The sequence below is a fragment of the Rissa tridactyla genome, chromosome 11 (assembly GCF_028500815.1).
Source record: "Rissa tridactyla isolate bRisTri1 chromosome 11, bRisTri1.patW.cur.20221130, whole genome shotgun sequence".
Lineage (NCBI taxonomy): Eukaryota > Metazoa > Chordata > Aves > Charadriiformes > Laridae > Rissa > Rissa tridactyla.
Window position 1 is genome coordinate 9,572,087 of NC_071476.1, and position 62,852 is coordinate 9,634,938.

At 53.9% G+C, this 62,852-nt stretch overlaps 1 protein-coding gene and 1 long non-coding RNA gene across 6 annotated transcripts; one reads left to right on the forward strand and one right to left on the reverse strand.

The window, feature by feature from the left end:
• Positions 1-21,126: 21,126 nt before the first annotated feature.
• Positions 21,127-51,469, reverse strand: FGF1 (fibroblast growth factor 1). Of its 4 annotated transcripts, XM_054217692.1 has the most exons (6): positions 48,685-48,857; positions 32,187-32,398; positions 30,417-32,070; positions 28,155-28,348; positions 23,358-23,461; positions 21,127-21,982 (listed from the first exon to the last, which is right to left on the reverse strand). In XM_054217692.1, the coding sequence occupies exons 4-6, from the start codon at positions 28,321-28,323 to the stop codon at positions 21,788-21,790; spliced, it is 468 nt and encodes a 155-aa protein (XP_054073667.1). In that variant the 5' UTR covers positions 28,324-28,348; positions 30,417-32,070; positions 32,187-32,398; positions 48,685-48,857; the 3' UTR covers positions 21,127-21,787. The 4 variants fall into 4 exon arrangements, with proteins under 4 accessions (XP_054073667.1, XP_054073668.1, XP_054073665.1 ...); XM_054217693.1 differs by lacking the exons at positions 30,417-32,070; positions 32,187-32,398; positions 48,685-48,857 and adding an exon at positions 51,333-51,469; XM_054217690.1 differs by lacking the exons at positions 30,417-32,070; positions 32,187-32,398; positions 48,685-48,857 and adding an exon at positions 51,159-51,466.
• LOC128916280 (uncharacterized) lies at positions 36,092-46,301 on the forward strand. Of its 2 annotated transcripts, none has more exons than XR_008468889.1 (3): positions 36,092-36,629; positions 45,490-45,602; positions 46,043-46,301. It is a non-coding gene; the product is annotated as an uncharacterized LOC128916280 (long non-coding RNA). The 2 variants fall into 2 exon arrangements; XR_008468888.1 differs by lacking the exon at positions 36,092-36,629 and adding an exon at positions 40,451-40,681.
• Positions 51,470-62,852: the final 11,383 nt, after the last annotated feature.

Sequence of the window (62,852 nt, forward strand, 5' to 3'; positions counted from 1 at the left end):
TCAGCCCTACCTTTCCTCCAGGTAATACTTGATTTCCAAACCCTCTTGTTTCTGGCTGCTCGATCTCTTTCTTCAGTTTATTTTTACCCTATGAGGGGCTGTGCCCAGGGTGGGCGGCCGGTCCCTTCCCTGGGGGCTGCGGGGGGGCCGTTCCTGGCAGGACCCCCGGCTGCTCTGCTCCCGGTGAGCCCTCTGTGACACCCACTGAGGTGACAGGGATGGCTTTTCCAGCGGGGCTGGATGGGGACCACCAGTTTTGTTCTCCCGGGCGATGGCTGCTGGCTCCTCGAGCGCATTGTTCTGCGCTGGCAGGAACAAATTAGGGCCTTGTCTTTGCTCCAGGGAATTTCCTCTCCTCTCTGGATGGGGTACCCAGCTACAGAAAGTGCCCGTCTGCTCCCGCAGCAGCGAATCTCGACACCCACACATGGGGCCAGTGTCCTGGGGTGGGGTGGTTTTTTGGGTTGACTTGGGAAGCTTGCCTGTACAAAATGAATGAATAAATAAGTAATTTGCAGCTGTCTGGAGAGCTGGAACACCTCCATGCTTTGGCCAGGGTTTTGAAAGTTGATGGGGAGAAGGGCTGTTGAGCTGTCTCCTCCTTCATCCCTGCTAAAACTCCCCCCGAACTTTGGCAACCTATGGGAATTCGGGAAAAGATGCTGGTGGAGACCTTGGGATGAGCCTGTGCTGGTGACTGCTCTGTGGCCTCCGAGCAGAACGTCTGTACCAGAGGCACCAGGCTCTCCCAGTGGTGCTGTGGCAGTGGGCACCAGATCTGGAGAGGAGAAGCTTTCCCTTCTTTGCATGTGTTTGCTGAGGGAGCCTGGAGGAGAAAACGGAGGGAATCAAATAGCAAATCTGAGTGTTTGGTGGAGGAGGGAAAGCTGGAGCCTGGAGTGAAGGCAGCCTGGAAAATCGTGGGGTGTTTGTGAGCCTGAGGGGGCAGAGGGGGATGAGAAGGTCTGGGACAGTGCCCGGAGGATGGGAGGAGGCAGAGAGTGTGGAAAGCAGCTGGGAAGAAGCCTTCTTTGCAGGAAGCCAAGTTGTTATTATTAGTGCTCAGTTTCCTGGACAAAAGATTCTTGTCTATTTAAATACTTCTGCTTCGCGGAGTCACAGTTCTCCAGACACAATAGAATTTGCCTTTTCTCCACGACGTTTTCGTTTTTCCGTTTGTGGCAGGTGGTTTAAGGCTTCTGTGCGCTGTCGAGTAAGTCATTCGCAGGCTGCTGCGTGGAGTCGCTTCACCTGGGGACCGGGGAAAGGCAACCCCGGGGACGAGGGGTTTGCTTCTTGTGTCCCACTGCATCTGCCAGGGGAGATGCTGCTCCTCCACAGAAATGCAAATGCTGCTGGTAGAGAGAGTGAGATCTATCAGATTTGAATAAAAAGGGGAAAAGCATAAAAATTCATAAAAAAAAATGAAACATCTAGAGATAATCCCTTATCACCCATCTTATTAAACCTCCCTGGGCCATCCCCAGGCTTCCTTAGCCGAAGTGCTGACGATGGCAGGTTTTATGCTCCGGCAGCAAGGTGCAGAATCTCACTAATGCCTAATGATCTCAGCTAATGGCTCATTTGCATTATTCTTTCCATCCAGGGATGCACAAAGAATGCAAGGGGTTTGAAAACAAAAAGGTGGGAGGTGTCCCTGCCCATGGCAGAGGGGTTGGAACTAGATGATCCTTTAAGGTCCCTTCCAACCCAAACCATTAGATGATTCTATGAAATTGCTGCTGTGTGGGTAAGAGATCCAGGATTTGTGAAAGGTGATGTACACACATGTGCTAGAGCCATCCTTTCGGTGAGTTAAATGATGTTCTGGCCCTGCCATCCCCACTTGCTCTTCTCTGCCTGCTTCACCAGTTCAGCCAGATTGTTTTTCACAGAAATTCCAGATCGTTTTCTGTGACAGCAGTTAGAAATACTTTTTCTTTCTGTGTCGAAATGTGAAAATCTTCCCCCAAATCATATCTGACAGCAAGAGTATGAAATTTTCATGTAGAATCCTGATTATTTTTTTTTCCTAGATTCAGGTATCTTAAGTTTAGTATCAGATGTATCCCTCGAATAGAAATGGGACTCTTGTTCCACAAAAGGCAGGGAGACACTGCGGTCTGCTCACTTCCTGATTATAATTGTTGCGTGTTCCAAGCCCTTTGTCCTGAATGTATGACGAATATAAATATATATTTATACTTAAGTTACCACAAAAGTGCAAATGTACTTAAAGCCGCGTAAGTGCGCTGCGGTGGGACTCATGCCTGTCACGCAGGACAGACAGGATGCACAGCTGCTGAACCACTAAAAGCACGTACCGAACGTCTCGGCATAGACAGTGGGAAGGGTTTCTCTGTTGGGATTCTGGAAAACTGAATAATCATTCACTCATGGCGAATGAATAAATAAAGCCAACCTACAATCAAGCCAGTTAGATTTTATTTTATTTTTTATCATACAGCACCCTAGTTTTGAAGGGTAACAGCCATTCTTCCAATGATAGATACTTGGGCATGAGCTGTCAATGTTTTATAGGAGCGAATTTGGTATGGCAATTTTTTTCATGGTAGGTAAAGCCACAGCTGTATATGGCTTTACGCCACATCGATGTTATGTCAGCCCCAAGAAGTGTAACTAATACTTTTATTTCATAGCTGTCTGTGGTGGTGTGCCCTGTGCTGGACTCGTGTTTCTGCAGTGGGCTCAGTTCGGTGTCCTCAGCATTGCCTACAGCCCTCGGAGCACGGCGGTGCTGGTCCCCTCGACGCGTGGTTCGGGTCCCAGCAAAGATGGAGCTCCTCTGTCCTTGGGATGAACTGGTCCCTCCGCCTCCTGCTCCAGCGGCGGGATGCTTTGCCGGCAGGTAGCGGAGCAGTTTGACTACTGGAGTGTGTGAGCGCTGAGGTTAGCAGGGGAAGGCAATATCTGTTACTGGACCCGATGCCAGCGCTGGTGAAATGGAGGTGGTTTCAGTGGCCAGGCTTTCAGCGGGTCCCTGCGTTCGGTCTGGCTGGAAGCTCACAAGCACTCGTCTTCCCAGCCAAGGGACGCCGCCCCCAGGCCCTTATCTCTCAGGGAAGTGCAATAGTTGGATGGTTTTCTGTGCAGCTTTGTAATTTTTCTAGCGCTTGTCAGGCAGGGCTCTGGCACGCTTCAGTTTTCCTCGTGCCGCAGCTGAGCTCGCCCGGTGGGAGCGATGCAAATGTGCAGACGCCTCAGTGAGCTGTGCCTCTGCCCCCTCACCCCGGGAGGTGACAGGCTGCCATGACTGCCTGTCCTGGGGCAAGGACAGGTGCCCAGGGACCCCTGCCAGCCCGTGGATAAAAACAAGTGACGCACTCGCTATAACTGACAGCATTTCCAGCATCAGGAGAAGCAACTGTCTGAGTGCAAGCACGTGGTTCTGAGGAAGAGCTGGGACAAGAGGGACCCCGGCTGTAACGTCCCGCCCATCCCCTGATGGGGTGAAGTGGCGTTAGAGAACTTGTGACTTGTAAATACAGCCGTCCCTTGGATGTACCATCCAGAGTATGGATCGGGAAGGGGCTTGGCAGTTTGCACCTGAGCATGCGTTTCATCTAGAAGTGGGGTTTTTACTAGCGTGAGATCATTTCAGGTCCCTCACAAGTGTCGGTTTTGTTGCCTGTGTATTGTCAGTTGTTCTTGGTGGTACAAATGAGCACCACAAGCAGCAGTGTCGGGAGGCTCTGGGGAGCCGTGGGCAAGCTGGCATAATGGTATCCCGTGCCATGCTGAAGGCAGCAGGTACTGAGTGCAGGCGAATGCATTCGTGTGGAAGCCCATGTGCAGATCCACAGCGTTAAATCACCGTGGCTCCCTAGGCTGTCCCTGAAAGGTTTTAACTGTTCAGAAATAAGAAATCAAAGTAGCAGGTATTTTCTTACTTATCCACACAGCAGGCATCGTTAGGGACTTCAATGGGCATTTTCTTACTTACCCGTGCTCCAGGCGTCATTAGGGATTTCATTTTGCTTTGCATCTGGCTTTGTACAGAAGTTTCTGCAAAATGTAAAAGCCTCTAGTAAAAGTAGCCTTAAGCATCTGCAAAATTTGGTAACAAATGAAAACTCCCCCATGCTCTCCTCTCCTTCCTTTTAACCTCCCTGTGCAATTCTAGGAGCATTTGAGTGTGTGTGTGTGGGGAGCCTGGGCAGAGGCAGGGCTGTGAGCCACCCTCCCGCAGCTCCAGAGAATCATAGAATTGCCAAGGTTGGAAGGGACCTTTCAGATCGTCTAATCCAAGATCTAATCTACTCCAGCCTGGGTCATCCTGCCAGGAGTCGCTGGGCAGTCTGGTTTCCCCCAATGTGCCCACAGCAGGAGGACAATTCCTTTCATACCCCTCTTCACAAATAAGCCTCTGGAGTACCGAGTCTTAAGAAAGGCCAAAATATTTCACTCTAAACTATGCCTCATCTTCCACCTAAACAGGGACATGCTAATAACACCCTGCTGTCTCCTGTGAAGTGCTCAGGGAAACAGGAATAAAAGCACCTGTAAGTGTAAAGTATCATTATTTGGCAGCTGCTGCCGTCCTCCTCCTCTGCCTGCGCCGTGTCAGCCGCTCCTTGGTATAAAGGCTGCAGGCAACATCCAGAGCTTCTCCAAGTGGAAATGAGAAATGCTTTGCTAGAAACGATAGCTCTGGGTGCGTTTTTTTCTGCTTTTGTGATATCCACGTATGAGCCAAAGCCTGTGATTCGGCAGGAATTTTGCCTGGAGGGCTGCAGAACCCAATGTGGGGATGCTGAGGACGTGTTGCACAAACCCCATGTTTTCTGTTGCTGCACAAAGAGCCGGGAGCTGACGCTCTGGGATTCCTGGCTGCACCCTGGCTTCGCACAGCATTTGCTCCGGTGTCTCCTTTGCCTTTTCCTTTAGCAGTTTGGCTGCTTGCTGTCCTCCTCTCCCCTGGCCCGGGGAGTGACAGCCGGGGACCTTTGCAGGGACAGAGCTCCCGGGGCCGGTGTGGGGACAGTCACCAGAGGGCAGTTGATGGTGTTTCCCCTTGCTTTTCTCCTAAGCCGTTTGTTGGGCTGTGTGGTTGACAGGCTTCCATGCACATCAGGCAGACAAGCCAGACACCCTGTTCCTTTAGTTAGTTTTCTTTTCTCTTTTTTCCTTTTTTATTTTTCACTCTGAAATTTAGGATATATCTAAATATTCTTCCAGCTGCCCAGGTCAATCTCCAAACAGACTCCAGAAACCCTCATTTCCCTTCCACTTTATGCTTTTACGCCTGCTGAAGAAGCAGATGCCTGATTTGGGGGCAATTGCCCAACAAGTGAGAATGACTTGGCTTGCTTTTATTTTATTTTTGTTATTTGTAATAAGAAGTGGAGCCAAACCAATATCCGGCTGGACGATGCTCTCCTGCCTGGAGCCCCGGAGAGGTTTGGATGCACAGCTCGCTGCGTGCTGAGACCTGTTTCAAACATGGGCCAGCTCAAAACTGCAGCTCTGTGTCTCCCCGTCGCAGTTTTGGCCTCTTCTCATGTCTTTGCTCTGCGCGAGGGATGAAGAGTGGCTGCTGCGTGGTGCAGGGACAGAAAAGGATGGGACTAACACTCAGAAGTGCGCTGTTTTTCCTGGTCTGTGACCCAAAACTTCCTGCAGTCTTGCTGGCTGAATACAGTGCCGTTTGCTGGCATAAAATTAGGATATAGAGTTACCTTTTTTTCCTTTTCTTTTTCCTTTCCTTTTCTTTTTCCTTTCCTTTTCTTTTTCCTTTCCTTTTCTTTTTCCTTTCCTTTTCTTTTTCCTTTCCTTTTCTTTTTCCTTTCCTTTTCTCTTTCCTTTCCTTTTCTTTTTCCCTTTCTCCATTTTTTCCTATTCTTTTTTCCTATTCTTTTTTCCTATTCTTTTTTCCTATTCTTTTTTCCTATTCTTTTTTCCTATTCTTTTTTCCTATTCTTTTTTCCTATTTTTCGCCCTTTCCCCCTTCTTTCCCTTTTCCCCTTTCTTTCCCTTTATTTCTCCTTCTTTTCCTTTCCTCTTTTTCCTTTCCTCTTTTTTCTCTTTTTTCTTTCCTCTCCTCTTTTTTTTCTTTCCTCTCCTCTTTTTTTTTCCTCCCCTCCCCTCCCCTCCCCTCCCCTCCCCTCCCCTCTCCTCTCCTCTCCTCTCCTCTCCTCTCCTCTCCTCTCCTCTCCTCTCCTCTCCTCTCCTCTCCTCTCCTCTCCTCTCCTCTCCTCTCCTCTCCTCTCCTCTCCTCTCCTCTCCTCTCCTCTCCTCTTTTTTCTGGAAAGGCCATGCTTTTACCTTTCCCCACTTTCCATTTCCTGGGCATGCCAAACTAGCTCATGCCAGAGCTTGCCCGTGGCAGTCGGAGCCCAAGGACTAAGGGACTTTGCACTTCAGACCAGCTCTGCCTCTCGCCACGCCGGGGGAGCTGGTGGCTGTGGGGACAGTGGTGGCTCCTAGGTGACTGTGGAGTGCGTGTCAGCCCTGGTGATATGCTGAACCACCCAAGCAAATCATCTTAAAATAGGCTTCATATGTGATGCAGAAGAACCCAAGCAAAACACACAATCCAGCCAAACCCAAATTTATGCTTGTGGTCACTGAAGCCTGTGAGATCAATTTTTTGTTTACTTAAAACTGATTTCAAAGAGGTTTTGGTTTGTTTGTTGTTTTTTTTTTTTTCCTTTTAATTCTCATTCTTGATCCTTGGGTTGGGAGATGGTCATACCGGTGGTGGTGGCTCAGCACCATTCCTGCTGGGGCCGAGCATCCTGCTGTCACCCCCAGGCAGCCAAAGGTCCAGAGGTGGGCAGGGGGGTGGGCAGGGGGGCAGGCACCGTCCCGGGCACTGTGCCTTCGCACCTGGGTAACTGTGGTCGCTGCCCACAGGAGCAGGCCGTGCCCCCCCAGGAGGTGGAAGGAGGGTAGGCAAAACCATGGGGTCCTTCTGGAAAAGCAGTGGTGCTTTGGAGTCGCTGCCCTTCCATGAGGTCACCAGCAAAGGAGCTTCTCATGAGACATAACCAGGGCATAGTTTGGAGCCAGGACTAAGTTTTTGGGGAAAAATAAAGGTCACCGGGGGACCTCTGCCCTGTGGAAGTATTTCAGTGCTGGTGTTTTGTCCGTATCCCCCCCTGTGAGAGGAAACATCTCCAGTTTACAATGTTGGAGTGTCTGTCCCATGGTTATGCTGAATCTCTGGGGTGGGCCATGGTCGGGTTTTGCTCCAAAGTAATGGACTAACGTCCCAGTGCCCACAAAGGCACTTCAGACACAGGCAAAAGCAGCTGGTGGGTAGAAAAATGCCTGTTTCGGGACTAAACTCTGTGTGTAAATGCTCTGTCCCAGAAGACACAGAATTTAGGTCCTGGGGAGGCTGGTGAGCACAGTTACACCCCGCAGAGCGGGACCTGTGGTCACTGCTCTGTTGGCATATCCCAGCAATCACCCCCAGCGATTCTCTTATTTCCATGAAAATGTGTAAAAATAGATCTGAGCATAGTTGTTTGGGTTTTGGGTTTTTTTTGTAATTATTTCTAACTTTTGAAAAGGCTGAAGCTAGCAAGTGTTAAAAGCACCAGTTCTGTTTAAAAAAAGAAAAGGAAATAAAGCCAACAAACAAAAAAAAATATCCCAAACCCCACAAAGCCTCTGCAGAGCTGGCAGAAGCAGGAGCACAATAATAGCAGCGACGGCTGATTTAGTCTTCTGTGTCAGCCCACATATGCTGGGTTTACCCCAGCAGGATGGGAAAGCCTAGAAAGTCGCACACGGACATATTTCAGGACAAACCGTATAGAAAATAAACGCAGGGGATAAATAAAGGGTGGGCAGGAAGCGATGGTTTCCCAGGACAGAAACCAGAGGTGATGGTGGTCGCAGCCCCCCGGCACCCCACCACCGGCAGCGCCATTCGGGACTCGGCCCGGCTGGGGCAGGGAAGTGCCCACCTATTTTATATTTTTCAGGAATCCCTGCAGCGAGCTGTGTGGCCCCCATTTGAGCTGAGAATTGCCTGCAGCCCTCGGCATTTCAACTGGCCGGGTCCCCGCGGGGCTGGAGCCAGCAGCTTTGTTGTTGGCCAGAACCCGTCGTCCCTCCGAGCAGTGATGTGGTGAGCGCACGCCGATGCCAAGCCCAGATGGAGTTGTACCCCGGTGCAGATTCCTTCCTCTGGGTCCCGCGCTTTCTTCTTTTCTTCTTCCTTTTGATACTTACTTATTTGCAGATTTGTCAGAGTTAAAGGGTTGCGTCCTGGTGGCGGTTTGTGTTGGCCCCGTAGATAAATGCCAGCTTTGCCTGGGGCTGCTGGACGCGTGGAAATGGCACCGGCGAGACAGCGAGCGTTTCTAAACAGGCTTAATTAAATCTGAGCGACGGTCTTGTGCAGGCTGCTGGATCCCTCCTGTCCCTGAAAAGCGCTGCAGGAAAGCTGGGTTTTCTTGTCGCTGAGCTGGCCTCGTTGGAGCAGGGCCGCTTGGGGACCCCACGCCACGGGTGGCATGAGGACGGCAGGGGAACGGTGACAGGGGCAGCAGAAACCCCCGCTGTGTGAGGCGGAGGGAGCACAGGCTGGGGGTTCAGTGCTGGCAGCTTAGGGGAAAAAACATTGAATTTGTGCTTGTGAATGGAAATGGCTTTGGGTGAAAGTCCCGGAGAGGACAGGGGTGGACGGTGCTGCTGCTGTCGTGTTGTTTGTCCGTGCAGAACCTCACTGCCACTGACAAAGTCATTGTGCGCGGCCTAATTGCTTTTGGATGATGTTCAGGCACCAAAGTGGGGCAGAAGAAACTCTCCAGGCTGGCTTTTAACTCTTTTATGGGGCTGTAACTTTTGGGTTGGTTGCAGAGGGGTGAGCTGGGAGAGGTGGGCAGCAGCGGGGCTGGAGCCTGCGGCGGGCAGCACCGGAGCCCTGGGGACACGGGCAGCAGGGAAGTTAGCCGTGAGGTGCAACCAGAAAAAGTATTTTACAGATCTAAAAGAAAAACAAGGGTTAAAACCTGCGAAGGCGAAGAGAAAGGTTGGGAGTGATGGGCCGGAGCAGCCCCTGGCTGGGGAACAGGCTGAGCCACGGAGCTGTGCTGACCGCGCTGGCGTCCATAGCACGTGCACTAAATAAATACATTAACATCTAACAGGCATGACGAGGGAAGAAGGTACTTTATAGAAACACAGCCCCAGAGCCTATAGCACTAATTGCCCGGGCAGGCCGGGGGAGCGGATGTGTTTAAGAGCTGCGGGGACCTTTCTCTGCTCTTTGGTGGAGACAGTGTTAATCGGACAGGCTTAGCAGCGTGCGGCGGATGTCAGGGAGGAACAGAAGGGCTGTTAAGCACGAGGAAATTGCTTGCTGTCTAGATGGGCTTAACACAATATAAACTACACGGTACGCACAGAAAGTTAAAGCCTGAAATGGGGAACGAGCTGGAGTTACCCAGCACAGCCGTGTGGATGGGAGCGGAGGGTGAGGTTTTCCTGCCCGGTGTCGTTGGAGCCAGCGCTGAAGCACAGCGGCCACTCACCGGCCTCTGCCTTCGGGCAGAAAGGCATCGGCAGTGCTTCAGAGCCTGTGAGATGCTTGAGTTGCCTTTCCCTTCCTGCTACTTTGCCACCATCCCTTTTTTTCACAATAAGATTTCAGAATGGAAGGAAACCATCTAGAAAGGAGCCTGGGAGCAGAGGCGACTCAAGCCGGAGCGCGCAGGCTTTCTGCCGGCTGCCTTCGGGGTCGGCTCTGCCCATCGCGCTCGCTTTGCTCGGATGCATCGGGTGCATCCTTCCCTCCCTCCCTCCATCTTTACCTGGGCCATGCCGAGCACTGCAGCGGCCGACATCCCCCTGTATACAGGGAATGTTTCCCAGTTCCTGAACTGGGAGGCAGGACTGCAGCATCTTTGCTCCTCGCTTGGCAGCCCCCAGCCTGGCTCAGCTGGGGGTTGTGAACTGTCCCCGTTCATGCCTTCCTGGCTGTGCCCTTTATTTGTTTGTTCTCTGTGAAAGTCACCCTACAAAACCTTGCGTTCCTAAATTCCTCTCTTGCTCCTGCTGGATTACACCTGGTGTATGGAGGAACCTGGGTGGGGAAACCCGAGTTTTCCCATCTCCGGAGTGTTGATCCGGGCAGGTGTGATAAAGGCAGGCTCTGCCTGCCTTATGGATGCCCGTCTCAACTCTTGCTTAGAAAGGTTGTTTGGCTAGAAAAAAATATGGTTGTTTTGTATTGGGGAAGTTGGAGAAAACCCGTCCAGACTCTGAGGAAAATTGGTAAAACCGTATTTTAGTTGTAATTCATTACTGCAGTGTCTTGTTTTGGAATTGCACCGTTGGCTACTGTGCATCTCGCCAAAGATGCTGTGATACTGCTCCACAGCCTTCCTGCCGGTTTTCATTTGGTTTAGAAAAGCAATTAAAAGAGGGTAAAAAAAGAAGCAGGGGAGTTACTGACTCTCCTTACAAGAATAAAGGGTTTAGGCCAAACCTACTGCTATGAAACTAAACAGAATTTCAGTTTTTTGTTGCAAGTTCTTCCCGTATATTGAATTTCCGTGCTCGGTGACAAGGACGGATCCGCCTGAGTGAGCAGCGATTGGATGCAGATGGCTTTGAGTTGCGATTGGTTTTGTGTTGTAAAGCTGGAACTGGCCTTGGAGAGGAGGGTTTGGACCTGAGCTTGAGGCCTTGTTCTCTAAAGAGCAAAAACCTTGCAGCCTGATTTATCCGAGTTGTTTGCTTTTCATGGCTGTGCCTAAATTTTTTCCTCCTTTTTAATTCCTGGGCTTAAGGTGTGTTTTTAATGCAACAAGCTGGCAATTGGAGTTGTCATTCCAAAGGCTTGACTTGTGTTGACCGGCATTTGCGTGCAGATCTGGACACGGGCTCTTGTCTAACAGGTGCGTTTTTTCCAGATATCTCCCTAATTCGCCCCAGAAACGCTTCCCGGGGCTGCTCTGCCTGCGCGGTGCTGGGGGGAGCCCATAACCCCTTGGACCGGTTGTGGCTCCGTGGGGATGCTGCTGCTCCTGGGCTGTGGCATGGCGTGGTCCCCTGCCCGGGGCGCCCAGGGGAGCCGGTCCCCACAGGAGGAACACAGCCCCCGCACTTAATGCTGCTCCCCCCGTTGTTCTCTCCCCCACTCCCCCACGTTCCCCAGTTGCAGGTGGCCGCTCGCGTGGGAGCAGGTATGGCGAAGCCCACGGCAACAACCGCGCACAGAGCACGAGCTGTAAACTGAGACTCATTTGGCACCGAGTTCAGTCATAAAGGATAAATGTGCTTTATGGTCGCATTCAGGATGTAGCTGTAATGGCTAAATAAAACCATACCCCAAGTGATGGAAGATGTCAGTGATGGCCCTGGGGAACCGGGTTTTCGTGCAAGCAAATGGTGACTATTGCAAGTCACTGTTCAGAGAACAGGGAAAAGCACTGAATGAATGGCGGGAGAGCGCAGAGAAGGGGGGAGGTGGGTGTGCTGGTGAGGGACGTTCACGGTGAGTTGACATCAGCAGCGAGGAGCCCCTGCGTTTGTCAGTAACGGTGTCATTCCCTCTGTGCCGCAGGTGACCGCGCAGGTGCATGGCCCAAGAGAGGAAGAGACGAGCCTCACGGTTGCTCCAGGTCCGGTAAAGCCGGCTGTGCACAGCCACGCTGCAGGATCAGGCCACACTGGTTCCTCGAGGCTGGAGCCTGGGTGCTCAGGAGACGCCAGAGCCCTGAGCAATGAGTGCATGGAGCAGGTAGGACGCAGGGGCTCGTCCCTTCTACCAGGGAACTGGTTTCTCACTAGCTTTGCCTCAAGAGGTATTTATCTCCTTTTTGCAGTGGGGAAACTGAGGCACAAAGGTGGTTGCTGAGACTGGGCACAGTTTTGGTTATGCCAGTAGATCTGAGAAGCATCCCCCCTCTCTGCTGGGGTCTCACGAGCTAAAATTTGTTAATACCTGATAAATCTTGGAGGTGCCCTGGGAAGAAGTGCTTGGGGAGAGCAAGCAATAGGCAGCACACAGAGAAGGTTTCCACCACTGGGTGCTCCCCTGCTCATCCCCACGTGAGTTTGCCACCGAAATGGGTCTTTGCATGGCCCTTCTGTGCGGGGAGAGGGGATAGCGCAGGATGGTGCTGGGGCTGGGAGCGCGCCCTGGGCTGCTCAGCACCTCAGCAATGCAACCGCTGCTCTTCGTACGCTGGCATTGCGGCTCCTCCCGCGAGTCGGCTCCTCAGCCCCAGGGGTCCGGGACAGGGGAAGCGAGGAAGGAGCCTGCTTGCCAGCAGCCTCGGCAGACCCAAGATGTTTTTCTAATAACATCCAGATGGATCCACAGAAGTTGTTAGCATCCCAGAAGGAAAAAAGAAAGAACATCAGCTGCAGGATGAGTGGGGTTCGAATGGTTTAGGAAGGGCAGCCTGGAAAAGAAGCCCGTTGCTGGCTTCCCAGATGCCACGGGAGGATCTGAAATAACAAATGCTTCCCCTGGAGCCCTGCACAGGCACGGCCGGGAGCAGCACCCTGCCCAGCAGTGCCGTAACAGAGCCTTTCCTTCCAGCATTAGGCCCCTGTTTGCTAATTTGAGTCTAGAAACTTCTTTTAATTGAGGCATGTGTCAGAGGTCAGCTCTTTGGGTACATGTGAGTGCAGGTGCCCACCTGCCCCCTTCCCAGCTCCTGTCCTGCAAAGAGGAAATTCATTTTGGGATAAGAGGGGGAGGCATTCTGCAGGGAAATAAATGGACTGGGGGGGTGGGAGTGGGTTGAGCTTCTCCCAGACATACCCACTGCCCAGGACCCCCTGCTGTGAGGCTGCACGGGGCAGACGTGAGCCCTGGCAGTGGGGTGGGAGGTGTTTTGGGGGTCACTGTGTGCACCAGGGCTCCCCTGTGCGTTTGGTGGTGACAGCAGACAGTCCCAGGGGAAAAGCCTCGGGGGTGAGGGGGTGTGAAGATGCCCTGTGCCTCGGGTGATAAATGCATCATGGCCCAGCTCCGGAAACAGGGCAGGGGAGGATGTGAGCGACAGAGGATTCATATCCCGGAAACTCCGCGGTGTAACAGCTCGGGAATTCGGCATGATAAATGCATTTGCCTGTACTGTTGCAGACAAGCTGCTTAATGTGGGAAGCAGAGTTTCCTGCAGCACCGAGTTAGTATGGAAGGGAAAACCCTGGGAGCCAGGAATGTCCGGGGAGAATTAAGCAGGTAAACCCATTACCAGTGACCACCTCTTTGTGTGGGGATTACGCTGAGGTTTAAGCTGCAGCTTCCTGATGCTCAGTGTCTCGGGAGGAGCAAGGGCTGCAAGCGGGGGCCTCTCGCTCCCTCCCTCCCTCCCTATCCTTGAGGGGCTCGACCCCAGAGCTGGGATTAGCGACTGCCACAAGCCACCCGCACCAGCCAGAACTAATTGCTGCACGTGCTTAGAAACAGCTCAACCTGTGCAAACCGTGGCGATGCTTCGAGGCAGAGGTTTGCCAGACCTTCCCCCATTCTTCCTATTGCGACCTTCACCATGGAAACTGCTCCTTTTTAAATAGCTGGTTTGTACTGTCCCAGCGCCCTGACCAGAGGTTTACCCCAACTCCCCCCGTAGCTCAGAGTGCTGCAGACGCTGGTTCTAAAACCAGAGTCGCGGCACACGTGGGAACAGATGTGCTGTCCCAAGAGCTTATTTCAGTCAGCACACCATGAAAGGGTTTGGCACAACCCCTGGTCTGTGCTCAAGGAAGGACGAGGATGGTGGGGAGGGAGGTTTGGGGTGCAGCGGGGGGCTGCTGGGGATGGGCTGTGTGGAGGGTGGGGGCACGGACAGTGCTGCTGTGCCCCAGCGCCAGGCAGAGCTGCAGGGATGAGCATCGCCAAGAGCCAGGCTGAGGCGGTGGCTGCGGGGGTTCCCTCGGTCCTTGCTGGAGCCTCAGAGGGGCCGATGCTCCATGGCACGGTGGGGTCCTGCAGCCCTAGTCCTGGTCACCCACTGCTGTGCCATCCTGCAGCACTCGCAGCCTCACCCGCCCCGAGACGTGTGTGTCCTCCGGCAGCCTTTCCAAAATGCCAACCACAGGAAAGCAGTGGAAACCCAAGCTTTCCTTTTGCTTGGATTCCCATCAGTTCCCAGAGCTTAATAATAGATTATTTCAGGCTTCCTTGCTTCAGTTGTTTTGGCTTTTCAGGCTGGGGCCGAGCGCTGCCTCATGGGCCAAGCAGCCCTCTGGCTTAGAGGAAGAGGAAGGAGAAGCTACTTTGTGGGATGAGGGTTTTGCCTGTGATCAAACCCTCCCTCCAGGCTTGCCAGGAGCGTAACCCCGCTCTACCCACCCCGCTCCCCAGGGGGGTCCCTCACCAGCGCTGGTCCCATGGGGGGCTGCAGCGGGGGGCACCCGGGGTGGGAGCAGCACCCGGTGCCCCGGGCTGGCCTCCCCCAAGGGGATTGGGGGGCCTGGAGGCAGCGGGGGACCCGTCGCTTCCCGGGGCCCTTTAAGCTCCGTCTGGCTCCATTTGTCAGCCAGATGCCGATCCAGATGTTGGCGCTTCGCTGTCTGCCCGCTGGCAGCGGCACGGCGCGGGGGGGGGGAGGTGCCCCGGCCCCCCCCCCGCCTCTCCCCGGCCCCGCCGCGCCTCCGCACCGCCATCTCCTGGGCATCCCCGGCATGGGGACAGCCCAGCCGGGCGCTTTGGGGAGGGAAAGCGCGATTCCTGTGTGCCCGGCACCGGGCAAGCCGGGACTGGACGGTTTTTTCATTTTCTTTGTTACTTGGTGAACTCCCCCGCCCCAGGAGCTCGTCCCTGCCTGCCCCTGGAATCCTGGAATCCTAGAATGGTTTGGGTTAGGAGGGATATTTAAAGGCCATCTAGTCCACCCCCTGCCCTGGGCAGGGACACCTCCCACCACACCAGGTTGCTCCAAGCCCCGTCCAACCTGGCCTTGAACCCCTCCAGGGATGGGGCAGCCACAGCTTCTCTGGGCAACCTGGGCCAGGGGCTCACCACCCTCACAGCAAAAAATTTCTTCCTGAGATCTCATCTAAATCTCCCCCCTTTCAGTGTAAAACCATTCCCCCTCCTCCTATGGCTCCCCTCCCTGCTCCAGAGTCCCTCCCCAGCTCTCCTGGAGCCCCTTTAGGGACTGGAAGGGGCTCCAAGGTCTCCCCGGAGCCTTCTCTTCTCCAGGCTGAACGCCCCCAACTCTCTCAGCCTGTCCTCACAGCAGAGGGGCTCCAGCCCTCCCAGCATCTCCGGGGCCTCCTCTGGCCCCGCTCCAACAGCTCCGTGTCCTTCTGCTGTTGGTGCCCCAGAGCTGGAGGCAGCACTGCAGGGGGGTCTCCCCAGAGCGGAGCAGAGGGGCAGAATCCCCCCCTCGCCCTGCTGCCCACGCTGCTGGGGATGCAGCCCAGGCTGCGGGGGGTTTCTGGGCTGCCAGCGCACATTGCCGGCTCATGTGGAGCTTCTCATCCATCAAGTCCTTCTGAGGGCTGCTCTCCATCCCTTCATCCCCCAGACTGTGCTGATACTGGGAGTTGCTTCAACGCAGGTGCTGTGTCCTGCTTGACAATTGAAGGCGAAACAGAAGCAGCCCTGCTGCTCGCCTTCGCGGCGCTTCCTTGGCTGAAGATGCTGAACCGTCCCTGATAACAGGCCGGTCATGCTCTCTCCTAAACCCACTGCTGGGTGCTGTAGTTGTTTCCAGGGTCTGTGCTGGGTTTCATGCTGCAGGCTGGGCACTCTGCAGCCTTTCTGCAGACCCTTGGTCCCCACAGTCTGACGCTGCAGCAGCCCTGGGCTGTGATGAGCTCAATGAGTGCCATGAAGACAGTGCTTTGGTTGCCAAAAAGTCTGGTACTCACAGGAATAACGTCCCCAAAGACCCGGGGGCCGTGAGGGGCCATGAGCAGGCGGCAGTGGGCAGGACGTCTGCCTTGCCTTTAAAGGGAGCTGGTGATGGACTGAAGGACCACTGGTCCATCTGTCCTGCAAAGCAGAGGTGTTACTACCTCGCAGCCCAGCCCGGCTCTGCCGCCCAGCCCTGCCCAGCTTTTACCTTTCTAGGGCATTTTCATGTCACACATGCAGAACATATGGGAGCCATTAGAGCCAGATTTACGTTCTTCCCTAACGAATGGCAGCATGTCACAGAGTTGTTTATTTAATGTGTGATATTTTTAAAAAACAGCTTCAGCTCTCCTAGTGCAATAGTTTGTGTAACTTTTCATGCCCTTCTTCCTGGTGCAGGGTAAACAGTTAGCAGGAACTGGCAGTCGGGTTTTAAGTCTCCGCAGAGGACTCCCGAGCTGAACAGAAGGAGGGAGTGGGCAAGATTCTGAGCCCTCTGCAGTTTGGTGAGCCCTGGCTGACGGCGTGGTGTCGAGGTTGCAGTCTGTTAAGATCTCTGCAGATTTTAGATCGAGCTGACGAACCCCTGTGCCGCGCAGCCCTTTGTTGCCCTTCCCCTGTCTGAGCCCTTCTGGATTGGGCAGGTGTGGAACAAAAGGGCTGATCAGGGATTCCCTCAACCCAAAAGGTTTGAGAGGTGCGGAGGCAAAAATAAGGCTTCGGAGAGCCCTGGTGAAGTTGTGTGTGCGGATGCCACAGACCTCAGCACTGGGAGAAGGGGTTTTGTGGGATCACACAGGACCCTACATTCCCCGCACCACCTCTTCCTCCCACTTCTTTAGGATGTGGAAGCCTGCAAGAGCCTGGCAAGATCCGCCAGGAAACAGCACTAGGTCGTAGCTGAAAAAGGCTGAAATCTACCCCATGGGATGCCCTTGGCTGCTGCTGGATTTGAATGCTGTAAATTTAACTGCACATCCCAACACCACCATCCCTTCCCTGCCCTGCTGTGCCTCCCCAGCTCACCCTCTCAAGCAGCAGCGCTTGCTTTTCCTTCCCTCCGACACGCTCCAGAAACCCTCTCGCAGCAGACTCGCTCTCACTACGCTCATTGGGAAAGAGCTTCAAGTCTAATGATTTTATTAAATCTTCTAAGTCCTTTTTTTTTTTTCCCCCCTCACCTCTCACCCTAAGGACAAAACTCTCCAAAGCAAGCATGGTTTCTCTGGGTAATGTCATCCTTGCTTGTTCGTCTGTCTGAAGCAATTACCGTGGCTTCCTTGGGGATTATTTTTCAGACAAAGCGTTGACATTTTTCCCCAGTTGGGCGTCAAGTGTGTACCTGCGGTGGTGATTTCTGAGCGGCAGAAGTCTGACGAGAGGAATGCCCTGCGGTTAATGAGGTGTCGGAACACAGCACGGCTAAATCCGGCATTACGCTTTCCAACTTTCCAGTTTAATTAGAAATCTGGATCTCCTGGTCATGCGTTATTTCATTTTTTGCCTTGAGTGACAGCCCAGCTTTTCAGGGGAAGGCGACTGCAGTGTTTAGGTAAGGTGGTGATGCTGTTGGCTGTCCACATCGCTCTGTCTTGCCCAGCTTTGTGTTTGCCATTGGAACATCGTCTGTAGCCTTTCCCAGGCGCCAGCCCCACCAGAGCAACGGTCCAGGGACAACAGCGGTGGCTGGGTCCTTCTCTCGTTCTTTCTCCTCCTGCAGCTCCTTGGCCTAAATCCAGGGTTTTGGCAGATATTCAGTCCTTACTGGACACTGCCAGGTACTGGTTTAAGTGTCAGACTTCTCAACTCTCATCCACTGAATTAAGCAAGTACACGTTCGAAGCAGCACGGAAGGGGTTCAGCCTGCTGAGGGAACCGTGTCCCTGCAGGTGCAGGACATGGGCACAGGTGAGGACGATGATGATGCCCCCATGGGGCAGCCCTTGTCAGCTGAAGGGCTGCAGAGAGTCGTGCGTCTGCTCCTCTCCCGCCACTGGCCTGAACCTTCACTGAGAACCGAGAGAGTGTGCTTTACCTCACCGCCCAGGTAAATAAAAGCGTGTGCATGGTTTGTGGTGGCAGCAGAGCTAATGAATCATTACTTGTTCACCTTTTATACTGGGAGTGGGATTGTATACGCTTGGCATGAGTTATGTTACACGTGCTTACATGTGTAAAATAAGGGAACATTGGAAAACAATCACAGGGGTTTGCCAAGTTAGGGATATCATGCTAGCTTACCTGTGCTATGGGGATACTGAAAAAAACCCAAAGTTATCCTACTGCTGTGCTTTATTTTGGTTGGGGGGGGAGGCACCTGTGCGGAGTAGATTTTTTGCAAGCATTATTTTCTTCTTTCTTATAATTAAAATGCTTTAGTTGGTATAGGCAGTAAAAATGTGCCTTTTTGGCTGTTGAGGGTTCTCAGTGAAAACTGGAAATGGATATTTGTGGTCCTTCAAGCATTCAGTGTGCACATAGTAAATACCTGCAAGACCATTCATCTGCCCCCGCCGTAGGCAGCTATAGGGAGGGTTGGCTCTGCGAAAGACAAGAGAAGCAGGTCACATCCCACTGCCCTCCAGGAGGAGCAGGAATCGCCTTTTGCCTTGATCTCCACGCGGTTCCTCCAGAGGAGAAACAGCACGGAAGGGCCGTGGCAGCAGAGAGGTGGCTGGAGGGTGCCGGGTGCTGGTGGCCGTGGCTGGTGGCCATGGGTGGGCGATGGTCCCTGTGCTGACAGGCTCCGCAGCTGCGGTGCTGCCGAAGCTCCGTGCGCTCCTTCCCCGCTGATCCCGCACCGTCTGCCTGGGAGGGATTAACGTGATGCTATCAGCACTGGGGAAAAGATATCAGCGCCAGCAATTGCCAAAGTTCAGGAGTACAGTAATTAGCAGAGCAATTCTAAAGTGGTAATTAGTGGCTAATTACTGCAGCAGAAATACGCAAGGCACGGTGCCTTTTATTCCTCTCTCCTGTGTAGAGATGGCTTGTCTGGGGTTTGCCGGGAGCAGGGAGCGCTTATCCCATGTCCCTGTCCCCAGTAGCAGGAATGGAAAAAGTGGTGAGGGGACCCCGGATGGGATGACCTGGAGACCATGGCAGCCGTGAGGGTGACCTCAGTCTGTTCTCCAAAGCAAAGGCCCCAGGGCTGTGCCAGAAACATGTACTTTGGACTCACACCAGCTGCCAGAGGCCGGGCTGTCACTGTCCCTCCGTCCCATGGGGCCAGGCAGGTCCCCCCAGCTCCCCAGGTTCCCCCGCAAGAGCTCAGTGCGGTGGCCGGTGGGGGCTGCCGGCTCATTTATCACTTTCAAATCAGGATGAGATAATGGATCAACCTGCGCTGCTGGCTGTGGGGCAGGTGACCATCCCCGGCCACGTTTGCTCAGGAGCAGCGTGCGTCCTGCAGCCACGGCAGCGAGGTGCTGCCCGCCAGGGAAGGGAGCCGGCGGTACCTAAGCAGCAGGGAAAAATAGATTGTGGTATCTAATTAGCAGCTGCCGCAGGCCTTGTCTCCGTGTTCCCAGAAGGTGCCGGGTGTGTGCACAGGAGGAGGCTGAGCGCAGCCAGCAGCGCCGGGGCTGTGGAAACAGGAAAGGTGTTGGTGTTCCCTCCCCAGCAAGTTTGGGACGGAAAGGTGAGCTCCGTTGTTGGGCTCTGAAATACCCTGTGTGGCTCAGCTCGGAGGGGAAATGGTCACTGCGATGCTGGGGGGAGCAGCTGTAACGCTCCTGCCAAATACCCCTGCAGTGTCCAAGGGTCTATTATTCAAAAATCAAGGTAAAATGAATTAGATTACCCATCTTTTCCAAATTGAACAGGAGTGCTTTTCACCACTGACCCAGAATTATTATTTCAACAATGTAATGTTTAACTACCTTGAGTTACACTATGGACCTGAATGCCTTTTTTTTTAACTCTTTACTGCTGAATAAGGAAAGTCAGGCCCAACAGGCGGGACCGTAGGAGGAGAGGCGTTAGGAAAAGTGTTTATGAGTTGTGAGGATCAGTGCCTGTCCCCAGCCCGGCTTGTGGCCCAGGGTAAAGGAGAGGATAAAGTTCACCTCACCCCTCAGCCAGGTGAACTGCATCAACTCCTGGTTTTCCTTGGTATTTGTGTTCCCATTCACCAGAACTGCAAAATTGGGATTGTTACTGCAGAAACAATAGTGAGTGCACAGGCCGTGGCCATCCCTCCCTGCGGCGGGAGCGGCGTCTCCAGCGTCACACCAGGCTGCGTCACCCACCGCGGCACAGGGTCCCCCAGCTCCCTCTGCGGGCGTCCCCCATCCGGTGTCCCTGCTTGGGTGCTGCCACCGGAGAGACTGGCTCTTGTGTCTCATCACAGATCTCAGCCTTCTGGTGAAGAAGCACCATGCTCCATTTTCACCTCCCTTCCTCTGAGAAATTTACTTTTTTACTCAAGCACCCTTTAATTTAAGACCAAATATAACTTGCTGCAATATTTCCTTATCAAACTTTATTGTCCTGCCACCGTACCAGCATATTTTATTTACAGCTCAAAACCTCATCCCAAGCCCGGCAGAAGGACTGAGCCGAGCATGGGTTTTGGCAGTGATGTCAGGGTTGTGCCGTGCCGCAGCTCCGGCTGCGCACAAGTGCAGGATCCTGTGCTTTTCCTTCCTGGGCTGCCGAATCCGTCCCATCAACCACAGCACCCCTGGCTATGGCTCAGCCACAGCCACAGCTGGGCCGTGACAAGTCATGCAGGTGCAACGGAGTTAAACCTATTCCTGATTTACTTTTTAATGTGATATCACCAGAAAAGGTTAGTTAAAGGTTTTGGGCTACTGTACACATGAGGAAATTTGCCGTATGGGCATTTGCTGCAGCATTTGCTGCTCAGCACAAAGCGATTAGGGAAGCACTCGCCCAGCAGGACTTTGCCCTGGGGGTGCCTGGGTTGACCTGTCCCCCCACGCAGCTCCTGCCTGGTCACCGTCTGTGGGTGCCCGGGGTGGACGGGGAAGGACGAGCCGGGGCAGAGTGTGGTGCTCGCGAGATGCTCTCGCCTGGCAGGAGCGGCTCTTGAGCTGCTCAGGGGATCTGCTTTGTGCTGCGAGGGGAGAAACCCAGCTTCACAGAGGGCTTGGGAGCCACCGAGGGGCCCCAGTGCCATTTTTAGAGCCCCATTTAGCCAGACACTGGTGGTTCACCCCTGGGAACGGGGTGCGATGCATGGCCACCGTCACACAGCTTGTCCCTGCTGTGCCATCACACCCTCAACGTGGCTCACTCCCGCTCTGCCCCATCCTCACTGTGACAACATCAAGGGGCTTACTTCATGAGTTACTTACGAACAGACTGTAGAAGAGACAGATTTACTCAATAAATAAATACAAATAACATATGGCAGGTACTAGCATGAAATATAACCATATTCACGTGGTAAGGGAGGCTAGGAGGTCTAGGGCTCGGAGCTTTTGGCTGATGCTAGTTTAGTTTCATATGCCAAGGATGCCGGCAAGCATTTAATGGACTGATAGTGCAATCTCAAATTGCTTGAAGGGCATATTAGAAGCTACATACTTAGATGGATAAATATGTTAATGCAGAGTATCCAGGGAGGTTTTGCGTTAGAATGGCTGGGGACGGTAGAATTGTGCGTTTCCCTGGTATCCGGGGTGTCCTGGGGGTGCCCTGGGCCCATTTCTGGGTGCCTGCCTGGGGCAGGTTTGTGGGTGTCCCCGGGGGCTGCAGCCTGGTGACGGCAGAGCGCAGGGGGCAGCGGGGGGACTGGAGACCCTGTGAGGGTGTCGGGGCTTTTCCCCTCCTCTGCAAAGCTTCACGTGGTGCCGGGGAGCTCTGCTTGGGCTATCTGTGGTAAAGCCTTTACCTAAAGCTCAGAGATCTAACATTTGGCTCTGTTATGTTGGCCAAGAAGAGAGCGAGTGAGGGAAAAGAAGGTGGCGGTGAGTGGGTTTCGGGGCTTGGGTTGTCGCTGAGCTCCCCGGATGGGGTTTAGTCGTCCGAGACGGACAATGGGAGGAAGAGGATCGCCTTCTGGCCGTAGTGAGTCCGCGGCCCCAGCTTGCTGCTCCCATTCTTCTTCAGGCCTACAAACCAGTTCTTATCCGCGTGCTTTTTGGAGACGTACGTGTTGTAATGGTTTTCTTCGATCCTTTCAAGGAACAGGCACTCCTCGCCCAGTAACTGCTGAAAGAGAGCCCAGGGTAACGACAGTGAGACGGGGCGATGCCCCAGGGAGGAGGATGATCCCAGCTCAAGCACTCCCTGGCTAGGATGCTGTCCAGACCCACCTCTGAGATCTTCGTGCCCCAGTAAAGTTCATATTTAAGGCGTGGAGGTAAGTAGCCTTTATTTAGCCCCCTGGGCTACTCCTGCAGTAACTTGTCCATGACCTGGGTATTTTATTGGGCAGTAACCAAGCCCGGCCCTGCTCTGACAGCCCGTTGTACTCTGGCACTGAGCTGTGTGGTGGCGGCTGCGGGTTCAAGGCAGGAGCAGGGGGAACAAACCAGCCCCTTGGTGAGGCTAAGCTGCCTGCCACCAGGATTATGTGTCACACACTTTGCTATAAATGGAACTATTCCCAAAGACCCAGCATCTTAAGGGGGCCTACAAGAAAGCTGGTGAGGGACTTTTTAGGATGTCGGGTAATGGTAGGACTAGAGGGAATGGATTAAAACTAGAGATGCGTCGATTCAGACTGGACGTTAGGAAGAAGTTCTTCACCATGAGGGTGGTGAGACATTGGAACAGGTTGCCCAGAGAGGTGGTGGAAGCCCCGTCCCTGGAATTTTTTAAGGCCAGGCTGGATGGGGCTCTGAGCAACCTGATCTAGTGGGAGGTGTCCCTGCCCATGGCAGGGGAGGTGGAACTAGATGATCTTTAAGGTCCCTTCCAACCCTAACGATTCTACGACTCTGTGATTATTTTCAGTGATGCCATGCCCTGCAGTTCCTGGGCAAAGGTGGGGAAAGCTCCTGCCTTGCACAATCCTGCTCACACCAGGATCTTGTGGATGCTGTCACTGCCTCCAGCAAGGGCTCGGTGCAACCGGGATGAGGAGGAAAATTGTGTGGAATTCTTTGCTGAGTGGCTGTGGGCCATTGCCTGGGGCTGATCCTGCTGGCAGCCCTGCTCGCAGCCCTGCGCCACACGGCAGAGCTGGGGAGGGGCAGTGGGAGGCAGGCAGGGGTCTGGGCAAGGCAATGCTGGGGCTGGACGAGCTGGGATGGAGGTACCGGGTTCCCCCCGCAGGCCCCCTTGCAGGGCTGGCAGCTGCCGAGGGATGCAAAGCAGCTGCCACTCCAGATATGAAATACAATCTTTGTCAAGTGTCAGATATCAAATACGATATTTGTCAAGAGACAGGGCAGTAAATGCTGTTATTTGATTATTTATTTATTCCCCCCCAAAATAAAGCCGGATGAAGAGCGGCCGCCCAGCTGCCAAAATAACAGACAGAGGCTAATTGTCGCTTGCGGTTGGCATTACTCAGAGCTATGAGATTTCTGCAAACCTCAGACCCGCTCTGTGTCTGGTCCCACATAAACCTCCTACTTACCGAGCCGTAGAGCAGCCCGTTGGTGTCCATCGCCAGGTACTGCCCAGACTGCGTGCTCTTTATATACACCTCTCCCACGCTTTCCGCGCTTAGCTGGAGTTGGACTGTAAGTAAAAATAAAACAACAATAACAACAAAAAAACCCCAAAGTAAAACAGGAAAAGGGGAGAAACAAACAAATAAACAAACAAACAAACAGATTGTCAGAGATAATGTCGTAGCTGCTAGGAAAGTTAGCAGGGTATTTTTGTTCTGAAGCCTGGCTTATAAAGAGTTTATAGGGAAGAGTACAGCGTGTAATAGAAATATCTCCTTGTAGCCTCTCCTTCAAAGAAAGCCCACAGCCATGCTTTAGGAACCAAAGACCATTTTTTCCCCTATTTTACATCAAAGGAAGGGCAGCCTTTTGGTTAGGATGCTGGAATGGGACACAGGAGATTGGGGTTTTAATTCTGGCTCTAATTTACAAATTTCTCATGTGGTTTTGACAAGACACTTAAGGAGTGACACATGAAGAAGTATTTCGAGAGCTAAACCAGCAACGGGCAGACGTCAGATGCCGGCTTTGCAAAACCCTGATCCAAGGCATCCCATCCAGCAGTGTGCTGCGTCTGGCGCTATCTGGTGTGTCGTAGGCGGGTGGTGGAGAAACACAAAGGGCTGATCTTCATCCTAAAAAATACCTCCCGGAGGCAGCCGCGAGCCGTGTCTCAGGTTGCCCCAGTTTGCGGTGCTAACGTGAATCGGGTCCTAAACGGAGACTGGAGCCTGGCAGGGGGCGATGGGTGCATGGTGATGCTGTGTTGCTTCATGCAGCCCATCAGACACCGGCTTTCCGTCCACGATGCTGGATCTCAACTAGAGACTCCGGGGCAAAAAAAGCTCCTTATTGGTCTTGTACTGTGGGAGGGGAGCAGGTCGGCTCTAGGCCAGGGTGTCTGGGCCACCTCCCTCCTCTGCTCAGCATCCTGCACCTAGCACAGCAGATTTAACCTTTCTATTTTTCCAGTTACTTTTTTTTGCCCCTTGGGTTCCTTTTTTTCTTACTTTGGTAATTACAGGAGTCTTGGAAAATGATTAGAACTTGGCTCAAGTTCTTGTTTAACGTATTTATCAGGAAGAGGCAAGGGAAAAGGCCGTTTGGTTGGAGAGAAGCTTTGGGCGGACAGCCCTGCGTGCTCAGAGAGGGTCCTGTGCTGCTCCCATGGGTGGGAGGAGAACCGAGGGCTGAGCAATTGGCGGCCCCACGAGCACATGCAGTTATATCCAGAGTGTGACCTGCAAAATCCAGCTCTTCCAAATGAGCATTTCCATCTCCTAGTCAGCTTTTTCCCCGAGTTTAGACTATTGAGATTCGTAACAGAAATATTTAGGTTGGTTTGAGTGAACTACGAACAGATGCCTCAGCTCCAGCTGCTTCTTTTTTAATTTGTCCTTACTTGGACGAGGTAAAAGGTAATGTTACCTCTTGGCATGGCAGATACCCCCATCCCAGTGAAATCTTTGCTGTAATGGTTCACATTCTTCGTTTTTTGGCATTTCCTGCTCAGTAAATTACGCTTAATGAGTAAATTGCATGGGTGCAGGTTTGCAGTGATGTGTGGTCCCCATCCCGTCTTGCACTCGCGGCAGGGCTGCAGCCAGGGAGGTGGCCAAGGAGAAGCCCAGCAAGAGACATGATCTCATTTAGTGGAGGGACCCTGCAGGTGCCGATGGGGACATTAAGGTCTCTGGCTGCAGAGGGAGGGAGAATGGCAAGTGTGGAGGAAGAAGCTCATGCACAAGTTCTTGCATTTTTTGCAGGTCTGTACAGATATTTCCTTCCATGCAGTAATGGGATGAAACAAAGGAAATAAGGCTGTTTGTGGAAATGAGCATAGGCTTCATCCTTGAAGGTCTGCAATGTCCTGGTAAGTTTTCTTTTCCCTTTACAGGGCAAGCTCGGGATGCCCATGCATGACAGCAGAGGACACGGTGAGGGAATCCTTACATAGGGCTGGATGATGAGGGTTCAGAGTGAGCAACTTCTGTTCTTCTGAGAGGTCCTCCCTGATGCTGGGGATAGTGCCTGGCAAGGTGATTTAAGATAAAAAATACAAATCCTTTATATTTGTCTGGAAGAAAATGCACATGGGCACGGGCAGTTTGCAGAGCACGGCTGTGGGTTCATGCTGGCTCCCGGATGAGCCGCAGGCATTCCCATGCCTTGTCCCTCCCCAGGGTCTGCTCTCCCTGCTGTCACACCTAGGTTTCCTGTAAGGATCTGGGTGTAAGCAGCTTCCCACGGCGCAGGTCACGGTGCGGGGAGTGGTGCTGAGCATCTCTGGTGTTTGCCCGGCGCGGGGACAGGACCTGCGGGCAGCCGTCGGTGCTCAGAGGCAGGGGACCTCGCCGTCAGGGCTGCTCCGCTGGCACGCAGCCCTGCCAGGAGTTTCCTCTGTAAATATTTGCACGTTCAGATATCCAAGTTTAAAAGATCGTTTACAGGAGGTTCCTTTCTGGCAGAGGTTTCCAAACAGGTGGCCCCAGGCCAGCAGCCGGCGAGGTGCGAGCGTGCCGGGGCGCGGATGCCATGTGCAGGAGTGCTGCCTGCGCTCGCTGCCTGCCTGCACGGTGTGGCTGTAGGGACCAGCGGCTGGAGGGGAAACACTCACTCCAGGGTGACAGGCTCACTTTGCCAGGGAAAAAAGGCTGGGCTGTGTGGCAGCATCCGTATCGCGAGATGGTGGGCTCGAGGCTGGGGCGCAGGCGCTGGACACTCCTGTCCTCAGTGGCACCCTGTGTCCCAGGAGATGTCACCTTGCCACTGGCTCTGCAAACCTGTGCTGAGGTCCCCAGGGCACACGGGCATCTCTGCGTCCCCCTTCGGACTCCAGCATCATCTCAGCTCTGGCAAAGTGTGGCAGAGATGCTGGGTGAGCTCGTCCAACCTCTCCAGCTTGTGGGTCCTGGGAGTCCGGTCCTGTCTCCTGCAGGTGCTTTGGGTCGGCTCCTGCTCTGCCTCTCGAGGGGTTTGAAAAGGGTTTAGTGCCCGGTTCATTCCGGGCTGGAGGCTGCCTGCCCCGCGCTGTGTTTGTCCGGCCTCGGTGAGCTCATCCTCGCCCGTGCCCCCACGCTGCCGAGTGCGGCACGAGTGGTGGGGAGACGGCATTTGTAATTAAAACTCTGCTATAAACCGCCTTTCGTTAAAACAACAATAACAAGAAGAAAGGGTAAGTTTGGGGGAGAAAGCCACATGTATGCTTGTGGTTTAAAGAAAATAAAAGTGCTTTTCTTAGAATTTGCAAGGCGGACTTGGCTCCTCCCAGCCTGATTCTAACCAGCCTGGCTGGTCCCAGTTATATTCCAGTAAATGTTGAGGATATGGTGTACCCAGAGGCTTCTGCCGAGAACCGAGAGCTCCGGCGTGCGGCCGTGGGGAAGAGCCCGGCCCCGCTGCCCGCAGAGCCGTGGGGAGCTTTTGCTCTCCTCGGGCACTGGTTTAAAAAATCCTCTAAGCATTTTGGAAGTGCAAGAGCCCTGAAAGCTTAAAACTTCCCAACCAGTTCCTTGGATTTTGTGTCTTTGTCCTTGCACGCCCGTTTTCTCTTTAGTCTGAGTGGTTTGCCAGGGGTTTGCTCTGCACAGCCCCGCTGGTCCCCGCTGCCGGCCTGGGAGAGAGCTCCTGCTGCCTTTGGTGACGTGCACAACTACTGAATAGGACAAACATCCACCTTTCCTTGCTGCACAGGATAATACTGCTAATTTTTGATATTAAGGTTTGCCCTATGTCAGATAGTCTGCAGCACTTTATAGCAGCATTTACAAAAATGGCACTTTTTGGCGAGCGAGTCCTGCCAGCTTCCTGGGGTAGACTTTGATACCAGTTTTGGAGAACAAACATGCTCCTAGAAAGGCAGTGGGATGGGCAAATGGTAGGACAAGTGTTGGCAGTTCATCCCAGCAGCAGGTCCCCATTGTCCCATGGACTGGAGCCACCAGCATCACCCGTGGCAGGGAACAGGGACAGGCAAGAGGGGACTCTGGCCATGGATGGCCTGTTAAATCATACATAAAATGTATTGTAACTGTTTCAGCGTACAATAGGCCATACTTGTTTTCAGAAAAAAAAGTGAATGGTAACACGAGTGCATTTCTAAAGCCGTAAGTCACAAAATAACCCCCTCTCACCTGATTCTTGCCTCTGCCGGGCTTTTGCAACCTGCAGGAATTTAATTTGCTGCATAAGGGGAGAGGGAAGTTCCCCGAAGGCGAGGGGTCGCTGTATGCAGGGCATACAGGTAAAATCCTTCTGCAGGCGGAGGAGTCTGGGCCCGACCTGCCGCTCTGGCTGGCGATTTCATGCCCCAGGATGCCCAGTTTGCACAGCCCCGCTGTTGTGCTGACTCCTCCAGCCCAGAGGAAATGCAAAGATACCACAGAATTATGTGCCATGGCTGCATGTGTGGGGGACGCGAGGCTGCTCCTAAGCCTTTTTTCCCAGCTGCCATCTCAGCGCACAAGCCAGCCACTCTGCAATTAGCGCTTTGGTCCTGCATGGTCTGCCTGCCTGCGATTACGTTGATGACCGGTTTCATATTTAATACTTCTGCAGGTGTGAAATAGCATATGTACCGTGCCTCCCCGGGCTCTGCCTACTGGCTGCAGTGTGTCTGGTGCCTGTGCTGACTCCTGGAAGGTGTGTGCCCACCAGGAGGGACAGAGCCCCGGAACAGAGCACGTCTTCCCCAGCTCCCCCCTTCCTGGCCGATAAAATTGTAGGAGCGAGAAGAGCACCAAAAAGTCCCATTTGCTTACTGTGCTGGTCGCTTCGGTCCCTGGTCCCATCCACTTTGCCGTCTGGGAGGATGCGTAGGAAGTGGCCCCCGTTGCTGCAGTACAGGAGTTTGGGTTTCTTGTAGTTTCCCGGCGGGAGGTTGAACTTTTCGGTGAGGGCGGTGAAGGTGGTGATTTCCCCTTCGGCCATCTCTCAGCCTCTCCCGGCTGCTGGGCTGCAAGAGACGCGGCGGTGTATGGCAGGGGCAGTGGCACCAAGTGCTTGGCACAGGCTGCTGCCACCAGGCTATTAAAGGGAGGAGAGGGAGCCCGGTGGTCCCTGTCTGTCCCCGGGCTGGCCGCGGGGCAGGGGATTCACACCTTTGCGGCTGATGGCACAGCCCCAACGGTGATGCTCCTCCAGCGTGGGAGGTGGCGGGTGGGGGGGGTCGTCTCCTCACTGGGTGTAGCTGGGCGGCAGGGACTCTGTCCTTTTAATTTTATCGCAGTAAATTCTGTTTTCTTTCTACCTTCTATTGACGTACGTACTAAAATTATACGCTCAAAAAAATAGTTTGAAAAACGCCCAGTGTCTGATCGAAAGCCACAAGAGACAGGAAGGGAGCCCAGGTTAATAACTCTCTCCGCTATTATAACTTTCAAACACGATTATGACTAGGTATTGCAACACGTACTGCGTGCCAGATAGCAAATATTACTTCATATCTTGGCACTCTGCATCTCACCTGGCCAAGGCACACACATGCTAAAGATCAGAACAAGCGTTAGGTATCGTGGGAGATGGACGGGGGGCAGGAGGCTGTCCTGGGTAAGCATTTACCCGTGAGCTGATCAATAGGATACAGAAAAAAGGACTTTTGAGTCTCGATTATACCATGCTCGTGCACCCTTGCATCCCAGTAACAGTGGTTAAAAGGCAAAGCTCTGGGTGATTCAGGAGCAGGGCACGGCGCATTCCCAGCTGCACAGGAGCACCAAGCACCCTCTCCTGAGAGTGCTCCTTCCCGCGGGGCTCCTCTGTCTTCCCCCGCCCCGGGAGACTGGAGAAACGCACGGGGATCGCATCGAAACCCCGTTTTGCACAACACCGTGCCGTCACGATCCACGTTTAAGCAGCCACTGTGCCAAAACCCGAAGGCATCATCAGCCCGATAAGAGAAAAATGCTGTGAATGCCGGAGGTGAGAACTGCCGCTGCAGCCGGGGGATCAGGAGGTGCCGGGTGTGGGTGGGGACCAGAGTCCCACACGTATTCCAGGTATGTTCAAATTAATCTGAATGTTTCTAGCCTACAAACTACATTTTAAATCTCCCATGAATATGCTGACTTTCATATACAACGTTCCGCAGCGCTTATAGAGAAGTGGATTTATGAACAGAAAATGACAGGGCACAGTATAAATCTAGATACGGGAAATTACTTTAAATGTCTTGTGTTCCCATAGCTATATTATGGAAAATATTATATAGTCACTGTTTATATAAATTTATATATTTATAGATGGTAAAAATGTCTCTTTAGCACCGAGTTGTGCTACTGGTAGGTTAGGATGGAGCCAGTTTCACACTGTGTGGGTTTGCCGTGGTACTTAGAGTGACCTGGGAGATATTGACTGCAACTCTTTGCAGTACACACACACACACACACATGTATGCATATAATATCTAAACACCTGGCTGTAAACTCTTAAGTATTTAAATTTGGAAACGCAGCTGCAAGGAGGGGAAACTACTCCTTCAAGTGGATCCCACAAGCTTGCAGAAGACAAAAATGGCTGCAAGTTGGACTGCTAAAAGCTGAAACCTTGGCCATAAAGACTTCATCGCTATTGCTGAAAACACAGCCAGCCATTGCAACCAGCTTTGGTGAGCACAGAGACTTCATCCCTTACCCTCAGGCATGTCCCCCTGCGGTTTCTACCAGAACAGAGAGATTTCCTAGGACAGGAAAACAACCGTCAAGTAAAAAAACATTCCCTGCCATCCCAGGCCTCAGTTCCTTCTGGTGGCTGTTGGTTCACAACAGCTTCTCTTTCCTCCTGACTATCAGCCCAGGTTTTGCTGCAGATGGAGGTGTTAAATCCCTAATACAACAGCTGATCGCAGAGCCAAAATGCAGGGACAAATTATTTTAAACTTTTCCCCACTGCCCTTTCTCCAGAACCATTTGGATCTTGTTTGGTAAGTCACCTTTGCTGGACCAACGCTACCAAGTGTTACTTTATCAGCCCAGCGCTTCCTCAGCTGTACGCTGGTTTGCACTGAAGGCTGTTCTGGTTCTTACCTGGGTTTAAAAATCCATATTGCACATCTCCCCAAAGCTCGCTTTTGCTCTGGAGCTATTTGCAAAGCCCAAAGTATCAACTTTTTCCCAGGGGGTCTGGCCAAGTTTCACAGCCGCCTGTGCGGATGCCCCTGCTCCTGAATTGCACAGAGCCGGGGCCGTCTCAGCGCCCGTGAGTTCAGGTTTTGTGTGTTTGGAAGTTGTGAAGTTTTGCAGATCCCCCATTCGACACAGACCGGGTTTTTGGGGAGTGGTTTCTGCAGGTGATAGCAGAGGTTAGCCCTGCCGTCCTGCGGTGAGGTTGGTGAAGCAACCCACGAGAGCTCAGAAGCTTTATGGCTCCTGGTGCCTTTCCAAAGCAGGTGACGGACTAGCTAAGTAGAGCTTCAAAATCCTTCTTGAACACAGTTCTCAGGCAGGTGAAATTAGGTATTTCTCAGAGTGTCTGGTCCCCAAATTTATTTTTCTGTCAAGAGCTCATACTTGTCATGTGGTAGTTCAGTTTTTAATGCCAACTGTCTGCCAAGCTTTCTCTGAACCGAAGCCTTCAAGTCATTCAACGTGGTCCACAGGGCTTTAGTGCTTTACTGAGCATTAGTCAAGACCAGCGGCATTGCGTAATTTCCTGGAACCAAAGCTTTTCTTGAACATTTATCTGAGAGCAAAAGGCACTCAGAAGCCTCCTGGGTTGATGATGGATGGAAGGGAGAAACAAATATCCCAAAGCCAAGAGCTCAGATCAGGATCTCGGCAAACTTACGCTGCAGCCAGCACAAGCGAGGAGTGGGCAGGATGCTCCCCGTGCTCACATGAAGGTCTGCGCATTCAAGGGCATCCAGGGATGGCTTTAACAGAGCAGCCCCACTGGCAATGGCTTCTTCATTTACACATATTTCCTTTAAGGTTTTTTTGCTATTTTTAGAATTAATTCAGTGCTCGCCAGCTGCCTTTGATTCCACAAGAGAAGCTGAATGAACACTATTTTCCACTCCCATTGTCTCTCCTTGCTAAATACTATTGCTGTTCTCATACTTTTGTGACCGTGGGGTCGGCACTCTACACACCACCACTCATGGCCCTACTATTATACTTTTGGCAGGAACATGTTAGGTTTTTATGGGAATTAAAAAGCATGAGTGAGAGAGAGAACCTGAACCAAAGACAACATAAAGGGCCTTATTTCTTTGGGTAGAAGCCCAACAAAATTATTAAATCGCTCAAAGCAGAACAGAAAGCAGCTCTCTCCAAGATGCTAAGCTGAGAGACACCACGCTCCAGCGGTTACTTGGTGACCCATGGAGAAAGGAAAATATTCCAAGAGGAGGTTGCTGTAAAAGGGGGATGGCTGCTGTTGACACTGCTGGTTGCACTAGGACAGTAAGTTGGAGTCCCGGTTGGAGAGTGTTTGTCCAAGACCAGCTGTGTTCACGGCTTTTTCCTCCTGCCCCTGTGTAACATGCTCATCCTCTTCACTCCTGTAGCTTTCCTGTGCTCTATTGCCTAAGAGAAAACCACCACTGGTTGAGAATGAATGGCATCATCACCGAGAGCTGGACCCAGGGCATCTGCTCCAGGGTGGCCCCAGCTCCATCTTCAGGCATCAGAGCAGAAGGTCCCACCAGCAGCCTGGGGACACTCGGTTCTTCCTCCTGGGCTGTGGAAGGAGATGTCAGAACCCCAAAAGATCAGAAATAGCTTTCTGAAGAAAAAAAAAAAGGACTTAAAAAGTGAGTTAAACCTGAATGTTAACTTTAACTAGGTCCTACTGACCTTTGGTGGCTGGAGCACTGCAGGGTGCGTGCTCCTTCCAGCAGCGAGGGGAGATGAGCCCTGCGTGGGACCGGAATAGCTGTGAAATTCTGAGAAGTTTGCGTTTGGTTCCAAACTTTATCACCGACCGCTGCCGTGGCCAAACCAGTGGCTTTGATGTGAAATCCCAAACTCTGCAGGCATCTGAGTCTGAACGCTGAGGGCCGGTTACGCTGCCAATAACAAGCAAACTCTGTGTGAGCTCCAAAATAGCAGTGCACGCTGGGGGCCATGGAAAAGGAGCGAGGTCCTTTTCCCTTCCCATTTTAAAATTATTGCAGACTTCACTCAATAGTACACTCAATAGTGTTCTTCCCTTTGCTTGCATTACAAAGGCAGCCTTGATGAGAATTTTGGCAACTTGGGGGATTGCTAATGGCCCAAAAGTTTTTTGCATGTCTAGATTGCCGGGTCACACTCAGACCGGGCTGTTTGTGGCTTCAAGGGTATTCTTGTGGCTCTCTTGTGGCTCCTGTGACACAAATTTAGTGGCCAGCTAAGACTAACCTCCCAGCAGTACAGTGAGCGCCCCACGTTTTCGGTAGCAGCCTCAGCAGAGGAGCCAAGTGGAGAAGAGCCACGCTGGGTCCCATGGGGCTCCCAGCAGAGCTGGGCACCATCCGGGCATGTCCCTCTGCCTGGAGGACTGTCCCTGCCGTGGTCCCTGCTCCCCAGGGGAACTAATTCCACGCCTTCTCTGGCCAGCCCTCTGTACACATGCAGTAGCTGCAGACCACAAGGATGGGAAGTTGTTGCTTCTCACCTGGGAGATGAGCATCTTCCACAACCATCCACAAACCTTCACCCACCAGTTAAACTTGTTAGTAGCTTAATGAGCCATCTCATCAGAGGCTACCTAGACCAAGAGCGGTGAGGAACTGGGGGGAGACAAAGTCCCTTGCCCTGTTGCTAAAATTTTTCTGCCTGTTTTTCTCTCATGCCCATTTCTCCAACACGTCCTTTCTGCTCCTTTTTCTTTTGACTCCTCCTGACTTGCTTGAACAGATCCGTTTTCCTGAGATGGATTGCAGGAATTTTGCATGTTCAGGTTGCACCAGAGGCTGGTGGAGCCCAGCACGGTGTCTGCAGCTGAGCACGCTGGATCGTCAGCACAGCCTCCTCCCAACTCTGATGCCCAGACGGTGCCTCTGTCCCATGGTTTGTCCCTGAGGCTGTCAGGTGACCAGTTAAGGTGAGCCTATATTTTTTCCTCAAGTATAAAATACCCGGCTACTACAAGGAGGAAACCAGAAGTATCTCACCTACCATGGGTTAAAACAAGGTTGGAGACTGACTCATATACATTAAAATTGTCCTTGGCTTTGTATACAATCCTTTTTATAGGACTGGAAAGAAATGCTGTGGATGGCCTCTGTTAAGCACTCCTTCAGAACAAGTGTGGATGCGTTGATGAAAAGTGCAGTTAATCCCAGTTGTCATCTATCTGATCAGATAAAGATCATCCAGCAAACTCCAAGTGGGCGAGAAGCCAACTAAACCCAGGAGTCCTCTAAGGTTTTGTCAGACTTCAGTTAATGAGACCAGTGTCTCCTGAATCGGGCTCTGGTGAGTTCAGTGGAAACAGTGCAGTTGGTTTCACTTTAGAAAGCGTCATTTTCTCCATTAAAGCAGAAATCATGTTTCTTCCAGGGCGTGTGACTCAGCTGTGACCAGTCCGTGTCGCCTCCTGATGGGCTCCTTTCCCATTCCCACCTTTGACTGCAGCCACCTGCAGAGAGCAGGCGCTTCCCAGGCAGTTCAGACACGACGGATGGGAACGGGAAGCACTTACAACAGGTAGAATATTTTTTAGAAATTCAGGTTCTGGCTTTCCTCCGCCCATTGCCTGTCCCGAGGCATTCCTGAAGCACCCTGTGCTCAGTGCTGGGTGACAGGTTTGGCTTTGGGGCGATCCAAGAACTGCCTGAGCGTGCAAACATCTCGCGGATAAACAGGGATTGTATTCATCATGAGTTTTAGAGATCCTTCGCGTGGGATGGATTTCCTCACCCAGGAAAGGATTAGAGATCAGCGAGAGGTTTCCTTGAGCCCCGGTTGCTCCAGGAGCTACAGCACAGTGGGTCTGGGGTGATCACCAGCACCGCCAGCCTGCAAGGGCTGCCCCCTCCCAAGGGCTGGCGGTGCGAGGCACAGCTTGAATTCCTTCGACTATGAATCCTCTAAGAAGCAGTTAATAAATGATTAGGCAAAGCCTAGATATATAATGGATCTTTTTGTGCATATCAGCGGAATGCATTGGCTCATTTCTAGTCAGTGTTTATGGCAAGATGATTTTATCTCTAGTAATATGATTAACTGCTTAATGAAATATTTATCAGTCAGGTTTTACCCTTTGTAAGTGGAATATGCGGTATAAAGTGTGGGCAAAACTCTAGAAATTAATTTAACTAAGGCCTGCTGTCATCATCTCCACCAGAAATCACAGTCATTCCAGTTAGGTCACACTGGATTTGTGTTGGGTAAAACAGACAGGAGTGTAAATGTGAAACTTCTGGCAATTTACTGAGTGGGTATCACTAATGGCGAGAGTGAGCGAGTTCTTTGCGGAAAAAAAAGGCTGATGATAAACGCCAGGAGCATCACAGTAAAGACAGATTAAGAAAAGGCTGTGTCCTGCCCGGGGGGAAGGGACAGGGGGTGCTCAGTTACGAACTGCAGCAGAGAGTAACCCACCACCATCCCTCGGGGCAGCATTTAAAAATAAATGACTGTACTAGAGAAGGGCATCTGGCTCCTGGTGAGGAGAGAAAATCCTATACTATTCGGAATGCCCTGGGGGAACCCTATGCCACTGGGCCACTGCCAGCCCCTGAGAAACGCATGTTCAGGGGTCAGGTCCCCACGGCTGCCCTCCTCCAGCCCCCCCAGCGCCCTCGCACCTCGGCAGCCCCAGACGGATGCTGTGGCACTGCCCGGGCCCCGGAGAGGAGCCCTGCCCAACTCGAGGTGCCTCTGTGCCGCGCCGGAGAGGCATGAGGCCAGTGAGGCTGTATTTAGCCATTTTATGCCATCCCAACGTTGTTTTAGCTCCTGTCTCATCTTTCTGCAGAGCAGAGAGGGCCGCGGGGATGCGTGTGTCCTGGGGGCAGAACCGCAGGGGTGAGGACCTCCCCGAGCCTGCCAACAGCCAGACATCTTGCTTTAAAGTCATGCGTGACTTTGCGTGGCTTTGAGGCTGGGACACCCCAGCTTCTTCTTTAAGCTGGGACATCTACTGCAACATCTCAGCAAACTGGTGGTATCCGTGGGGAGACAGGAAAACAAGGTGATGATCCGCTTTCTAATTATCTTCCAGCCTCTCCCACCTCCCCACCCACGCCCTTTTGCAATCTGGTGATTAATTTAATTACGGTTCCAGATCCAGGAGCTGATCCAGCCGGAGAGCAGGAGCTTTGCCAGGAGGGTCTTGCCCCATGTGTCCTGTCTGGGTTCAGACCAAGACCATGGACGTGTACGTGAGCAACGCTGGCTGCAGAAGCAAATCCCATTGCCTCATGTGAGGGATTGAAGCGCTAGCTCCTGGAGCAAGCCAGATGCGTGGGAACTGCCGCATGGAAAGAACACACTGGACAAGAAGTTGCAAAAGCTCAGTCTCTCCAGCAAAGGATGGGGTAGAAGATGTGTTACACCCAGAGCATCCAACACCTCTGGGTGTTGCAGTGGGAGATAATGCAATTGCCTGGTTATTGGGAGGAGCCCGGGGGTGGCTGCTGCTCCCCTGCCCTGTACCTGGCTCCCTCCTTCCCTCCCCAGGAGAGCTCGGCTTTATTTTAAGACACCGTTCAGGGGTGAGGCCAGTCCAGCGCAGGTGATGCTTTCATTGCAGCACGCTCCGCGCTGGAGCTGCGGCTCTTCCCTGGGGACCGGGGTTGGAGCAAGGACCGTGGGCCCAGGGTTGGGCTGCCAGGGCCGTGGCAGTCACCGCTGTGCCAGTGCTGGCTCGGGTGACAGCCGGGAGCAGCCTGTGACCCAGGGCACCCAGTGCTCGCCCCCTCATCCCAGGGGATTTGTGGTGGGCACCTTTAGCTCTGCTGCCCCAGTAGCACTGCAACAGGCATCCTAATTACAAAAGGCAATTAGTGGAGTGACACCGAGGGCTTCCCCTTCCCTCCAGGAGGCGGCATGCACTCCCTGCCTTTTACAAGTGCCCTTTTCCCCCTCGCAGGCTCACGCTGAGACCAATATAAAGCATTATCCCTTCCCCTGTGCTTTGCTGCAGCGCTGCTTCCCGGCACCTTGCTCCTGCGGACCGAGATGCGCAAGCACGGAGCAGCCACTAACATGTGCCACGAGTTACTCAGTCCTCATGGTCTCATCTCTGGCACCCGAGGAGGATGGCTGTGGGCCACCGAGGCTGCTGAGGACTCAGAGATGATGATCCAGGTACAGGTACCTTCTTTTGGGCGTTTTCCACCAGGCAGCGGGTGGTTAAGAGCAGGGCTGTGCTCGCCTCTCCTCCCTGTCTCTGCCTGTGTTTGCGTCCCAGGGGAAAAGCTTCTGGAGGGAGTGGAAATCACAAGGGACACTGTAAAAACTAATTGCTTGTTGCAGGTTGAAATGTTTTGTGGTGACACAGGAAACCCTTCTGGGCAGGGGGCACTTGGCGTGCCCTGGTGTGGTGACGGAGGGGTGAAGTGGCATCTCTCCCCTCAGCTCCTGACCCCAGGCGTGGGGGGGTCCCTGCAGTAGGGACGCCATCCACACCCTGCTCAGGACCCACTTCCCGGCAGGCAGGGAGGTTGGGCGGGGAGGTTAAGCTGGGTGACACTTCGCTTGGCTTGTGAATGTCACCGGCCGCCCGCCCCCACTGTTGTTGCAGGACACTGGGCAAAATGTCAGACCACAAAGCGGGAGCGTCGGGGCTGTCTGGGCTGGGGCTGCAGGTGCGGCTGCGCCCACGGACAGATGGACGAACAGACGGCAGTGCCGGCCGTCACCGCTCCTGGCCATGAGCAAGCTTCTCATGGCTTTGTTTTCCTGCTCTGGTTATGGAAGCTTTTCTCCAGCTCTCCTCCCTTCTCTCTGTCTCTGGGAGCATTTCAGTGCGGGAGGTGCAAACGCCTGGCTGCTTGCAGTGGGGAGCTGCTCTGTTTGCAGGCCAGCTCTGCCCGGTAAAAACAGCAGCTGACACCAAATGACAGGTTCTAGCCCTGAAATTTTGCTCTATTCAATGCTCTTATGCCAAGGGGCTGATCTGGTTCTCCTGTTGTATCATATTCTGTCTGAGCCCTGGTCCCACCCCAAGCAAAACCTGTTGCTGATGTCCCCATCTCAGGTACGTGCCTGGTCACTGCTACTCTTCCTCCCCCTCTATCAGCCTCGAGCCCTCGCCAATCTCTCAGCGCTCAAACGGGTCCAAAACCTCAGTGTGCTGCTGCTAATAAGGCATGAGGCTTGGATTAGGAGCAAAAAGCAGGAATTTTCACGTGGTGTCGGATGCAACGCTTCCTGCAGCTGGCCCTCTGAAGGGTGGCCAAGCTCCATCAAGCGCTGGCTCAGGCTTCAAAACTGGGATTTGACTTTGGGTTCAGACTTTATACCACGTCCATCCCCAAAGAAGCAGAGGATGCTGGAATTGAGGGTTTCATCTCCAGGCCAAGTGAAACCCCACATCCATCCTGGTGGTTAACCATCAGTAGACATATCATCACTCAGAAATCAAACTTCCTCCGGCATAGTTTCAGTCTTGGTTGTTCCAAGGAAAATCACTTGGTTTCTGGGTTCACCATAAGCTCAGCAGTGATTTACCAGGCTGAAAATGCGCAGGCAGTTAATTATGTTCATTCTGAAATATTTGTATAGGGACTATATAGCTTGTCTTCTTAAGTTCTAACAAAAACTGGCTGGAAGAATTCTGTTCTTAATTCTGCTGCTTGATATTGATCTTTTTTATATTTAGCACCTAGTAGCTGATGCCCAACTTTTTGCTCTGAGTTGCCTGAGTAAATAGCTTGGGCTGTGTTTTCCTGCGCACGCTGTTGCTCAATAACTTAACAATGCAACAAAAGCTTGAGATAATAATTGCTATTACCAGGAAAATCCTCCAATAAATAATAATTTTCTTATCTGCATGACTTTAGGGCTGGAGAAAACGCCTTACGGTGTGAAAGTGCAGTGCATGAGAGCATGCAAGGAGAATTTCAAATGAAAGATCGGAGCAAGGCAAGATTCAAAGCTGAATCTTGTTAAGTGCAGATGAGATGATCAGCAAAAAACCCCAGAATAATTAGCCGTGGACAACTAGCCACTGGAGTAAACTCGTGAGAGAAGCTGTGCATCTCCACCTCTCGCTGTCTGTAGAGCCAGACAGGTCTCTGCTTTGACCCGTGATCTTTAGGCAAAAATGGGGGGTTCTCAGGTGAAGGCAGTGGGTGGCTCTGGAGGCCCATGACCACCAGGCTGTCCCTTTGCCATCCTCCTTTCCAGCCTAGAAAGGAGCATGAATCACACACCAGGACATGCCAGGTCTTGCTAGAAGACACAGCCCTAATTCTGGTCCTCCCTGTCCCAGACAGGGTTGTACGGAGGCACCTGCGTCCCTAAAGAGGTGGGCACCAATTTGGTCCTTGCTGTGCCGTCTGTGAAGAAGGCAGCGCGACCGCGGCTGGGTGTCACGGGCAGAAGCTGCCAAGCCCGTCTCAGACACTGCCGCCAGTTTGTTTCCATAACGGTACCCTCAGAGGCAAGGGGATATTTTTTTGAAGGCTCTTCTACCCTTTCTCATCTCTGTAAACAACAAACCACCATAAAAAGCACGTCGCAGGCGAGAGGTCTGCAATTTTAACTACCTGACGGAACTCAGCTGCTGTCCCGAGCGCTTTGTGGAGCTGTTGGCGGAGGGGACACCCACGCCGTTTATTTCCAGCTCCCCAGTGGGCAGCCTAGAGACACGGGGATGTTTGTCCTGCCTGGAGTTTCCACAGCCGGTTTAGGGGAAAGCCGTGGGGTCAGGCTGGCCCACAGGGATGCAGCCGGGGATCCTAGTGATGACGGGAGGCAGAGAGATGCCCTGGATCATCTAAGTAGAAAAAAAACCCCAACCTAAACCAAAAAACTTTTGGACAAAAAAGGCAGCCTTGTGGCTCCCATGGGATGTGAGCATTGCTGTCCCTGCCGCACCGTGACAGTGCCGGGGCATGGAATAACCGGAGTGCCGGGAGCAGGCTGCAGTGATCTGCTTGCAGGGACTTCACATGCTGATGTTAATGTTTTACATGTTTACGGAGTGTATCCATCCCAGTGCAATTCATAAGAGATTCATCCTAGCTCAGCTGAATTTTAAAAAATTACATAAATGCCCCCCAGAATAGGCAGTGTTCCCCTTTGAAACCTGGCTGGTCTTGGGGCACAAACGTGGTCCAAACCGTGCTGGCACACAATAACATCCCCCCAAATGCCGGATGCTGCCAGCTGCCCGCCCCAGTCGGCAGGAGCCAGTCACCGGGCCCCAAGGCACCTGCTCGCAGAAGCCCTGGGATGCAGCAGCCAGCCCGGAGAGGGGCCAGGGATGCAGCCAGGGGTACACACCATGGCGCCGCCATGTGCCAGCTCCATGGGCCGGGGAACAGCGGCTGCCGTCCCTGCCTGCCTGGCCAGGGGTGCCACGGCTGGGACCCCAACGGGTTTTTGTCTTTTTCTCGCTCAGGAGCCGCGTGCTCAGCCCCTGTGCTGGGGTGCAGGGTCCCCAAGGAGTAAATGAGCATCCCCCGACCGCCCGCACCATTCCCTGCGCTTTGGGTGGCACCCACAGAGGATCGCACCCGCAGCAGGTTTGGTGTAAGGTACAACCCCCCCCACTGGTAGTTTAGGAGTTTAGTTAGGAAACTCTTCCCATCAGTCGGAAGCTTTTTAGAACACCCTGTAGCAAAGGGAGTATTAAGGAAGGGGAAGGGAGGGTGTTTTACTCGATGTTAAATGCCTGTATTTTATGTCCAAGATTTGACTTGCAATTGAAACTCAAGTATAAAGGGAGATGGAAATTCCAGTGGAAAATGTACCCAATTGAGTAGAATTCTTATGTGTAACATAAACATGCCCTGTGAGGATGTGCAGCTGTTAGAGAATTAATGAGTGACCTCTCTGGGGAAAAATATAATCAGAGTGGGTGAAAGGCAGGGCAGTTTTGGGGAGCTGCCAGGCCGCGGCTGTGGGAACGGCCCCGCACAAGGTCTGGGGGAGGTTTGGAAACGCGCGGAGGGGACAGGGTGGTCCTTCTCCTGCTTGGACGGTGGAGGGATGCAGAAGGTCGCTTGTGCCCATGGCCGCGTGTGTGCCACTGTCCCAGGCAGCGTGTGGCAGGGCAGATGTCGTCCGGCACTGAGCTCCAACCACCAGCATCGCTGTCAGGGGGCTGTATGGCGCGCAGAGAGTCCCTGTCAGAAGCAATAGCTTGGATCTGGAGTTCATCTGCTGCTGCACAGGCTGGATTTGTCACGGTAAAGATCTCCCCCTCCTGACCGCCCGGGCAGCACGGGATGAGAGCAAGCGTGTGAGAGAACTCGCTTGGGCTCCTGCTCGTGTTCTCTGTGAGCCAAACCCACATCAGACAGGCTCGGCGTGCAATTCGGGGGCCACCCTGAGCAAGTGAGGGTGACCGTGCCGGGACCCTCGGCTTGCAGGCTGGGCAAGCTGCCTGCCTACAGACCCTGGGCTGGGGATGCTCGGTGGGAGCCAAGCCCAGAATGTTGACTGTGCACCTTGCACGGGCCACCATCAGGGCTGGCCCCACCTTGGGGTGGTCGGTGCCTCTCGCAGGATCCAGGGAAGGACCCTGATAGGGTAGAGGAGCACTGTCTGGCAGTGCCAGGGGGAGATTTTACCTGGCCCTGCCATCCTGTCCATGCAGGGTGACAAGTGGAGGAGGCGGAGGAGGTGTGAGGTTGGCGAGGAAGGGCATGAGCAGCACTGGGCACCAGGAGGTTGTCCCCAAGCAGCGCTGGGGATGCCTGAGGACACTTTTGGAGGAGAAGCAGTCCAACCATGGTCTCTGGCAGTGGCTTGCACAGAGCAGCGGCAAGAGCTGCTCTGGGAGGTGCTGCTGGCCAGCTCGGGCCTTCTGCAGAAATAAGGTCCCTGCACGGGCGAGTGCTGGCAGGGCTCGTCTGGAGGTGGGACAGGCGGATTTACTAACTCCAGAGACGTGGGAAGAAAAGATCTGAGGTCACGGCTGACGCCCAGATTTTGGCTCTTGAAGGACAGATCTAAATTAAGGGCCAGAAGCAAGGGCAGACGCTTTGAGCACAAGAAAGTCGTGAGTCATTTATGAACTGTGTGTCTAGACCGTTGTGGGCAAAGGGCAAACCTCTGGGAGGACAACTCGGACAGGACACCACCACTCCAGAAATGAGTCCGAAGGGAACAAAAGGGTTTTGGATGTCACCCTGTGAATCAGTGGCACGGAGCCAGGGCTGGGGCTGGCACCTTGGGCACTGCAGCCAGCCCGGCTCCCGCACCCTGTGAAACGCTTTGTGCGGAAAACCCTTTTCTGCTTCTTTTCTGATCTTTGTCCTGAGTGTTGACTGTCAGGCTCGGATGCCTCGGGGCTGGAAATGCAGCCTACGAGATGTCTCCTTGGTCCATCCCCAGTCAGCCCGCTCGCTCCGTGTGCTCTCCCTGGGTGAGGGAGAGGGTTTGGGATGCAGGAGCAGCATGTAAGGGGGTACACACCCTGGGAAGGGGGCACACATGCAGCGTGAACCCCAGTAAGGGGGCACACACCTGATGGTAAGGGGGTAGACAGGCAGCATGAACCCCAGTAAGGGGGCACACAGGCAGCAGGCACCCCAGCAAGGGGCTCTGCAGCCGCAGGGGGGCTGTGGGAGGTCGCATATGGGAGCAGGGAGGGTTTGGTGGTCCCATACTGAAGCCACGGGCACCAGGGGGAGTGGTGGCAGGGAGCGGTGCTGTGTCCTGCTGCCGGGCAGAGCGTGGCACCTTCTGCACCTGGGCTTGAAGGAGGAAGATGGTAATTGCTCGCTGACCGTAATTACTGCCCTGTGCTTTAAAGCCCGGCACTGGGTGGTGGAGTGGTGACCCGCGGCCACAGGGAGCTCCAGGCTCTCTCACCCAGCGTGATGGATTCCCATCTATGCTCCTCAGGTTTCCAGCTTTCTGGAACAGCTGCCTTTTTCACATCAGTAAGCGACCCTGTGTGCAGTATTTCGGTCACCAGATCACTTTAATCACTGCTTTTCCCCTCTGCTCTCCTCTCATTTTTATTTTTCTTTCTCCGCTGGCACCACTCTGGAGGCTGCACTTTTCTGGGGTGATTTCATTCCTCTTAAAGTGCCTGTGTCTCATCCTGGGAAGGGTCAGACCCGGGGATTTGGGAAAGCACAAAGAGAAGGGGAAAGGGGGCTCTTCTGAATTCACTTTCGAGTTAGGTAAGACCCAGATGAGTGGGGTTTTTTACCTTATTAAAACAAAGGTTAAGCTTTAAGCTGGACCGTGGATGTGCATTAAGATGCTATGCTGGGGTTAATAGACTAATACTTAGCGCTGGCTGTGTATTAGCTATTCTTGAAAGGAATTTATAAATATTAGCCATGGCACTCTTGGAGGGCCTATGTTAGCCTTTTTCTGCCACGTTTAGCAGCTGGGAAAATGAAGCATTTTTGTTATGCTCTTTTCCTTAGTGAGCAAGCTTTAGGAAAGAAAAGAAGGGCTTGTGGTGGCCAGAGTTCTGTTGCCTTCAGCCGCGGGGTACCCAGCAGCCCAGCTTCTGCCGCCGACCCCGGCACCGCCAGCCCCGTCCCTCGGGAGGGCAGTGCCACCGCCATGGTAAAGACCCCACGCATACAGCACTTAGAGTTTGTAAAATCTGCAAGTCACTGATGGCTTCTGCAAGGCCTCAGCGTCTGCTTCTGTTCTCCAACAGCATTAAAACAACAGACACTGGTGTTGGAAACAAACAAGGCAAAAAATAGTAACCACTATTACTGAGAAATACTGAGTCAGGCATCCTCTTTAACAAACGGGGAGAGAGGGAGGATTGCTGCATTCATAAAGGCCACACAACACGCCCGGGCAGAGATACCATGACAAAGCAATTGTCCCTCTCTCTCCCGCTGAACTGGTTTTCAACAAATTCTTCTGCAGAGAGATTTCTATTGTGAGCCGTTTGAAAGGCAAACCCAGCCAGGCCTGCAGCCCGGAGGATAACCCCTCGCAGTTCTGCAGTGGCAGAAAATGTATATGGGATTTCTAGAAGTGTCCCCCACCAGGAGTCATTGCCTGCCGTGTTCCGGAGGGCGATGCATCCGCACCCGGGGCCAGCCGAGGCAGAGCAAGGGTCAGGGCTGGCTCCACCGGGCACCTCCCCGGAATATTCTCATTTAGGGAATGTTTACTGAAAGGGTTTGTAAGGTACAACGCAAGTGCCAACATGTAGCTCAAAGCCCTGGTGGTGGCCTCTCTCAGCTGCAAGGGCAAATACACGCCAGAATATATTGCTCTCCATGTTCTGGTGGCAGCCGGTTCACCTGAAAAAGTTCAGGTTTGGGGCCATCTGGCAGAAAAGCCCTGAGCCCTGACCCTGCAGCTCTGCCCGTGCCCAGGGTCATGTCCCTGGCCCTTGCGCTGGCTTTCTGCTGGCACCCGGCTCGGGAAAGGTGGGAAATGCTTCCCTCGGGTCTGCTCCGACTGCAAATTCCTGGTGGCCATGACTCTCCCTGTGGGCTGAGCCTGCGCCCGCGCTGGATTAGAGGGATCGGGGTGATGGTCGGGCTTCGCCTTCTGGGAATTTATCTGTAGCTGGTGATAGGTTTGGTTTGACTTGTTGTTAATGCTCGTCTTTCTCCACTATTCATTGCAAGCTCATATTTCTGGATGCTAATTTAGAGAGAGGTACATCCATCTCATCTAAACACCTGCGATTTTGTGGGTTATGAAATTGAGGATGATCAAGGGGGTGTTGTTTAAGGCACTGGGCGAATGTGCTTGGCATCCCTGAGTCTGGCATTCCTGCGGTTCTGGGGAGGACGGTACTGCTTGAGAAGGCAGACCAAGGCAGCCCCAGCTGTCTTTTCAGAGGTCGCTGTGCAATTACCCCAAACTGGTGTTTAAACAATACAGGGCCAGGCTGACACCCCCACTCTGACAGGAGTTGCCCTGGGACCCCCAAGGCTGCCAGGGGACGGGGCACCACCAGCCGCATTCCCTGCGCCTCCCTGCAGCTCTGCCCCGCTCCCACGGCCGCCCGTGATGGATCCCATCCTGAAACAGCACCAGGCTCCGAGAGGCGTCACCTCTTGCTTGATAATCTTTGTTTCCTGCTAAGCAGAAGCCAAAAGCTAACAGGAGTTTCTGTAATATGCATGTGCTCCCATGTGTGTGTTTCCCTGGCCCTGCACCCTCCAGCCAGCAGCCTCCAGGGACGTGGCTGGAAGCAGCCGTGTCCGGCACCGCTCCACCGGGCCCTGCTCCCGCTGCTCCCAGAGGGGTAAGACGACCGTCCCCTCCCTGGGTACAGGCATGGGGCTCTGCCGTTGCTGGCACCCTGAGCGCAGCAGAGGTTTGCACTGGCTGTGGGTGGCCTTTGCGCCTGAAGGTGACACCAGCATTTGGGAACTGGCAAGCCCAGGGAGCCTGCAAGGGTCAGAGGCTCAAGGAATTTGGACTTAGAAAAGCATATCTGAATTGTGCGCAAGTCCGGTGTGCGCAAGTCCGCTGTTCTGTTAGGGGCAAAAAAAACCCCAAGCTTGGTTTATCTGGTTTATAAGGGGTGCTTGCAGTTAATTTTAAAGCTGTGGGTGGCGGAGAAGGTGCGTCTTCACCCCTCCTCCTCCACCCAAATCACTGTCAGACGTTGGCTGGGAGAGCTGGGAGTCATGGGCAGGGGCTCTGGCGGTCCCACCAGTGAGTGGGTCTGCTGGCTCAAGAGGGGTCTGGTACTCAACCGAGAACATGGCCAGATTGTCACCAGAGCCCAGCCATGGTCTCGGTTGGAGCCCGTGGGACATGGGATTTGGGACATGGGACATTACAGCTGCCCCCCAGCACGTATGTACTACCGGACACCCTCCTCAGGCACATACTGGTTTTCTAAGCCTTTGTGACGCACCTGAAAATGGATGGACTCTGCCCCAGCACCACGAGAGCCGCCCGAACCCAGCAGCCGGGTCTGGGTGGCACAGCGGGATCCCAGCCTGGCCACAGGCAGCCAACGCCGCTCCTCGCCCCAGCGAGACACACAGCGCGCAAACGGCAAACAAACATCAGAAAACTCTCTCTGTCCTGTGTGTAGGAAAACCACCCAGCGCCATCCAGCCCTGCAAGTCTGGCAAACTGAGGCAAATATTTGCAGACCAAAAAAAAAGACCCAAGGGGCAGAGCCAGGAGTGACCAGTGCCACACAAAGTAAGTAAGAAATGACCCCCCGTCCCCATGGATGTGTGGCACCGAGGGGAGGGGGGTGCAGCACGGGGGAGGGCTTTTACTGCAGGGGATGCTGAGGGTGTGCGTGGCCGCCCCGGCACCCTCATGAGTGTCACCTGCAGCAAACCTCATCTTAAGGGTGGCCGTGGGCACCCCGAGAGGGGACACAGCCCCGCAAAGCCAAAGCCTCCCACGGCCAACCCGGGATCCACAGGCAGCAGAATGGCACTGCCTCAGTCACCAGCTAGCCGTTCTTATACCATTAAAATAAAAATCAGCGATTGGCTCCTCATTGAAAAGTTACAACTTTCTTTCTCTAATTAGTACCCTAAAGCAAGGCTTATTTCCTGCTGAAATGTGTGTGCTTGTGGTTCGGGATTGCGATGGCTCTTAAAAACCCTTCTTTGTGCCTCCTCCCCCAGACTGCGGCTCGCGCAAACAAGAGCTGGCTGAGCGACGGGTGGAAGCATTTGCGGTTTGGTTGGGTTCCTGCGCTAATTAAGGGCCACATCCAGCTAGGAGCCACCTAGGAGCTGGTGAAAACTGCACCCAGCTGCAAGGAGGCTCGTTTCTGCAGGAAAAGGGCAGTAGTGCTTCCAAAACAACCCTGGGAATGTTCCTTGCGACAGGTAAACGCAGTCCTGGAGGGGAGGAAGAGCCGGGAGCGCAGAGGGGTGGGAAAGCAGCTGTTATTTCTTTAATTTCTGACTTGGCACAAAAGGAGAAAACAAATTTAAGAAGGTGCTTGAAATTCTGGTTTTGGTTTCTTCTACGAGTGCGTCATTGGAAGCACACTGAAATAAGAGGAAAGAGACCGAAATAAACCCACCGCGGCTATTACCCTTATGGACCTTGTGACTTAGCCCTGACTCCTCATTACAACCGTGCTCTGAGCTGCTCACTGCTACCTAAGCCAAACCAAAGATACCAAATATAAAGACAAATTGCTGCAAGCTCTAATTGCCGTGGCTGGGTGGGTGCAGGTGCTGCGCACAGCCGAGCCCCCGCACACCCCCACGGCTCCCCGGGGCCACACGTCCTTATTGCTCCCCTTCCACCTCCCTCCGCATCTTGGCTTGTTCCTGCCATTCAGCCAAGGGGAAAACCCTGACAAAGCAGACATAGGGTGACACAGAGCTCACAGGTCACCGCTGTGCCGGGGGACAGGGGTCCTGGGCGCCATGGGGCTTCAGCTGGAGGAGCAGCAGGCAGGAACTGAGCCACGCAGCTGACGGGGAATAAAGTGGAAGGAGCCGTAGCCAGCTGCATGATGAGCTGCCTCAGTTGGGAGGAAGATCAAGGTCTCAGGAGTGGGAGGAAGGCCAAAGTCATTTGGGGAGCTGGGGAGGGAAAGTCTATCCCCCGGGCTGGGGTGGAGCTGGGAAAGAAAGTTTATCCAAAGGGCTTGCAAAGCTCTGGGTCTGGCTGGAGACCTCAGTGGACCCAAACTCTGTCCAGCCCTAATCCAAAGTGCGTGCTCCTGCGCACCCTGAGTGCTCGGAGCGGCCGGAGGAAGCGGGGTTGACCCGGTGTTGCAGGGAGAACAATTGGACATTGTGCTGCCTTATCGCCACCGAGCCCGGTCCTGCCCTTAGGAACCAATTACACTTTAGACCCCTGTTTGTGCAGATCTTCCCGTACGTCTCAGGCGCTCTCCAAGGCGATGGCCGCAGGGCTTGAGAGGTGCCTGGGCTCCCCGTTACCATCGTTGGCAGCCCATCTGCCAGCCAGCGGGGATAGGGGTGATGCTGGGGTGCTCGCACGCAGCTTCCCCCGGAGCAAACCCGGGAGCAGGGGGGTGGCGAGGTCATGCTCCCGCCAGGATGGCAGCCATCCAGAGGGTGGCTGAGGGGGCCGGTGGGGAGCGCAGGGAGATACTGGTACATCTGAGCGATAGGCAGGGCTGGGGTGGCAGCTCAGGCACCCACGAGACCTTCGACATGCCCCCCGCACGGCAACGGCACCCTGGGCTGCGTGGGTCGCAGCCGGTGCTCAGCCTGCGGAGCTCCCGGGCAAGGCGAGGGGTGCGTGCCTGGCACGGGGTGCTGAGCAGCTTGAGGTGCGAACGGCACAGGTGCGGAGCGGGGTGTCACTGGGTGCCCCGCCAGGAAACCAGGCAAGTGGTACAAAACTCATTTAAGCCACTTTGCTTCCATCTTATCTTGTTCAATCCCTGCTCTTACTCATTTTCTCCTTAACTGTCTCACCAGCATTTCCCAGGCTGGATCCTGACCCCTCCCAGCTGAAACCACCCGTCCCAAATGCTGCTGGGATGTGGGGACACCGGAACAGCCAGGGGAGACACGGCTCCAGAGCAGAGGAGGAGGAATCGATGCTCCGACACTCAGCACTTACCCTTTGGGCAGGGAAAGGTGAGAGGGAGCAGAGCTTGGCTACACACAACTGCTTCTAGTAAGATCTGAACTTACAAAATATTATGCAAGTTAAAACATATTTTTCAGTAGGACTTGGCTGTCTGGCTAGAGTAGCCCCAAGGACTTATTTTTTTTAAGGAAACATTATTTTTTTTTGCATCAAAAATGAACCATTTTATAATGCTGTGTCACTTCAAGAAAATTCCTATATTTTTTTAGTTGTGGGTTTTTTGGTTTGGGGTTTTTTTTTAGTTTTTTTTTTAGTTTTTTTTTTTTTAATGGTCCAAATATTGTGTTTTGCAATTTAAAATGCTTTTTAAATTCCGATTCAAATTCTGATCCGGGCTTCTGCCCCAAGCTTTAGGTTAATTTGCAGTAATGTCGAGATTGCAATTTGAAATGACGCTCCCGTTTTTGGAACCCTCCCTCTCTCCGGGGGGGCAGCGGCCTGGGGGGTTTTGGCTAAGTCAGGTGGGGAGCGGCACCCCTGAAATCCTGACTCTGTCCCTGGAGAAGGGACCTGGTTCCTCCCCCGCTCCTGCTCTCCCCGCCGTCCCCGTCCCCTCGCTGCCACCCCGCGGGTGTCCGCGCAGAGCCCCCCCGGGCAGCCCGGGGGGGGTCAGACCCACCGCCCCCGCCCCCTGCATCGCGTCCCCCCCCCCACCGCATCGCCCCCCGCCGGCACCTACCGCCGGCTCCGCGGTCCTGCCGGTGTCGAGCGAGGGAGGGAAAAGGGAGAAAATAAATTAAAAAAAAAAAAAAGAAAGATGCTGCTGCTGAAACGCTGCCTCTGGGCGGCGGGAGGATGCCGGAGGGGTGTGGGGGGAAGGGGGCGGCGATGCCCCGTCGCACCCACCCTCCGGAGCGCCGGTCACCTGCGGGGGGGCTGCGGCGGGCGCTGCCTGCGCCGGCGGGTCGGCCCCGGGGCGGGGGGCTGCCGACGGGCCTCCCACCGCCGGGAACAGGGACAGGCGAACCCCGAGAGTGGAGGAAAAGCTCTTTCTCCCGCTCGCTTTTCCCCTTCCCATCCCTGCTGTCCATGGCATTTCTGGTTATTTCAGACGCCCCCCGCCCCCGGCCCCCATCAGCTCCCGAGGATCGCTGGGGCAGTGGGGACGGGGGTCTCTGCCCTCCCTGTGGGGCAGCCGGGGAGAAGGGGCTCCGCCGGGCATGGCTGCGCCAGCGCTGGCACCACGCTTGGGCTGGGAAGAGCTTGGCCTTAATGCTGGAGCGCTGTCGGGAGCACCGTCAGCCCGAGAAAACGTGGCTCCAGCTCCCCAAGGACGGGGATGCCTCGATGGAACTTGTGCATGTTGCCGACGCCGGCTCTGCGGCAGGGCTGCGCGCCAGGGCCTCCCTGGGAGCCCGCGGTGGGCTCGTGAGTGCTGGCGGTGGGATCATGGGTGCTGGTGGTGGGCTCATAGGTGCCAGTGCTGGGCTCATGGGTGCCGGCAGTGGGCTCATGGGTTCTGGCAGTGGGCTCATGGGGTGCCAAGGGTGGGCTCATGGGGTGCTGGCAGTGAGGTCCTGGGGTGCAGGCTGCACGGCGTGTGGAGGCTGCGCGTTTGCTGGCTGCAGCGCTAAAGAAGCAAGTGCGATGACTTCACAGCTTGGCCTGCCTCCACGCCTGCTTTGATGTGGTGTTTGAGCTGCGTTATCTAAGGCTCGCTCAGAATAGGCTTTTAGCCCGTGTATTTGGCCAGGCAGTCCCCGCTGAAAGTCCACTGAGCCCAGATGTTTTGATAAAAACCTTTGATTGCAGTTAGTTGACAGCAGTTAGTGGGGACGGGTCCCCTAATGCATCCAACAGCACAGGTGGACTCTGAGCTTTCCTAGCATATTGATATTCCTTTTTTTTTTTAGTTTGAACAAGCCTGCACAAGATTCCCTCCTGCCATTTCAGCCACGTGTTGAAAATAGAAAGAAAAAATAAAAATGATGTAGCCAAACATTTCTGTATCTCAGAAAAAGACTGGTCCTGGCTTTGGCTCAGGTTTCCTGGATGAAAGGCATTTGGGCTATTAGGATATGAAGAACATTAGGAAATGCAGCTCCGTTGTATCATGCAAGGGAACATCCCCCTTGTTTCAGAGCTGTGGGGTGACCATACCCGCTCCTTGTACCCCCAGCCCTCCCTGCTGCTCGCCTGGCTCTCCTCACCCCACTGTTGTGGTCAGAATCGGCAGCTCCGACGCTGTGCAGGGCCCGTGGCACCACTGATGGCATCCTGCCAAATTTAGCATTGTGTCCTTTCTGCCCCTCCTGAAGGCAGCCGGCCTGGGACCGAGCCAACAGCGTGGAGCAGACACTCGCCGCGACCGCCGGGTCCTGTGCTGCTCACCAGAAAGATGAGCAGAAAGTCCCTGCCTTGGCCGAAGCCCAGATCCTGATGGTGCCACGGTGGCCCCCGGGCCCTGCTGCCGTGCTGAGAGCTGTCGGGGATGGGGATGGCTGCCCCCCGGCCAGCTCTGCCCCCTCTTGCCCACCCAACCTAGCCCTGCCCGGGGGGACCCCGTTGCAGCAGATGCCCGTGTTATTTCCCAGGCTTTTGGCACCTGGCTCCTGCTCCTGCCTGAGAATGTCTGCTGGCCTCCACGGCTATGAGTCCCATAAATAATATATACTTCTTGAGGTTGTTTGGAAGCGGAGTGAATAATTAACCATAGAGCCGCTTTCTGCCCCGAGGAAGCAGTAGGTGCTCCTCTCTGCCTGGCACCCGCTGCCCCAGCGGCTCCTCTCCCCCCGCGCCCCACTCACGCAGCAGAGACGATTTACACAAAACTTTCTCCAAGCCTGGTTTAAAATGAGACCCACGAGACCCCCCAGGTCCCAGGCTTTGCTTTCATCCTTTCCTTGGAGCTGGACTGCAGAAATGGCTCAGCAAGTGCTGCTCAGCCCAGTATGGGCTGGGAACAGCCCGGGAATGGAAAGTCCCCCCCTCCTGTCCCCCTGCCAGCTCCCTGCCTCCAAGCCCGGCGAGAGGAAAAGGAAACCCCAGTTATTCCCCCAGCGACACACACCCAGCCCAGCCTGCAACCTTGGCCAGGAGTTAACCAGGAACGCGCCGCAGACCATTCGGGAAGGGGTTGCAAAGGCCCCAGAGGGCTGATGCCATGCCCAGGGTGGGGGACACACACCGGGGGATGCTGGCGGAGGCACTCACCTGCCAGGTTGGGGTGCAGGGGACGGGGTGGTGCTGCACCGTGGGGACAGCCAGGAGACGACGCTGCCAACCTGCCCCAGGGTGGGCAGGAGTGGCCCGGGATCACCCTACCCCTCGCCCCGCTGCCCTGGGGGGGGTGACGCACCCACACCCGCACGCCCTCGCACCACTCACGGGCAGCGTCCCTCAGACGGGTGCGGGCATCGGGGCTGTGACAGATCCCGGGCAAAAGTTGGCGTTGGCCAGCGGGCACTGTGGCGCACGGGGTCCGAAGCGGCACCGCGGCTGGCAGCACGGACCGCTGCTCTGCACCCACATGGGACAAGGAAGTATGGATAATCCTTCGCCTTGCTATTTTTTTCCTCTCATGTGATCTTGTTTTTGGACTGCTATTTTGGGGCTGGACTCCAGCCCAGGTGAAAGAGAAGGATTTAATCCAGCCTCCCCCACCATCCGCAGGCCTCCCAGGACCTCTGCCTGCCCGCCTGGAGGATGGGGTCAAACCCTGCTGCCAGCTCCGGTTCCGTGTGTGCTTCCCAGCCCTTTCCCTCTCTGCTGCGAAGCCAATGGACTGCTTCTGTAGCCGGAGCATGATGGAATGAGGCTGCGGTGTGCACCGTGCCTGGCTGCCCCTCTGCCCCGTGCCCCCAGGACTCGGCACAGCTGTGGAGTCAGAACTGTTTGCCCTCTTTCTGCCTATTTCCCCCCCAGAAAACAGCCTGTCAGGAAGTTGACGGGAGATAAATAGGTAAATAAATAAATAAATGCTCGCAGTTTGCAGCAGCCTTGGCACAAACTGACGCGAGGCCTGACGCCACAAACCACTCATCGTCCCCCCCGTGCCGCCTGCGAGCGTCCCACCAGTGCTTGGAGGAGGTGGGTGTGCATGGAGACGGCGGAGGCGGGGAGCTGCTGGGGGTGCCCCCCCATCATGTGTGGGAGACCAGGGCCTGCGCTGCAGTGCGCACGTGTCCTGTCCATCCCTGACCCAGGATCTCCTCTGGGGACAGGTCCTTGGGGACAGGTCCTTGGGGACATCCTGGTGCCGCCGGCCCCACACGCTCCGCACTGCCAGGGCTGACTATTTTTCCCCTATTTATGTCTGTCAGCCCTCTGGATGAAAGCTGAGGGTGCCAGTGGGGCACTGGGGAAGGGCAGCTGGGTTCTGATGGCTCAGTGGGTGGCAGGAGATGCCCCTGGGTGGGCAGGAGTGGGGCAGAAAATGAATGCCTGGGATGAGACACTGCGGCTCGCCTGTCCCCATGTGCAGGAGTCTCATGCAGACACATCTGTGCCCTTTCACTCTGGGTGGCGGGAGGAGCAGATGCTGTCACGGCGCATTTAGTTGCCTAAATTGTGTCTTTGGATGAATAAAACTTGTTAAAGGTTCCTGTGCTGAAGGCCAGCAGTGCCTGTGTAACGGGGCTGATGCTGCTGGGGACTCTCCACCCTGGGACAGCTGGGCCAGGGCAGGGACAGGGGAGAGGGGGCTTGTGCTGCTGGGAGGGGGTGCGTGCACGCGCGCACACACACACCCCACACACCCCCTTTGCCCAGACAAGCCGGGGTCTCAGAGAAACCTGAATTCCCCTCTCCATAGGCAGCCTCCCCAGTTTTGCTATGGAAGCAGCCAGTTTCAGCAGCCGGCTCTGAGCTGCACAGCACCGCGGGCAGGCAGCACGGGGTGGGAGAAGGATGGGGCCCGCGGTGTGAAACTGTCGTCAGAGGTAGGTATGACTTGGTTTAGAGAGAAATGGGTTATTCCAGAAGCGTGCTAGATAAGTGAAAATTCATGTCCAAGAATTAGAAACCACTCCCTTTTTGAGTCTATATCACAATATTTAGATAAAGTATAAAACTGTTTTCTTTGTCCTGCTTCACATTTAACCAATTTTATGTGAAATAAGGTGTTGCTCTCTGACACCTATTAAATGCTGCGTTGGCTTTGGTGGGGGGAGGATAGGAACTCTTACTGTATGACCACCACCAGGGTAACAGCTTTTCTTTTGCACTACCTGTAAATCCGAGTGTTTATGCGAACGAGATGTCACCAAAAGCTCCTGAGAAGCCACTTGTCCCCTTTGGACCAATTTCCGTGCCTGGGCTCGAGGAGAAAACAATTACTTTGTAAACGTAGCAGAGATTTTACTGAAGGAGAGGATGAACGAGGTGCCGGAGCAGAGCAAACCGTGCAGAAGAGGGAGGCGGCGGGGCCGCCAGGGGGCGCCGCGGGGCCGCGTCGCGCGGGGCGCAGCTGGGCGCAGCTGGATGCGGGGGGGGGGCGGCCGGGCACAGCTGGATGCGGGGGCGGCACCGCTGGGGGATGCGGCGCAGCTGGGACACAGCAGGGGGCGGGCAAAGGCGGGGCTGTGGCACAGAAGAGAGGAGCGAGCACCGCTGGGGGAGCACAGCTGGAGCTGGGGCCAGGGAGCAGCTGGGGTGGCTGGGGCACAGCTGGCAGCCGCGGGATATCTGAGGCCCATGCAGGTGATGGTGGTCACGGCTGCAGCATCCACAGCTGGAGCACATCTGGGTGGCAGCAGAGCTGGCAGCTACAGCCCAGGCGGCAGCATGCACAGCTGTCACGCTGCACATCTGGCGGCACAGCCACCTCTGGAGCCACAGGGCCCTGGTTACCTCCGCTGGCTCCCGAAAGCTGCTCCGGGCTGGGGTTTGCTTCCTCTGGGCCCCGCAGGTGGTGTCGGGCCTCCGCTCTTTCAGGTTGCAGCTGAGGTAATTAGGAAGGAATTGAAGATAGGCAGGAAGACTGTTTCTCATTAAGATCATCTCATTCACCCTGATGCCTGTCAAAACCAGTCAGCCTCCCAGCCAGACACGCAGGAAAGTAATTTTGTTTGTCTGTTCGGTGGTCTTGCACATTGCGCTCGGTCCTGGCTCGTTTGCCAGGAGCCCTTTGGTCTTTTCCAGTCACCGTTTCCCAGGAGGGAGCACCCCCTCCTGAAGAATGACTCCCATCCTTTGTTTCTTAACGGATGACCTTATATATTGAAACGAATGTTGTTTACTTGTGCTCAGCACTAGTTTAGAGTCAAGAGCTGATTCCCAAAGGTCTCTCCTGGATACACTAACCAAATGAGGAGTCTTCTCCTGTAATTACATTTCTGGGGCCACAGACATTTTCTGATTCATTTAATATGTGCCATGTTGCATTTGTTACAAATCAGATACGTAGCAGAAGCCCTATTACCTTAAAAGTACTGCTGTTATCAAGTACTGACTTAATTACAGTTTTATCTAAAAATAGATCAAATTAGCTTGACAGAATCCATTTTTCCCACTCCTCTGCTGCCTGGCGTTGTTTCCCCACTTCAGTTCCTGCTCCATCAAGCCCAGCATCAATCCGCTGCCCCATGGGGATGGCCGGACATCGCTGCCGAGAGCCCACCGGCACAGGCGCCTCTCACTCCTCCCATTCTTCCAAAACTTATCCAGCATTAACACAAAAAGCCCGGGAGGCTCCTCCAGGCTCAGGTTACCCAGCTCTCCCCACTTTTGACCCTTCTGACTCTGGGCGCTGCTGACACCCAGGGAATTCCTAGGGACAGGGAAGCGGCTCATCGCCTGCCCCTTCTTACATCTGCACTTTTCAAAGTTGCTTTTGTTTACAAAACCCACCCAAGGTAAGGCCCGTAGCTGATATCTGCTCGTTATCATCACTTTCCTCTTTCCTCTGATTGTTATGTGGTTCCCATGGCTTTCATAGCTGCCCCCCCTCTTCCTTGGAAGCCAAGCCAAGGCAGCTTTCTTCCAGCCTGGAAAACCACTTTGTTGGCCGGAGAGGTGTCCATCACCGGCAGTGGTGACTCTGAAAGAAAGGTGGAAGAGTCCTGTCTACATACGGCCCCATCAGAGCCTGCGTCGCCAGACCTCTCCCGGGGGTGACCATGCCTCTGCTGGGCATGCTGGGGACGTCACAGTGCTGCAGCTCTGGGGCTGGAGGAAAATACCGCGCCGGGGAAGAACCACCTTCTCCAGACACGTCCCATGCAATTCCCCATCACCCACCAGCATCTCCCACCTGAACCCCTCCTGCCTTGGGAAGGGCCCACCACCCAGCAGCTGCTTCCAGAGCTGCCCGAGGACCTTCCCAGGGGTGCACCATGGGGCTCTGCTCTGTCGGCACCCTGGGCACCCAGCCCGGCCCCACGGGCTGCACCAGGTGCCAGCCCAGCACCCAGAAGGACTGGGTGGTAAATGCCAGAAAATGCAATTTTCTGCACCTGGAAAGCTGATGACCAGTCCCGACACATCCATATTCCACTGACTGGTTTCAATTTCATTTCCCACAGGTTTGACAACGGAAACTGGTTTCTCTCTCCTCATTTTGGTGTAGGCAGGCTGCAGCCTGGGGCCCTGTGGTGCTGGCGGGCTGCAGGTGCTGGGTGCAGGCACTGCGGGGGGCACGGACCCCCAGAGGTCACACAGATGTATGGGCTTGAAGCAGCCTGGCTCTCCGTATGGGTGTCAGTGGTTCATCTTCCTGCTTTCGATTTGCTGCCAAAGAAGGTTTTTCCTCCCTCGCTGGATGTGCGGGAGGGGAGGGAGGGCAGCGGGGACCCCGATGCAGCAGCTCCTTCGGGGCACATCATCTCTAGTGATCGTGGCATTTGGATTTTCTGATTTGAACCCCGGGAGCAAAACAAAACTGGGGCTTCAGTGTCCGGGGGCTGCTCCAGGAGATACCTCACTGACCAAAATCTCCAAGAATTCCTGATTTTGTCTTTGTCAGCTCAGCCACTTGTGCAAATAGTGTCAGGCAGGGCTGGCCGCACAAAGCAAGGTCGGTTATAAGCCGTTCTCCTGGAACAGAGGCACTTGGAGCCGGCACAAAGAAATCTCTGTCTCCCCCCTTCGCTGGCATCCTGGCAATTAACCCAGAAAATCGCAGCTTGCCCTTGTCTTGGGTGCTGTGCAGTGCATGGGGGGTGGCCGTCCCGGCCGGGTGGGGGCTGGCCGCGCCATGGCCCCCAGCCGCGCAGGAAAATGGAGCGGCCAGTGTCCGACTGGGAAGGATGAAATGAATGGGGAACTCTCCTGCTTCTAGAAGAAGTGAGGAAAACCATTTGGGTTTTGCGATGAGTCATTTTTTAAGAAATGTATGTCCAGAAAACAACGAAAGTAGGAGTCACCGTGGATCAGAAGCGGAGCCCCGGGCAGCGCTCGGCGGAGGAAGCCAGCCCTGCCCCGCCAGGCTCCTGCTGTAAATAACACGGGAAGCATTTGGTGAGCCAGATAGTCTGCAAGCAAAGGCTGTGGCAGTCTGCTGGAGTATGCCATGGTACTATTATTATAAAATACGATAATTACATGCCCAGACTGGGCTGATGTACTTGCACGGGGAAGTAGTCTTGAATAATTAAGAAATATTCTGTATTCGATTTGCCACTGTACTTCCTACAGATCAAATTAGTGAGAGATGAATTCCATTTCAAAGTCATTTTTTAAACCTTTGGGTTTCTTCTGAAGTTTTTTTTGTTTCATTTTTTACTATGTAAAGTCCCAGGAAAACCTGTCTGCAGCTAATAAAGACATAACGAGCAAGAAAACCAATGATACAAAAAGGAAAGGGAAAGAATGTAAGTCATGCTTAAACAGTATTGTAGAAAATACAGTTCGCCGGAGTCCAACCCACTAGGAAACAAATATTTAATTATACAGTAAATAACATATTTTTATTTGAAGAGAGGCCCATTTCAAACCATATCTCACAAGCCAAGTGAATATAAACAGGCGTCCGGCCCGGCTCGCACAGACCCCGCACCCCCCTGCACGGAGGGGAAAGCAAAGAAACCCCAACTGGAGAGGAACGAATAGGGCCAGCCCTGTGAACTGGGAATTGTTACTGGTTTCAGAGGGACAGATTTGCAGGGAAAGGGATGGGCGCGGGCCGAGCAGGCTATGATGTCCCTGGCACCTCCCGGGGCTGCCTCCGTGCCCCGCGTGCCCTTGCAGCAGGTAACCAGATGAGGGGCTCTCAGGTCACTTAATGTTTTTAATAGCAAATGAAATTGCTCCCAATCATCAGTATCTTATCTGTGTGCTCCAAGGGCACGTCCTCTGCAAACACTGCCGCAAAAGTAAACACGGTGCCGCGAAGGGGTTTTCTACAGCAAGGTGAAGCACGAGGAGGTGGATCTGCTTCCTGCTTACTGCCCCGCTGGCGGCGTTCGCTGGGACGCGGGACACACTGTGCCGCGGGTGGACACTCCGTAACCTTGAATGGGCAAAATACATCCCTGGAAAAATAATTGAGATGATGAGGATAATTTTGTCCTCCTGCTCCCACAGCTGCAAGCCTCACGTGCAGCTTCAGTCCCCATGTCCCCAGGAAGCCCGGTGAAGCCACCGAATCTGTGGGGACAGGCAGGTTTTCTGGCTGGGCGATATGTTTAGGTGCTGACACAGTGGCAGCGGGTGAAGCGAGGCGCCAGGATCCGGCCGTGCCTCCTCCGCCAGCATCACTGAGACGCACTGTTAGTCCTTCCTGTCTCCTTGGAGAGCTCTGGGGTACAAGGAAATGTAACACCAGAGCGGTGGGAGTTGGTCCTTTACTGGTCTTTACACTTCCCCGCAATCAGTTTAACACAATCTGATATTCGCTGGGGCTATGTCCCACCCCACACTGCTCCTCGGGGGCTGCTCTCCCACACAGCCCTCTCGGTTTGCTGGCAAAACGCATCCACCAGGAGATGGTCTGCGTCCCCCCGGCTGCAGGGTGGCACCCGACTTGCTCCCAATGCCATGCTATGGCCCCCACGCCTCACCCACCGCAAGCCCCCGGCCACGGGCACCTTGCGTGATACTGAGGAGGAATGCCGAGCTTCGGCCTCTGATCTTCTCGGCTCGAAAGAAGCCGCCTCCCTGGAACAGGACAAAACATCCTTGAATTGAAATCCGCGGTCCCTCTCTGGCTGCTGCCGGCTGGAGGGACAGGGGCTGGCACCCCTCCCCGCAGGGCAGCTCCTTGTCTGCCTTCTCATGTTCATTAACTTAAAATGCAAATCCGTTTCCTGCTTCTTCTTCTCTTTTCTTGTAAGGCTGCCTGTTCCTCTCCCTTCCAGTTACCCTCGGCTGGCTGACTTGGGCTCTTCGGAGACCCCCAGGTCCCCCATCACACCCAGCCCCTTGGGCACCCCCCGGCTGACCAGGAGGAGTCACCTTCCTGCTCAGCTGCCCTTCCCTGTCTTCTGCTGAGCGAAGGAAAAGGGAATGTCAGCCCCTGAGACTGCAGAGAAGGGTCCAAACGAAGTGCAGAGCTAATGACAGCCAAAGGTGGCATGGGGATGGGGATGCCGGGGGGTCTGCAGCCTTCGCAGGGTTGGGCAGAAGGAGCCGCAGCGGCCAGCTCCTGCCTCCAAACCCCAGCCCCAGGAGCAAACCCCTTTGTCTGGGTTTCCAGGCAAAGTTGGGATATTAGTGGGGATTTCCACAGGATTTTGGAGATACCATTCATTGCTTTTGGAGGTATTTTTATCCAGGAAAGGCAGTGGCCTTGCTGTAATTATGAAAATTAAAACAATTTCCACTGCAGCCAACAGTGGTTGATGTAAAGCTGGCACCAGGGCAGAAGAAGCGTGTGTAAGGGGTGGTCACCGAGTGCCGGGGGAGAGGAAAATCTCCATCCAGTTTCTAGGAGCAGAGACAGAAAAATAGGGAACACCGAGGTCTGGGACCACTGAGCAGAACCGGGAGGAAATTAATATTTACACAGGGAGAGCCAGCGCTTACATCCATCTTACGGGTCGTACCAGGGCTAATACACAGCAGACATCTCTGGAAACCCTCCAAAAAGGAAACTGGAGTTTGGTTTGGGAACTTCTGGTTCTAATTCCTGGAAACACAGCTTCAGCTCAATTTCACAGTGGTTTGTGACTTTTTTCCAGTGGTTATACAAATTTTGGGGAAACATTCCTCTCCTTGGAATTGTCTTATGATAATATAACCCCACTTAAGTGGTTGGAGGTTTTGTATGGCTTTAAACCACCCCAGAAGGCGCCGGCAAGAAGGAGTCCCCATCTGCCTGGCGCGCCCCAGCAGCTCGCCGAGAGGCAGAGGGATCGTTAGGGGCTGTTTATCCACAGCGTGTCTGTACTTTTATTACAGCCTGCCACCATACTTTGACATGTGAAGAAAGCAGCCCCATGGCGTCTGTTGGACCAGGGTTGGAGCTAGCTGCGGCGTGCTCCCTCACAGCTGGAGCCCATCTCTGGTCCGTGTGAGCCACGCAAAGCTGGGAGCAGCACGGGACAGGCAGCAGCATGCAGGATCCAATGCCAAACTGGGAGAAAACTGACAGGTGAAGGCTCTTCTGGCGCTGGCCAAGGGAAAGGCTTGGTTTAAATGCGACATAATGAAGAAATTTTATACAATGAGGGTGGTGAGCCCCTGGCCCAGGTTGCCCAGAGAAGCTGTGGCTGCCCCATCCCTGGAGGGGTTCAAGGCCAGGTTGGATGGGGCTTGGAGCAACCTGGTGTGGTGGGAGGTGTCCCTGCCCAGGGCAGGGGGTGGCACTGGGTGGGCTTTAAAGTCCCTTCTGTGATTCTCTGACTGTGGGCTTCCAGGTGCTCTCCATGAAGGCCTCACCCTCCCTGGGATTCCACTGGGAGAGCTGGCTGGGAGAGGGACCAGCTGCAGGGAGTCAGTGCTGGTGGGATACAGGAGGGAGCAGGGTTTAAGTGCTGCTGCTCCAGCTGGCTGTAGTCCTGGGGCTGTGCACCGCACCTGGCCTGAGTGCAGGAGGAAGTGCTGGAGTTCTTGCTGTTGCAGCACTGGGACTTCTCTCCTGCTCCTGTGCAGCCGAAGGCAGGTAGGGGTGTGTGGAATGGGGCAAATAGGTGTTTAGTGCAGGTGGTGGCTAAAAGCCTTCCTGCCCTGGGTTTGGGATCAATGTAGGGGATGTGGCTCTGCTACGAGAGCTCATCTGGGTGAATCCTGTTAGTATGTGCCCTTGCAAAAGCTGCTGCTGTGGGTGGAAAGGTTCTGATGGCTGGGTCTGTGGTGCTGTGCATGAAGAGCAAAGCCCTTCTGTGGGGCTGAGCCCTTGGAACACAAAAGGGAGCTGTGGGTATTGGTTGCTCTTGAAAATAGCACCCTGCTTGTCTGAGGCTGCTCCCCTGCCCTTTGCTGAAACTGAGAGGCCAAATCTTCACAGCCTTAGAAGTTTAGGTTTAAAAGAGACAATTTAAATTCAGCAGTCTTAATTCTGAGCTGCTTCTCTCAGCTGTTGATTCACGGCCTGCCACGCGAAGTTCATGACATGCATTATATTTCCAATGCCCTGGCTCCCATGGCTGGCAAGGAGTTTTCAGCAGCTGGTGGCCTGTGAGCTGGCAGTGGCTCTGCTGTACCCCAGCATCACCAGAGCCCAGCACCCTGCAGGGGCCCTGGCTCTGCTCCTGTCTTCAGCCTCAAGAAGCTGAAGCAGGCTCCTGCAAGGAGAACCTGCCAAGGAACACAGGACGGTGGGTCTCCTCCAAACTAGGAGGGCTTTGGAAGCTTTGCACAAACAGCAGATCCTGGGAATTGCTTTAGGGATTTCATGCGACGCTCGTTTCCTTGCCCAGCTACGCAGCCTGCGGTTCTTCTGGCACAACTGGGCTCTTGAGGCTGCAACTCTGGCTGAATCCAGTGCCTGGCCTGGGAGAGACTGTGATTTTTCTCCCTTACCCTGACCAGTTCTAAGGGTGTCACTTACAAAGAGGAGCTAAGGAATGTACAAATTCCTTGGCATGAATCTGTGTGATGGTTTTCAAAGGGGATTCATGGCATGTGTGTGATGGAAAGCAATTCAATTCCAGCCTTTGGCAAGTGCTAGGTACAAAAAAGGTAGGTTACGTCTCCGGGTGCTGATGCTGCTAGTTCATCCCTGTGGTGCACAGCAGTAAGTCTGTCCGGGAAAGGATAGCCTGCTCCGACCTCCCCAGCTCATCGGGGTCCCGTGCGCCCTCTCTCCACCACAAAACCCTCCTTAATGACCTGGGGAAGTGTTTTTCCATGGAGCATTATGAGACCAAAGCTCCCATGTAGAACATGGATAGAGGCTAATGCTTTGTGTTTGCAGAGGAAATGAGTGGCAGCTGCTTGGCTGGGCCTTCGATGAGGTTTCTTATTTCCCCCCAAAAATGAGAGTAAGAATAGACAGACTGTTTGGCCTTTTCTAACAATGAAACTTTGTCATATCTATAATTAACCCTGTTATTTAAATACTTCTTCCATGAACATCTTTGAAGATTTCATAGCCCTTGGTTCACTTATTACTTTTCCATCTCAGCTTCCTGTGCTACAGTGATTCCCAGGGGCATGACTAATTTCACTTTTCCATTTAATTGAGAACTTGTTTCTGACTTTGCCTTTGTGTGTTTAGCCGTAGCTTGGGCAGCCTGCTTGATGCCTTGTCCCTGCCCAAAATGCACCTGTCAGTCCTTTTATTTTCCTCTAGGAAAAGCTTCCCAGGGAATTTAGAGAACATCCATGACCAACGCTTTTCTTTCTTTCAGAAACCTTTTCATCACAGTGATGCAGTCCTGTAGGAATTCCATTGTGGCTGTCAGCTTAATCCTTAACTTCAGCCCTCAGCTGCAGGGTCAGTGGTGCTGGAGCCTTGCAAACCTCAGCACCATCCTGCAGTGTGCTGGGTGCTCCCAGCTTCCCTGATGGGGCTGTTGTGGAGGTGCTGGGAGTGCCCGTGGGGCTTGGTGCCACAGCAGGGCTTTCTGCAGACACTGGAAGGGGTTATGGCTGTGCTGGCTGGAGCCCATGGAAACCTGCTGCTCTGAGCCTTCCTTATTCTCAGAGGAGGTTATCTGAGCTGGCTTAGATGCAAGAAAAGTTGTAGGAGAGACTGGGGAGCTCTCAGCCCTCTGAGATCTGTGGGGTTGAATAGGGGACCAGGACAATTGCACTTAGCTCTCATGGTGGATTTTCCTTGTGGTGTGCGGCGTGTCTCCTCTCAAGGCGTTCACCCAAAAAATCCCAAGCTTGAAATTCTTCTTACTTACATATCACTTGTCACTTTTGTGTCAGTAAGAACTTCCCTGCAGGGCCTGTAGTAATGTTTCATTTGCTACTTCGGTCAATTGCAGATTTTCTTTTTCTGCTTTCTAAATAACCACTGCTTTGCTCTACAGCATCCCTGCGCTGGTGAGGCCTGGGTGGGAAAGGAGCTCCTGAAGCTCTTGGGCAGCACAGTGAAAAACCAGGGATGAAGGGCAGAGCGAAGATGGACACCCACCCTTCTCTCAGGGGGAGATGTAAACTGGACCATGAGCAAGGAAACAATGATCTTCAGTGCAATTAACCCTGTCGTTGCTTGGAAGGTAATTATATATACAAACACACACATGTAAGCAGTGAAGTTCCTTTATGTGTGTTCTTCCTGCATCATGTTAAATGTGCTAAATGCCTCTAGACATGCTAGTTCCCTGACCCATAACTTCTTGCCCTCATCTTTGTGCTTGAACGATTGTCACATCTCCAGAAGTTGTGACCACGCAGTCACTGTCTTCATGATTTGTAACGCAGACTAAACCATGCCGCAGATAACAGCTAATAATGCAGCGCTTTGTTCTGTCTCTACATGTATGCACAGTGCTGTTAACATTTACAGTGTGAATGGTGCTCTAAAATGCGATAGAGAAGGGATCATTGTGGCTTGAATCAAACAGGGATTTGTGC

What these genes read in the sequence shown, in the direction of transcription:
- FGF1 (XM_054217693.1), bottom strand. Translation starts at nt 28,323, where the DNA reads ATGGCCGAAGGGGAAATCACCACCTTCACCGCCCTCACCGAAAAGTTC. An exon ending in GGACCGAAGCGACCAGCACA is followed by an intron (nt 23,462 to 28,154) that starts GTAAGCAAATGG and finishes TTTTACTTACAG; the next exon opens with TCCAACTCCAGCTAAGCGCG. An exon ending in ACGGGCTGCTCTACGGCTCG is followed by an intron (nt 21,983 to 23,357) that starts GTAAGTAGGAGG and finishes GCTCTCTTTCAG; the next exon opens with CAGTTACTGGGCGAGGAGTG.